Consider the following 60,948-nt stretch of genomic DNA (forward strand, 5'->3'; position numbering starts at 1 on the left):
AAAAAAAAAAAAAAATCTGGCTCTGCTTGCCTAGTTTCACAAGCATCCTCATATTTATTCAATTTTATGCATACCACACACACACTGACACACATATACATATGTGCATTAATTAAAACAGAGTGATGTCACTATGATGTTGGAGATGAAGGCTAGATGAGGGGAGGGCAATTTGAGGACCATATATATATATATATATATATATATATATATTTTAACTAAGATTCAAAGATGACTGGGATAGAATGAAAGGAAGAGGATTTCCAATGGTTCATGGTGATTAGGATGATAATATAATATCAAGGCGATTATCAGATAGGAATGCATGCTTAGAAGAATAAAATCATTTTGTAGGGCAGAACCTAACCTAGTAATAATCTTATTTTATACACTCTTGGATTGTAGATTTAATTAATCTAATTAATAAACTTTATTTGATCTAAGAGAGATACACCATCCCATGTGCTTCCCTTACCTTTCAAACATATTTTATAGTTAAGTTGAAACAATCTAACAATAATTGTCTTTGCCTAGAATATGGATCATATTAAAGCCTAGTGCAGGTGGGATTTAAGAGGGACAATAGAAATGAAATGGGATTCATTTCTTCGTTTTAGGTACAAGTGCAAAAGGCTTGAACATATTATAATTGACAAATAAAGAAGGCTAAAAGAGACGATCCATTGTTGTCGGCTCTTTTGCTAAAAGTTGTACTAGAGGATAGTAGTTTCGAATCCATAGGGCAAACTAAAGATGAAGTCTATTTGTAGCTCCATTCCCACACTTTAGAATCTGAATTCTCTTTCTTTTGGCCTCTTTTGTATCAAAGAAAATAAAATTTATTTTTTTTGTCAGACAATTCAATATCTTATATTATATATTATTGGATTGTCGATTTATACTACATATTTAAATAATAATTCATTTTATCAGTAATTCGGATTAATATTTTGACAGCATAACATTTTAAACAAATCTTGATAAGAAATATTTATATGTTTACCAAATACATATTGTGTAAAGCATCTTTCGGCCAAGTATTTAAAAAATGAGGGAATAAGGCCACTAACTACCCAAACACATGGCTAATTGATTTATTAAATTTTGTAATCCATCACCATAAAAGCAAATTGCTACCCTAGCTACATCTATCTCTCTAAGACGTGAGTGGTGGTGGGGTTTTGAATGAAATTACTAGTCGCACGTCAAATTAACATAATTCCATTACAAAACTTAAAAGAGATGGAGTTTAATTATCATGATTAGATTTGAGGCCCCTCGTGTGGTGGTAAGAATTCTTCCATTTTTATATGACAACTTTCTCTCTTGGAATCAAGTAGCTAGGCAGGTATAAGCAAAGGTGATCGATCATGGTGTGTGATAAAAAAGAAGAAGTTGAAGAAAGAAAAAGGTAACTAAAGTTGGTGTGAAAATGAGGTTAGAAGGGTTAGAGAGATAGCTAAGGCATATATGTCACTTTCAGTGAGAGATGGGAAGACGTGCGTGTGATATGGATGGAATAAAGGCAAGTTTTGAAGTGAAGCTTTTGATGGCAACTCTTCAAAAACACAAAGAAACCCAGAACAACTCAACTCTCGTGTGCCTCACGGGATACAAAAGAGAAGCAAACGATTAAAGGCCCCCCTCACCCCATAAAGGAAGATGCTGGATGCATCTATACCCTATAGCAACTTGCCTAAGCCTTCATCCTCATCCATCTTACTTTCCTCTCTTTTTTTTTTTTTGTTCCCATCACATTAACATCTCCATCTTCATCAACTCCTCTTGCCAAATGGCAATTTGACTTGGAGCAGCCACGTGTTAGGATGCTGACTTTTACAGTCAAGTCATCATCCAGGTCACTTTTAATGGATTGTTTTGGTGGTTCAATTGTGCCACTTGTCAAATTGTAATTAGTTGAAGTGTGGCAATTAGTTAGATTAGTGGGGTTGTTGAGATAAGTGGTTTAGCTACCAGCATATAAGCTGTTTTCTGTTGTAAAGGTGAGGCGTGAATTGTATAAGGTTCCTCTGTTCTTAATAAAAGATTCCAGTGTTCTTCTTGATTGGGTAAAGGTTGAACAAGGTTCTATCATTGGTATCAGACCAGTGCTCGGTTCTTGCTTCCCTTCTCTTTCATGACCAGAGCGTCTACTCGTGCTGCAAAAATGGAAGCTCGCTTGTCCAAGGTTGAAGATGCGTTGACGGAGATTTTGGGTCACCTCAAGTCCATCGATTCTTGTATGTCCAAGGTTGACGGATTTAGAAATTTTTCTTTGTGGGCCGCCTATTCCAATCTCTTTGATGCATTTTATTGAGCACATTGTATTATTTTAGAAAAGATATGAATTAATAAACTGAGTTGTTATGACAAATTAATGAGGAAAATTGGTTGCACAATGACGATATATAGACCCCACTAACCTTTATATGGGTATGCAAGTTATTCAAAGGTCCTTAATGGTTAATAAAGTGATTAAGTCTATAAATACATGTTTTTTTGTTCTAAGTAATCCTAAGAAAGAGAGCATAGAAGGAGATGTGAACTCAAATGTTCTAGATTTGAACACTAACGGTATAAAAATACCTAAGTTTATATGATATGTGTCATTTGTGAATAATTCCATTTATCCTACTCGATAGGGGAATGCGTCATAAGAACAAAAAAAACAAAAAAACTAATGAAGAGATGGTATTGTAGCTGAGTTACTTGTCCAACAATAATGCTTTAGGATGGGCTGATGGCTTCTTGACCTAAGCCCATTGATGTAAAGTTGGGTAGTGTATTCGACAAACACCAGCCTGGACTAGTTTGGTTTGCTCACACTTCTGGTGGAACAGATCTTGCAGATTCGAGATTCTTATCAGAACTGAAACTTATTTTGTTTCGGAAGGAACCAACATGAAAACAGAAATGATTATGACAGAATTCATCATTTTGTTAGTTACAAAAGGCTTCTTCCATGAAAGTCTTCAACAGCCTAAAATCTTGTCTTAAGTCGATGATACCAATTCCCATGTACAAGTGGAAGCAAACAAAATGATTATACTTGAACTCATCATTTTGATGCTTGTTTTTTCCCTTTTGATATCAAGGCTTATAAGATAGATAAAAACTTGTGTTGGACTGTTTCTGCCGCATTGCAATACTAAGTGGCAAAACACCCAATTAAAAGATAACATCTCTCCGGATTTAATGACCATTTGAATAAAACAAAAATTTGAAGGGATGCCATTCTATAAATGTTTCGACAGATGATGGAAACAACCCCATGTCCTTGAGAGTTGAGACTTCGCTCTGGGAACCCTATGATAGGTAGATACCTTCTCCCAAGTACTCAAGGTATAACCCAAAATATTCCATTTAAGGTTCGGTTTAGTTCCTAAAAACTTCTATCTTACGAATTGGGTTATTTATTAATTTTTTTTTTAAAGAGCAATATTAATCAATTACATACAAAAAAAAAAATTGTATTACTCATAACGATAAAGTCAAGTACACAAATGTTTCTCACCAAAAAAAAGTACACACATGCTCAACACATTGGATTCTACAACTTAAAATGATTTTCTTTTTTTTCAAAAGTTTGCAGCGGCCATGCTCTTTAGTCCCTTCTATGTTCCGCCACTGTATATGAAGCACTCTTTATCACTTTTCTGAATCCAACATCCATCAGTATCTTGATCGGCTTCTTACCCTGTAATGCCAGCTCTCTGAATCAGTATCCAAGAGCATGAATAGGGCACATGAAAAGCGTCAAGCAACAAAAGGGAAAGGAAAACAGTGTGATCACCTTGGTGAGCGGGAGTAAGTGCGTGAACGAGCACGGGTACCGGACCGAGAGCGAGATCGGGAACGAGAACGGCTCCGAGATCGAGAATAATATCTTCGGGAACTCCGGCTTCTACTTGGACTTCTACTGTGTCGGGATCTTCTGCAGTAAACACATTTTCCACAATCACATACAAGAGGACAAAATTACACAATGCCTCTTTGTAAACATTAAAATAAATTAATTGTAATATCACGAACTCTAACTCGTTGCTAAAAACAGTATCTAGCATTTGGATCGAGGGTGTTTCCATTTTATGGGGATATATGAGTGATGGGTTTAGTTTATAGATAATAAGGTTAAAGTCTTAAGTTTATTTACAGGATATGCAAACACAACATGTTGGGTAGATTCAAAGTTTTTTGACACTTAAAACGAACTCGAAATGACACAACCAAACACAATTCCCACCCCTAAATTCAAAGTTGCAACCCGGATCGATCATGTAAAATGAAAATTCAACCACCTTGGAGGAGAATGGCTGTAGCTCCTGCTACGACTACGACGTCTAGATCGACTTAATCGGCTTGTTTCTGCAAGTTTTTCCAGCCTCTGGCGCTCCTGTTCTCGTTTTTTAGCCATTTCAGCAGCAGTATCTTTCTTAACTGGAAAAGGCAATTAATACCAAAATCATATTATATAAACATGCAACACAAAAGTACCACAGGACCCTTCTCTACCATCACCTACTCCAAGGTAAACATCATGATATAATGAGCCAAAAAGTAGACAGGATTACTCTTTCCAACTGATGATTACAAATTTTAAGACAATTAGCCGTTTAACTTCTCAAATTCATAAGTTGAAGAGCATACTTTGTTTGTTCAGTTGCTTGCTCATAATCCTTTTAAGTCGTTCTTGAGGAGTTTCTTTCTTCTCCACTGGTTGCTGCTTCAATGGCCCAACAGAAGCACTTGTCTTAGTTAACTTCGCTAATGCTGAAGATGTGCTGCATAAAAAGGAAACAAATAAACTTACAAAAGTGGGAAATATATAGTTACAAGGATATAGAAGAACTCAGGAGACAAAGGTTAGAGGACAAAAATAGGAAAAATAATTAATAAGCCCTCCAATCTAGACAGACATCAATTACATTAGTTTTGGAAAACCTAAAACACGAAGAAAAAAATAGATCTTATGATCCAGGCTCCATGAGATACCTTGGTGATGGTTTCACCACCTTGGTGCCCTTATCCTTGTCAAGGGATGCACCTGATGCAGGATCAACATGCAGAGCCTCAAGTATGAAACCAGTTGAAGGCCTGCAGGAAAGCAGAAGCATTAGGGATACCAATTTCAATAGTTTTGTTTTGTGTATGTCAGAAGTGTTTATAGAAGATCAATTTCAGGGAAACAATGAGCTTCAGAAAGGAAGCCTCCATCCCTCTTCCTCTTGGCACTTAGAGATTTCCCTAAGCCTGATCTATTCTAAACCACAAAATTTTGCCGCAGGTAACAAAATGGGGGAAAAGCTGCAGCAGAGTAAAGACTGTCCAATGAATCTTTTGCAAGAATTAAAGGTCGAGTGCTCCGACCGGTTTAACACATCATCCCGTGAGGGAGGAGATGGAGGTGGAGAAAATCCTTCACGCTTTGATTCATCCTTGTCCCCGGAGCCCCCAAATTCAGTAATATATTCAATCTTAGAAGTCGTTGGTTTGCTTCGATGACCATCATCTGAGTGTCGCCCACGAGGATAACGCCTTGAGTATGATGGTGAGTAAGATCGAGATCTTGATCTGCACACACAAGTAACAATAAAAGACATCTACCAAGTTCCTTTTGTAGAAAGATAAGAATGTCCATAGCAATGATAAACAGATTGTACCTCCTTGAACGAGGATAAGCTTCATATGTTGGACTTCGTCTGGTTTCACTGCATACATAAATAGGGTGCAATACTATCATAAGTGCTATGGAATGCTAAACTCAACCACCTAGCACCAGGAGCAATAGTCAAATATTTATGTTTGGAAAAAAAAAAAAAAAAAAAATTTATAGTTTTCTACCGGTATGGATCATGGTGGAGCACCCGAGTTCCAGTTATTCTTGCAGCTTCTCTTTCTCTCTCCCTATCTATCTGAGAAGCCTTCCTTCTTTCCTTGCGGCTCATCTTCCTCTACAGATTTTGGAAATGAAAATTATGCATTGATAAACACTAGAATCGAAAGGTCATTTAACCCACACTTGTGAGAACTTACAATTGCAGGATCACCTTTGATCACTTCCTTTTGCCTTTTCTCCTCCTCCTTAGCTTTCTTATCCATGTAAACAAGCCAACCATACCTTTTTATTCCAAACTCTTTTGCTATTTTATCCATTCCTTCATCACCGCTATCATCACTGTTGAAATCATCCTCATCATCATCTTCGTCATCATCTTCATCGTTATCATCACCATCCGAAAAATGGGTCTCCTCTTTTCCATCCCCTTCATAAGAAAACCCCACCTGGGAATAAGAACCCTTACTGGCAGAAGCTTGTTGCAGCTGAGACCTGCCACATATGCATCAAAATATAAGACATGAAGTCACAACAAGTCAAAGGAACTGAGTTTATAGTGTCCATCATATGTAAAGACCCACACCCGTGAAAATGTAAAAGAAAAAATCGAACCTCTCAGGTGCAAATGGAGCAGCAGCTTTGGTCTCCATCTCTTGATTCACGTGTAATAAACCCTCGTCATCCGTAACTGTTTATGTACAAAGCTTAAACTGTGACAATCTTAAATTAAAATCCCTCGTGCATTAATAATATAATGGACTTAGAAAATAGTTTACCATTCATTTACCCCCCCAAAACAAACATATCTAATATGGAATCCAAAGATTGATAACTTTTGTATTTCATTGTTTCTCCATAGATAATAGTCTTAACAAATAGGAAATGGATATTGGATAAAGAAAAACAATCTATAATCTACAATGAAGATGCTGATATAATTAATGTAATGGAATACATGATTAAAAATTAAAATAAAGTACCGACATCCTCTACGACGATGCTTAATTAAATCCCGATAACGCTCAAAATTAACAAACTCTTCTAATTCTTCCTCCTCTTCCGACTTTTCCTGAGCTCGGAAGTGTTTTGAGTCTCGAATAAAATCAAGAAGGGCACGCCCATCAAATCTGCGATTCCCATACATAGAAAAATCAAGCCCCATCCTTTGCAAACTAAATAAGCTAATTCATTTTAGAGCTCTTCATTTTATCACAAAAAAAAAAAAAAAAAAAAAATAGAGAAGCGAACTGCAATTTTCACCTGTCAATTAAAACGTCCTGTTTCCCATTCCAAGGAATCCTGAAAGAAACAAAATTTGAACAAAACGACATCGTTTATGTTCACGTTCATATGCATATGCAAATTTCTATCTGTGAACAAATTAGGATGAAATTGAAGCTGAGAGACATACAGTCCTTGCTGGTCCTCGGTGGCCTGGTAGAGGCCGTCGTCGCGGTACAGGCGGCAACGGGAGCCGACGACCTGGATGGACTGCTGGGGGTCGCCGCGCCGCTTGGCCAGGAAAACGGCACGTCGTTGAGCTCGCTTTCGAGCGGCGTCCATCATGTCGTGGACCTTCCTCTCCGACCTCCTCGCTTCGTGCCACATCTTCTTCAACCGGATTCGATCGATTCGACTGGATGAGTTGCGCACCAAACAAAGCTCTAACCCTTTCTTCTACCTATTGCTCCAGTGACCGACTTATTTCTTGAGGAAGATTGAGAGACCAAGAAGAGAGCTATTTGCCAATTGGCATTTTGGGTCTGGACCAGAAACTTTGGCATTTTGGGTCCTTGGCCCAAATACTCAAGCCCAAATTTGATCCATTTCTTTGCTCGGCTCCATTGGAGTATGGATCTAAAATAAATAATTTATATTTGAATTTTTCGCCCGTAAGTAATCTTTTGCTTATATTTGAAGGAATCAAATTCTAAATCTATCTTAATCCCAACATGTTACCTCACTTCAAGTAATTTTATAATTCGAACCGTCCACTTTTTATGACTCACTTTAAAGATGATCATTGTAAAAAATTAACTAAATCGGAAATCATTTAGTCATCTAACTATAATCAAATAGCTAGCAGCCAAAGAAAGAACACCTATGTTCTCTCTCCTTCACACACCAGCAAGCTTCCATGAGGGAGATGGGTGCTCCTACGTCTCTCTCCCTCCTACCCCTTCCTTCTCTCCTCTGTTTTTTCACCCGTAATGGGTGTTGTTCATTCCCTGAGCTCTGTCTCAACTGCTCTCCTTTCAATGAGAGCTCTTTTCCCTTCCATGGGAGCTCTTCTCCCCTCTATGGGAGCTATTTTACCCTTTACCTTTTCTCTTTTATCTCCTAATCCTTTCTCCTACAACCCCCAATTTAAAACCCTAGATTCTATGCCTACACCTTCATCTCTCTCTCTCCTCCTTAGTACCTCACCTCCATTATCACTCTCTTCTTCAACCTTCTCGCTCCACAAACCCCAAATCTGAATGGGCATTCCTCATGCCTTACTTGCCTTTCCGGCGAATTCCGGCGAGTTGTCTCAGTGGGTGCCGTGTGGTTCGTCCCCATCACCCCATTACATACCCATCTCTCTGTGCTGCTCTATTTTGCAGGGGCCATGTTTGTCGTTCTGGAAGGTGATGTTTGGATCTTGGTGTTTGCCTAGCACTTTTGTTGAGGTTTTTGTTTGGGTTTTGGTTGCTATTTTTGTTGATAGAGTGCACGTGTGGTTGTGGCTCATCTCACAGCGAACCCTCGTGGTTGGTGACGAAGTTCGATCTTGGCGGCGGTTGCTCCTCCCTGTTTCATGATTAGGGTTATTGTTTTTCTTTTCTTTCCTTTCTGTAAGCTCAGCCTGTACTTTATCTTCATGAGTTGGGCATCATGTTTAGGTTGTTTTATGTTTGGCCCTGACCCTTTTGTTGTTTTTTCCTGGCTTGGTGCCTCTTTAATGAATCTCTTCAGACAAAAAAAAAAAAAAAACTATGATCAAATAAATAGACTAATACTATTTTTGATAAAAACATATAAATAGTTGTTATTATAATCAAATGACTAAATAACTTCTGATTTTAGAGATTTTTTATAAAGATGATTTTTGAAATGTGACCTAAAAAATGAATGGTTCAGATTATGAGATAATATCGTGTGGTGGGCACAAAAGGGTGGTTAGTTTCGTATTAACTTGCTAACCAGTTAACTTTAGAGCATTCTTGTATAGAAATTGTTTTTTTTTTTTTTTTGCCATGATATAGAGATTGTTTAAACATGGCATGAACACTTATGTTTTGTCCTTTTCAATTTCCAATTTTCATTTCATTTTGTATATAAAAGAATTTATAAAATATTAATTTTAGAGTGTAAGAAGCTGAATGATGAGTGTTAATAATATATAGGATCTTTATTACGAATTTTAACCCACTAAAATGCCTATTTTATAATGTTTCAAGCAATTTGGTAAACCTGTCAAATGCATCGTGTTTTGCGGGTTCGAGTCAAACCCAACACGACTCGTTAATTTATGAGTGGCAAAAACTCCAACTTGAACACAACCCAACCTGTTAGAAATAATTTAAATAATAAAAATAAAAATTTAAAAAACTATATTACTCATTAGCTCCCCCCGACCCGGCCACCCCAGATTCCCCCTTCTCCCCCCTTCGGTGATCCCCCTCGATCCGGCCTCCTCCCTCCCCCAGCCCAACCCACCGTGCCCCCAACAACCCCCGCGTGCGGTGCGCCCCAAGCCCAACCCCCCGCAGCCCCAGCCCCTCCTTCATCCACACACGCGTGCTCAGGCAGGCTACTGGTAGAGAGAGCTAGAGAGAGAGAAAGCAACTGAGAGGTGAAGTGTGAAGGAAATGAGGTTTGGTTAGGGTTCTTAATATAATTACTAAAATGCCCTTCTCTTAACTGGTGAAACGGGTAACATGCGAATTGACCCGACCTAATCCGTTATCTTAATGAGTGACACTGATATCAACCCAACCCGATAACCTCGAATCCAAACTCGTAAATTTGCATGTCGTATTAACGGGTCATGTGTGTTTTTACCAAGTCTACAATTTGGGCTCGTTTTCTAAGGTGGACCTCTATTTACCAGAAAAATGAAAGTGGACTCTTATATTCTAAGAACCGTCCCTTAATAATACTACCAAGATTTAAAGAAAATATAAAAAGTAACTCAACAACTTTGGTTTAGAGATCATGCTGTGGATTGTAGAAAGTTGGAAACCCGACCAAGAAGGAGAAACTCAATGATGTTACTTTAGAATTAATGCTTTGCTCAACAAATGAAAGTCATTGATGCATGTAGTATTCAAAAACGAATTTTCAAATGTGTTAGAAAAGTTGTTCAGCCGATGTACATGGTTATGCCGACTACTACTTTGTTGCTTTTGCATTAAAATTCAAAAGACATGGGACACTAGCTACTTGACATGATCAACATTCAACATTTGGCCCATCATTTTCTTAGCTTGTATTGTATAATTGGGTGTGGGAGGGTCAAATGTACAGTCAAAGTGCGTGGTTCATGAAGTCTACTCTTCAATTTTTTTTAAACAAAGTGATAACTAATAATATGGGGGACTGCAGGGACCAGAAAAATGGCAACGGCATAATTGGCATCCACCACTTTGTTAAATCTTGGTCATGAATAAAAGAATAAAACTGTGGCATATATCTACACTCCTCCTATGACGTCTTGCCCAAACTTTCTGGAAGTAAAACACTGGATTTCTGGGTGGTCAATACAAACTTATGAAGCAACTCTTAAATTCTACCTATGGTCGGCTCTATCCATCTGTCACATTATATTATAGTTGAAATTCAAATAATATTAGAAATTTTATTAGTTATTGGCTGCAATTTCTTCACCAATCTGGTTAATATGAGAGAACACATTCAATGATTGGATTTAACACACTTATGAATTTAATAATTCATTGAAGTAAATTCAACGTTTGAATGTATTGTCTCTCACTTGTTCCTTGTGTTAAGTCTCTCATATGAGTCGGATTGCTTTCTTCACCAACTAGTTTGTGGTTTAGTGGTTTTTCTGTCTATTATATTGAAGAAGACTCAAGTTCGATTCCCCCTTCCTCATACAGAAAAAAAGATGTAGTTAATTTCTTCAATCGAAAGTTAAAACCCCTCTTCTCTCTCAAGTTTGAAATAAATTAACTTCATTTTAACCGTTGTTATATCTAATACCTAGTTCAATTTTAGTTCATGATCTTTTTTAAGTTCTGTTTTGGTTCACTAATTGTTCCACTTGTTCAATAAAAGTCCAATTCGAAATTTCAGTTTTTGGGTTTATGATTTTAAATCTTTTGGGTTGTGTTTTCTTCAATTATAGTTGAAGTCTAAGTTGTATTTCATCATTTCTTAGTCATATGAACCAATTTAGAGTATTAGAATTGAAGAGAATTGAAGTTGGGTGAAGTTTGAAAAATCTAAAAAAAATTTTATGGGAAAAATTAGTTGTTTCAGGTACCCTACTATGGTATTAATTATTTTGAGTTTTAGAACTCTGATTTGAATGATGTTTATATGGTTGTAAAGAGGAGATGCAAAGTTTCAAAACAAATATATGTTTGTTGAATTTGGATGAGATTTGATAGAGTAAAAGGTGGGTTAAATTTGAAAAAATAAATTTGGACCTTTATTGAATAAGTGGAACAATTAGTGGACCAAAACGGAACTAAAAAAAAAATCATGGACTAAAATTGAACTAGCTATAAAATAAGTGGACTAAATCTATAACTTTTTCTATCTAATATATATATTTATTTATCTTATCAGATAATCAACTTAGCATATAATTAGAGAAACAAATATAAGGAGTGTATGGGAAAGTGAAATTGTTAAAATCTAAAGATTAAGAGTATGTTTGCATGTGATGACTGATGAGTATATGGGTGCTAGAATTTTGGAGGGTGCTCGGGTGCTATTTCTTTGATGGAACGCCGCCCCGGTCAGCTGACAGCCACCCTCTTGATCATCTTGCAGGCTGCAGCCCTCATCAAATTGACATTTATGCATGCATTGATTAATTACTTTGATATAAAGCTTAATTAATTTGTGTAATGGATTGCCGATTAGTATGTCTTAAGCTACTCCCAACTTGTTGCGAGTTATTTGCCCAATTTCTAATTATCCCTGGCTTAACCAAGACCATTGATATATTTGTGATATATATTGAGTGAGTGGGGCAGCAAATTAACGTAAGCACAACTTGGGAATTTTATATTTTCGCGTGTTCTGGCTCTCAACTAAACTACATATACAAGTCTACTCATGTATAATAAATTAATAATGTATTAAATGTCATTAATATCATAATTAACCATACTTCATTTCATTTGTTTGTTTCAGGAGTACTCTACGGGTATGATTGAAAAATTGACTGAATCAAGTGGAAGGACGGTGAATAAAAGATGGAGGAGCCATGGGCAAAATCAGGGTGGAGTACTGGAGTAGGCATATGAGGCGGACTACTTCGGAAACCTAAATGTTTAGGGTAACCAATATTTATAGATAAACCCTTTAAATATTATGATGATTTTTGTGACTACTTACCTTAAATTGATCCAAAATAAAATTAAGTAAATATACAAGAAGAGTCGAGAGTCTCATTTATATGAATTGCCTCGGATACTAGAATCTCAAAGTTAGTAAAATATTATTTTTATTACTGGATCTTATGTTAATTTAATAGCATAAGATTTATAGTATATATCAAATCTTATTGGTAATAAGATTACATATTTAATTAACATCGACAATCCATATCATTAAGCCAAATATTTCTAGTGTCTTCCAAAGATACTTAGGTAGTGAATTATCTCCTAAGCACTCGATGTCTCCTTAGAATAAAACTATTAGGACAATAATTAAGAGAGAATGCTTAACAGAGGATTCAAATTCAGGTTATTCTTCCATTTCTTCCATTTCAAATCCAGGAAAGTAATTTGGAGAGGATGCTAGATATTTCTTACATTTCTTCGCACACATTACCAATGGACCCTAAGTTATTCTTTCATGCAAAGAAATTGGTTTTTTGAGTGCCAATTTACGTTTAGATAATGTAATGCACCTACCCATGTTTTTGCCAATAATGTTCTCATTGTTCAATTTGGATAGGGGATGCCCGAAAATTGCCTCAATCATTTCCTATCCTTGTAGATGACATTTCTAGTGAGCATCTCATGTTTCTAAATAGCCATTTTTTTTATTACAAAAAAAAAAAAAGTCAATAATCACACGACTTTAAGCAGAAAGTGAAACCTAACAATCACCTACGTACAACTGTTGTAGTCAATATTCATTAACCCATTTCCTCTTCCATAGAACTCACACTCATTATGATAAATTCAGCATAACCAAAAATTATCAAATACAAAGCAGAGGGTATAACCATAAAGTCAAGTTCACTCAGGTGATGCATGAATGACGACTACAACCCAAAACCCACAAACCATTTCCCTTAATCACGTCAGATAATTTTCTCCGCAAGCAAACAGAAAATGTGCCAAATTTTAAAACTAAGTGAAAATGAAAATTATTTTGTATAACTACAATATTATTACATAGTGTAATTAATTTATGTGTTATTATATAATTATAAATTATATTTATAATTATAGAATATAATATTAATAATATCTACTTATATTATTTTTTTTAAAAATGTTTACTTATATTATAATAAGTCAATTAATTATATCAAGATATTTCATATATAGAAATTAATTTCTCCTAAAAAGGAGGAGAACAGGTAACGATGACGCGGACCAACGAAAACAAAGTCTGGAAGGGCCCCACCACCAGCTCCCCATACGAACTTTCTCCTTCCTATTAAAGGCCTCCGCCGAACAAGAAAAGAAAAGAAAAGCCAAACAAGCCATAGCGCTCTCCAGCCCAGCGCGCGAGGTCCTTCGACCTCCGCACATCCCCACGCGCGGGGCGGTGGCCGAGCCGATGTCTGAACCCCACGCGCCGCCACCCCCGTTGCCTCTGCCGCTCCTGAAGCAGCGGTCGTGGTCCCCCGACGCCTACCGCGACGAGGCGTGGCACCGGCGCAAGAGCAACAGCAGGAGGAATAAGCAGCAGCGGAGCAAGAGCGTGACCGACGAAGACCTCGACGAGTTAAAAGCTTGTATCGAGCTGGGTTTCAGCTTCGACTCGCCCGAGTCAGATCAGCAACGCCTCTCCGATACTTTGCCCGCTTTGGGTCTCTACTACGCCGTCAACAAAAGCTATAATGAGTCGGTGGTCTCCAAGTCCAATACGACGTCGTCTTCGCCCACGCCGTCCGAGTGCGACTCCCACTCTCCCTTGGGCAGTCCCCTTACCATATTCGGACCCGGTATTCATTTTTACCTTTCTCATCAATTGAGTTTTTCTTTTCCTCTTTTGTTGAACTTTTTTTCTTGGTTTCGTTTATTAATTTTCTGTTTGTTTCTTGGGAAAATGGGTTCAGGAGATAATCCGCAGACGGTGAAGGCACGGCTGAGGCAGTGGGCTCAGGTGGTGGCTTGCACGGTGAGGCAGAGTTCGAGCTAGCTAGCTCATCAAATTGTCAATGGTTGGTTAATTGTGAACCAAACCAAACCAAACCAAACCAGACCAGAGTTATGAATGTAACCAAACAAAGTTCAAACATCAACGTCAAACAACCACTATGAGTCTTTGATATGATGATAATATTCATATTTCACTATTTGCCACCCCACCCACCACCGACTTCACTTTGAAGGACTAAAAATAATTTAGGGTAATGTAATGTGAACACCAACTTGTTACTTGTACTGGGATTGATTCACTTTTTGCTTTTGTTTCTTTAATTGCTAATCTGCCTCTTTTATGTTCTATTTGTCTTCTCTCTTTTCTTTTCTCCTTTGGCTTTTGGCTACTTAGCTTAGGTCCAGTTCGTAACTAGACTTGTGTCTGAACCCAGATGTAAAAAAGGTCAAATAGATTTTTGTCTGTTTAAATGTTTGTGTCTAACCACAAGGAATGTTAAATTTGTCCTTTGCTTTTTTATGGTTAATTAAGGAAAATGAACAGTAAAGTGAACACAAAAGGCTTCATGTCTTTTACTTTACGGAATACTGCAGCTTCATTGCTTTCATGAGTGGGACTCATATTCTTCCTTGCAAGGGAAGGCAATGGAGTGGAACTATAGTACATTTTATTCATATATATGTCATACTTTCATGTTAATCCATAAATTTTAATTTCAATGTACGAATACAATCTGATGGCCTCTGTGAGAACAAATGTTTGAATGACTTTTTGGCAATGCAAATGACTTTTTGTGTAAGCAATCAAGGGTTAGCAACCAGCAGTGGCACATTCATAAAGAGTTCCAACCAATGCTTGCCCATTGTGGGCCGATCTGGGCCCAGAGTTGTTCGTAATTATGACAAGCCATTATCATAAAACCCAATATCAATGGGCCATTATTAATGTTGTACACTAAATACTTGCACACGAAAAATTATTATATGTGATCGTAACACCATTTAGATTATAACACATGTACTATTTTAAGGGTATTTTTATAATATTTAAGACCCGTTTGATTTACGGAATTGATTTCTTGGAAAATCAATTCCTTTGCATTTTCCGGGGGAAGAAAATGTGAAATTTCATTTCCTGTATTTGATAATCTTGGAAAAGTAAAGCATGAATTACCTTTTTATTTCCATTATCATGTTTGGGTTGTGTAAGAATTGAAAATGAAAAGTGTCAATTTTCTTATTATACCATCATTTATTATTTATTTAAAGAATAACAATAAAGATAACATTTTAAAATAATAGCAATGTTAAACAATAAATGTTTTCTTAAGAGGGGGCAAAACAAAATCCAAGCTGGAGCAAGGTTTCATTTTCCTCCCAATAAGGGCATCAGATTCCCTTGGACCATGAATTGATTTCTCTTTCATGTACTTACTAAACGTGGGAATGAAATTGATTTCACATTCTTAAGCTTTCAAAATTTGAACCAAACGGGCCTTTAAGGTTTAGAAATTAATTATTATATACGTGTTACAATTTAAGTGAATTGGTAACACCATATCGGTTATGCCACATAGTATTACGATCACACAAAATCATTTTGAAACACATACGTTTGATTATTAGACTATATGATTGCTCATGAGTCATAGCCATTCCTAGGTTTTAAATTTTTCTAAAGGAATTATGATTTATGGACCTACATATACATTCTTACTTTTGCCATTTACATTCTAATAATGAAATTTTCTAATAGACTCGATAAGCTTTTTGGGAGTATGAGAGAATTGGATCTTTTGACATGTAACCATTAAATATTCCCATCCAACAAGTGCAAATCTTATTTGCACACCCATGACCTAACCCATAAATCTTTTATGGGTGTATGTATCCTTATATGCACACCCAAAACCATTTGCATCCTAGAAATGCACATTTCTTTTGGTCCAAAGGATTACAAAGTAACAGGAGGCAAGTGTTCGTGTGTCATGTATCAGCATATAATTCTGCCCTTTTAAGATTTATTCTTCATAGTTGACCAAAGTTTTTCATAATTCACTAGGGATTTGCTTATCTGATTTTATTTTGTTTACATAACTCTTCTTGAATGAACTGGTGGGCTAGCATGCTGTATAAAATCTTATACAATTGGTACACAATTAGTATATATATATATATATATATATATATATAGAGGTATTGCTTTCTAGCTGGTTAGACAATCTTATCTATATATTTTTATTATCAATCAGTTTGACATTATATATTGTCACACAATATATTCACACGTCACTCTACTTAATCATGGTCCTAATCCAACGTTTGACAATCTCTAACAAGAGAACGTACGTTTCTATTGATTTCACCTATGTATTTTTTTTTTATTTACAAAATCAACGGCATAGATCTAAAGTTGTGCAAGTATATTAATTTTCTTTGTATAAAATATTGCTGATCAAGTTGCCAATAAATAAGCCTAGCTAATTGCTCATTGTAAATGCTAAATCCTTTTCCCATGCTTTGAAATTAAGTTGGTGAATTGACATTCGCTCCTTCTTTACTCCTTGGAACCATGCATATATCTTGCATGTTACTATAATAGTATAATGTACTTAATTAAAGAAAGTTTCAATGGTATTATGGTCGTTTTGTATCATTTTAATCTTCCCGAAGACCTATTTGTCGTTCAAAGACGTGTCTAACTATGTTACAGCTAGCTCCTGTAGGATTCAGTCAACTTGCTAGCTAGTTAAATATATATGTTCTCGATCAATCTGGCTATGTATTATTGCCTAAATTAAAACCTACGCTTCAAACTTGATTTTTATTAAGGGGAGGAGGACCAAACTTGGGTGCAAGTGAGGGAATTCAACTGCCTTCTCAACCCAACTGGCACTTCAACAACTGCATTTTTTACACTAATTAGAAAATTAACTTGTAGATGCAATGTTATTGATTAGTCATTTTAATTAATTATATTGGGTATTAATGTATTATGAACCCCAAGGCACGTCGGGTCCGCATGATTGTGTCAATGGTCATATTATACAATTATTCACTTAGTCCGCTTCCTCATCTTTTTGCCCTTTTCTTCTTACATCTATTCCCTTCTATAGACTGCATCTCCAGCAACAGATATGATTAATAGGATTTAAGTAACAGAATTAATCACATCAATATATTAACTGACCCTTTATGCTATTATATATATATATATTGTTACATTAAACAGAAACAAATCATGAGATATCTTAATTCTAACTCATCACCTCACTTATATATCTTTATCAATTGGGCTAATGCTAAGTGCACAATCATATATTATTGTTAGATGACCATTCAATTGGGTTTTAAAGACTTAATTAACCTAAGCTTAATTAAGCGGTTGGGGAATAAATCAACAATAGATATCAAGCTAGCACGGTTTCTCACGTGGAAACATAGACAAATGCAGATTAGGTGTAAGTTGTGTAACTCTATCACATGATAAGTAATATCTGAAGATGAGGGTTGGAAGTTTCAAACTTAGGATATTCTGAAACCAAAACTCTAATAATTAATATATTATAAAATCATTGAACCTTAAAGTTTAAGCTAATTAGCTTAAGCTAAGAGTACGTGAATGAGTGAATTGAATTATCAACATTATATATCAAGCTCACATATCAGATCAATTAACAAATGATTCTTAGTTATATTTTTCTCTATTTTATCGGTTGATATTTCAAGTTTGAATCCATTAATTTTATATATCAATACAATTTTTTTTTTTAAAGGCTAACATATATATATATATAGAGAGAGAGAGAGAGAGAGAGAGAGAGAGAGAGAGAGAGAGCAAATGACAACAATGGTCCTCAAACTTTACCCTTAATATTACTTTGGTCAACAAACTTGTTTTTTGAATTCAATTTATAATCCGCGAACATTCACCAGTGTATCACTTAAGTTCATTCCGTCAATTTCATCTATTGTTTTCCCTCAATTTTAGTCACGTGTCAAGTATGTGGGTCACTTTTAAAAGATAAAAATGATAACTCATTCCCTCTTTTTTTTTCTTCAACGTGATATGCGTGATTAAAATTAATGAAAAAATATTGAAAAAATTGATGTAATGAACTAAAGTGATACACAAATAAAAGTTCGTGGGCAATATATATAATTCAAAAAATAAATTCGTAGACCAAAGCGGATACTTGAGATAAAGTTCAAGTATCATTACTCTATATAATTCTCTTATATATATTTATGACCATTAACCTTAATTTGCAGCATTTTGAGAAAATGACTTTTATCTACATTTATATATATAGTTCGTCACTTTGACTCCCTGTGCATGAAATTTCAAAGGTTCATTCAAGTCCTGGACGCCTACAAAGTAATGCTTGCAACAAATTACCCTACGATTGATGACCTTGACCCAATTCGACAAGGGCATGCATATAAATGCTTTATATATATAGTGGCTGAAAATGACTTCCCACTAAACTATGTTGGTGTACAATTCTCAACAGTTTAAATGCGATCAGATCGAGAACACTTTCTTTGAATTTTCATGATCAGGAACACTTTCTTGAATTTTTTATCAGTATTATACCCCTGTATATATCTATGTGCATGCATGTGGATGTGCATGTTTGGGTGTACAAGACAAATGAAATGTGTTCTCATCAAGTTTACGAAACTTCTATATTGACATTAATTTGTCTCTATCCAAAGCCCATAACTTGGATCGTATCACAAAGAATATTTCTCCGACTAAAGAGAATAATTGATAACGTTATATAAATTTTTAAAGATATTATACGGTTAAAATCGAAAAAAGGAAAAAGGAAAAAGGAAAAAGGAAAAATCTAAATCTAATATTATTTCGAAAAATTATTATTTGTGATAGTAATACTAATTAAATATATAACACTTCAAAAAATATTTGTGTAAAACAATTAACGGAGGTAGTGGCCTGTAAAGAGATGCAAGTCAAGACTACAAAGTGATTAAATTCCAACCTTTAATTTGTCGTAGCATGATATGAAGTATGAACATCAGAATATGTGAGGCTTCGTCCACTTCACGCTATCATTCATTAATCACTAACATTATTCAGCTCCTGGAAAACGAAAGCCGGGATAGCTTTCGCTTCATATATCCTTTTCATTGAAGAAAAATCATCCATTAATATGATTTTTGTTGTTCAAGATTAATTGGTAAGGGACAGAAATCCTATTTACAAATTAATAAGCTCCACCAATTAATTACAAATTTAATTCCAAACAATATTCTCGATCGCTATATATTGAGTATCCATGCATCGATCATTTCACTTTGGTTAATAAACAGGCTTATAATAGATGTTAATATGTATAAATTTTTCTCAAACTAGAACGCCTGATCTTCATTAAACTTTTTTTAATAATTTTTAATCTCATTCTTGACAGAATCTTTTTATTTTTTTATTTTTTAAGTTTTCAGTAATGCTACAATTACCACATTTTTATACCACAATTTCATACCATCTTACATGGCATTCATACATTGGACACTCAAAATAAAAAATAAAACCTAAAAAAGAAAAAGGAAATACTCTTCCAATAAAGTAATGACACATCAGGTGGGATACAAATGTGGGAAAAAAAATGTGGGACAACTAGTATTATTGTTAAGTTTTATAGATACTAGCTAGGTACTTTATATTTCAATTCCCATGCACTTATCCATTCTTTTTACAGGTTTTAAGAATCCACATAGATCCAATATTGCATTCTATATAACTTGTAAATGAAGTTGCTTAATTAGGCCATATTTGATTGATAAGGTTGTCTGCATCAATAAGACACTCAATGTATTTGAGACAGATGAACCTGAAATGTCAGCAATTATTTAACTTAAGATATATATTAAGAAGATCTGTCATTAATGTTCCAAGCTAATTATCACCAAATTGCAATTAATTGGTTCAAGAGTTCAAAGGTAGTTTGGTAATATATTTGACATAATTAATTATAGAGATAATTAGGCTTGAGTCCTTTTAAAAAATAGTTTTTAGATGAAGACCGGGAGTGTTTTAAAATTTATAAGAAAATCATTTTAATTCATAATAAAGTCCTTTAATTTATAAGAAATTTTTTTTAATTCATAATAAGTCCTCTCCCGATTTGAAGGGTATTTCCCTTCTTAGGGTATAGAGTGGGGTTTGTAAAGGCTGCATGTTAGGTTTTAACTCTGGAATTTTAGACGGAGTCCAAAATTTCGGAGTTAAAACCTAACATAAAGCCGTCAAAGAATAAAAATAAAAAAACTTGATTAAAACCCTAAATTACTACCGATCTTAGCCTTAAAAATACTCAAAACATAAACTGCACTCTAAATCTCTCTTAATTATATACTAGTAAGGTAACTATCTAACCTTTTCAAAAAATAGGTCCATATATAGTGCATAGTACGTAGTGCTTTCTCCCATTATTTCTATTTGACTGTAAGGCCATACTTTGTTATAAAAGATAACAAAGTAGTTGTAAACTTGTAATCAGATAGAGTTCAAAGCAGTGTTTTCAAAGGCGAGCTTCAGGCGCGGCTCAAGGCGCGAGTCATGGCGAGGCGGCGGCCGATTGCGCACGACGTCGCCGGACTGTGAAAAACGACTGAAAGGCGACGGCAAGGCGTTGAAGGCGTACGCCTCTCGACGGCAAGGCGCTGAAGGCGTTGAAGGCGTCGCCTCGCGACCAACTCTGCGGGATTTTTTTCAACCTCTGTTCTAGGTTTTTTGCACCTCTGTTTTGGAGAAGATCGGTTGGAGAAGAACCCACTCTTCCAACCGAGTAAGATCGTGCAAGGCAAAGGTTGACTTGCAGTTATGGTGATGGCCATCAGGCTTTGGTCTTACAGCCTAAACAGTCCTAATACTGTTTTTATTTATTTTTTAATTCAAAAATATTTTAAAATATTAATTTTTTTACATGTGCTGAAAAGACAACAATACCCTTGCTTATATATATATTTGGGTCTTATGTTCTATATATATACTTATATATATATATTTATCTATTTATATATGTTTATATATATTTATAATTTTTTTATTATAAAAAATATATACCGAAAAGCTTACGCCTTAACGCGTTGAGGCTTACGACTCGCCTTCTACGACTAAAACGCCTCGCGTCATGTTTTTGCGTCTGAAAACACTGGTTCAAAGTTTAATTAATTAGAACATCTAATTTTTTGTACAAATTAGAAACATCTAATTATTAATTAATGAAGTTGTACTATACACGTACGTACACCTAGATGTTGTTAGGCTGTGTTTTGTTAGAAAAATGAAAGATGTATCTATCAGAGTGTCAAAGAGGTAGGAATTGCTACAAGATGTGATCAATCAGAGGCCATATATATCTAACAAATTTTGATTGTCATCACTTGAAATAATCTGAAATGAAAACATAGAAAAACTAGTATCAACCAATAATTTAAGTAATTTAAAATACGTTACACTAAAAATAAAGTATCACAAACGCGGCGTACATATGATGAAAATTATTTTAAAAGATTAATATGTAAATTTGTAAGAGATAGAATATGAGGTGTGCAAAATGAAGGTGGAGATTAACAAGTGGGAAATGTATAATTACATTCATAATTTTGTGTAGTTACAATAATAATTTTAATTTTAAAAATTTATTATATATGAAATTAGTTGGAAGTAATAAGCATAGAATTGACATTTCTTGCAAGAGTACTAATACAGTAATACTTCCATAATAGCATAATGGAACAAGATGAAATAAAATAGTTGAAGTAAATAAAAAAGAAGGGTAACGAAGAAAAGAAGCAATCAAAGTTTGAAATTAGTTAGTGTTAGGTGAGGAAAGAAAAGGCTGTTTGATCATCACCTTGATGGCCAACATATTCTTGCAGTACTTGTTCTTCTTCTTCTTTCTTGTCCAGCTGCTTCTTTCTTCTTTCTTCTTCTTCTATATTCTACGCATAATAATTAATTTTTTAAAAAAGTGAAAGGTACGCCGTACGCGTAGGTTGCATATATTATAAGAAATGTAGTAGAAGCTTCCCTCAATTTCAAAGAAACGATCAAAGAAGGACTCCCACCTTTTTTCCATTAGAAAATTAAACCCACCACCCTCCCAAACCCCAATTAAAGTTATTAAACAACACCACACTTGACACACTCTCATCATTTTCCACAAGAAAGAAAAAGCGTGTTCTTTGTCTCTTCTTATCTCATCTTTGAAAGATGACTAAAGTGGGGTTTGTGTGTGTGGCTATTCTTTTCGTTTAATTTCAATAATATTAGAGTTATTAACTATTATTTCACCAACTTTAAATTTCAGTTAACAAAGTAATATTTCATTTGTTAATATTCAGTGTCTCGACTGTTTCTTTTAACTTTTCATTTTTAATTTGAGAGAAGGAAGAATTCGAACTTAAGACAGAAATACTATATATTAGATTTACATTTAGTTGGTCAGCTAGTTTCTTTTATATTTACTTATATTTATAATATTAAAAAGTGTACTTGCTTCTCCAAATTTCTAGAACGTACACACATCGCTTTCTTAATTCCTTTATAAGAGTCACGTACACGAATGCCCAACAAAGAAAGAATTGAAATTTTTGTTGGTGAGGAAGATCGAAGGACTTGAAGGAAGAAGTTATGGTCTTGGTTTCGTTTCTTCTTCTTCTTCTTGTTCCAAGTAGTTCTGATCATCTAACAGACCATGGAAGCTGGTAGAGGCAAAGCTCGCACCAACACAGTTCTCTCTCGCTTCTTTCTCTCTGGCTTTTACTGCTGGGGTTGGGAGTTCCTCACTGCCCTTCTTCTTTTTAGTTGCCTCCTCTAAACCTCTCTAGCTAAATAACCCATTAATTCAATTCCCCAACACCCAAAACTGGGCCAATTGGGCTTACATTTTTCTCTTTCTTTCTTTGTTCTTAGTTTATTTTCTTTCAATTAACTACTAAACACCGTTCGATCGGTTGATCGGTATGGCGCAAAGGTCAGTTCCGGCGCCGTTTTTGACCAAGACGTACCAGTTGGTGGATGATCCCAAGTACGACCATATCATATCTTGGAATGAAAGTGGTACAGCCTTTGTGGTTTGGAAGACTGCGGATTTCGCCAGGGATTTGTTGCCTAATTATTTCAAGCACAACAACTTCTCAAGCTTCGTTCGCCAACTTAACACCTATGTAAGCACTTCCATTACCATTTTCACATTTTCATGCACCTCATGCTCAACATATCATATAGTTGCTTCTTATATTTGAGTTTTGCTCCTCCTCAATTAGTATTGCAAACTATTGATCTGCATGGTTGATTAGATAAATTCTTGTTTGATTCATAATTTAACAGTTTGTCGAATATCTGATCATAGAATATTACCCATTACTCATCACATTAAAACACCTTTTCAAGGCATAAGGTAGTTTTCAAAGGGTATATATATGGCTTAAGTTAAAGGTTGAATCATTCGGCATATATAGGTTCTTGTTCTCTTTACAAATGTTTGCTTCACAATTAGAAGAGATGATCCGTGTGAACTCAAAGAAAAGAAAAAACGTTGAAAATGATGACTCTCATTAATGGTCAATCCTGTGTTAATTCTATTTTTAATTTTGGTACATATACTGTGCTGATTTATGGTTGAGTATAGGAAGCCTCCTACAATTTCCCTTTATTAAAAAAAAAAAAATCAACCAGTCAATTCACCGTGTTGAAATTATGACAAGCAATAAACTAAATTAATTAGGTTTGATTTTTGGCTTGGTAAAATTTATAATAATTAAAGATGACATCAATTATGTTAAATAATTTTGTACATACGCGTCTAGTCATGTACACACAAGACTCAACTAATCTGGCCAGCGGGTGGCCCACCGTGGAAGCATCAAAGACTTCATAACCCAATTTAGATCCCTAAATTGTCTACGCTGCGCCGTTCTTTTGGACTAATGGGCTCGCGTGCGCCTATTGTTGTCGGCCGTGGCCCAATTTAAATAATAAAAAATATACAAAATTACAATCTTACCCACATCGCTTCATTTTTCCTAATCTGACGGCGGAAAATCGAAGAATTAGTTATTCAACTTATTCCGTAAATTTGGGTGTTAATTTTTAATTAGAAATTTAATTAAGCGCGTGTTTTGTTTTTTTTCAGGGATTTCGAAAGACTGTGCCGGACAAATGGGAGTTCGCGAACGACAACTTCCGGCGCGGGAACAAGGAGCTCCTCTCCGAGATCCGTCGCCGCAAGGCGGTGACGTCATCGTCGGCACAGGTCACGGCGGTGGAGAAATCCGGTGGAGAAGGCGGTGGTCCGTCTACTCCATCGAACTCCGGCGAGGACCTGGCGTCGACGTCGACGTCGTCCCCGGGGTCGGTGGAGACGGCGGCGGCGGCGGGTCAGGCAGCGGATTTATCGGACGAGAACGAGAAGTTGAAGAAGGACAACGAGGTGCTGAGCTCGGAGCTGGCGCAGACGAAGAGGCAGTGCGACGAGCTGATGGGGTTTCTGATGGAGTACCTGAAGGTGGGGCCCGATCAGATCAATCGGATCCTGCGGCAAAGAAGCTGTGGGCCCACTCGTGATGACGACGATGATGATGATCTTAATCATGGTGATGATGATGACGAAAAAGAAGGATTGAAATTGTTCGGGGTTTGGCTAAAAGGGAACGAGAACGAGAACGAGAAGAAGAAGAAGAAAACGGGACGAGATGAGAAATTGGGAGGAAGCGGTGGTGGTGGGCCCCAGGCAAAGAAGATGAAGACGGTGGACTTTGGCGCGCCGTTGATGAAGAGCGGGAAGGTCTGCAACTGATCGGATCAGCAGCCAAGCCAAGTGAAACCAAGCTAAGCTGGCTAGGTGAAATTGGGGGAGGTGCTTATGGTAAGGTCTATGCACCTGCCCGCAAATTGTTCAAAATTTTTAGAAGAAAGTTTTTATAGAGAAACAATGAATAGATAGAAGAATTATAAGTCTATAGTCGTATGTAACTCTCCTAAGGTTTGTTACTTGTCTGTACTCTGTAGTAATAAGGAAGAATGGTTTTTGTTGTACAATGAAGGCCTATGCTGGAAATGACATAAAGAGTTGTTACTTGTAAAGGGGATCGAGATCAAAGGCAAATGGATCTCAATTCTCAAATGGGTCTCTAACCCTCTTCCAGATTCAGAAAGTTTTTAGATTTGCAAGCAATTTTGCATGTTGGGGAAGCTTTCCTATAATAAAATTTTCACTCTTTTTGTAAATGTATTTCTATTAGGGATTATTTTACTTGCTTGATCTCAAATTAAGGCAAGTAATTAGGAAAGTCTTTTTAGATTCTTCTTCTTTTCATTTGGTACGATGGAATGCCTTTTTAGATTGAGAAATAAAACTGTATAGCCTCTATTCGGGGGCCTCCTACTATTTTAGTCATAGCACCAATCTTTTTACTTTTCTAATTCTTTTTTAACTTGAAATGTCCATAATGACCTTGAAATAAATACCTTATTAACATTTAACACTCTGGAATTCAAAAAGATTCACCCTAGCCCATCTCTCACTCTCTCTCCCACGGACCTCTTCCAGATTTGGTGTTGCATCAACAAACCCATACCTCATGACTTGTCATTATATGTCCCTGAGGACCCTGACTCATTCATGCACGTTGATATGATTTCTCAATATTTTTAAACATTTTATAATACTTTTTTTTGTTATCACAAATGTGGATAAAGTGCATTCAACGTGTCAATGACTCATTCATACACATCGATATGATTTCTCAAAATCTTCAAGCACTAAAAAACTTTTTTTTTTTTTTTTCTTCAAAAGTGGAAAAACGTCTTTAACATGCCCATGCTGGCCTCCCCTGTAAAAATTTCTCAACCCCCCTCTGTTTCATATAGTTAATTTTATGTGCTACTGAACAATGTCAATGTGTGATTTTAATGGTGCTTACTTGAGCATTTCATTTGATTAGGTGAGAAATTGGCTCAATTTGTGGTTCTACTTCACAATGTGTGATTATGGGACTAAATTGGGTCCATTCCTATGGTGATTTGGAACATTCTTTCTGTGATGAAAAATTGGACTAACCATGATTTTTTTTTAAAAATCTAATGTGGCAAGTGTGGTTATAGTGGTTTCAGCATCATACCCATGTACTAATGCAAACTCATAACCCTGTTGTATGCTTTCTATGACTGAATGAAAGTGCTTTCTACTCCAAAATAAAACATTAAGTTAAGCTTACCTCTATAAGAAAAACCTAATTCCTAGTTGAATTAGGAATCGGGCTTTTCACTACATGTCACAGAAAACAACTCAAACATATATATACTTGGTTTTACTTCTGAAGTTTGAAGATTTCTGAAAACCCTTTTGGGTCTTATAAATGGTTTAGAAAAGTGAAGAATTTTCTACCTCTTAATCATGAACACTTATGTGTGTTTCAGATTGATTTCATATTGGGAAGTTGGCTGCACTGTGAGCTTCCAACAGGTGGAGCACTGAACATTACAAGTCTCTCATCCTATCTAAACCCCTCCACAGATGCCCCAAACTTCCTCCTTGAGCTCATCCAGAGCACCTCAACATCCCTAGTCCTTATCTTCGACTTGCCTCCTCAAAAAGACCTCGTCCTCTATCCCGACTACCCCAAGACCTTCTACGAAGACACCCAGCTGGACACACAAAGGCAAGTGCTTGAGAAAGTTGCTGGGGTCACATCTTACTTCTCCTCATCACTCTACATCCACAGTGTTGTGTCCCCGACCGCCATTATGGTTCGTGTGGAAGCAGAGGCGCGCTTGGAGGAGATCAAAGAGAATCATGTTGGTCCTATTGCGAAGGAAGTGCTGGGGATTTGGTTGGATCAGTGTGTTTGTGGGAGAGGATGAGAGAGCTTCTTTGAAGAAGAGGGATGATTTGATCAAGACGAAGACTATTGAGATTGATTTGGGCTCAAATTTTTCGAGACTGTGTGGGCCTGATGCTGCAGCCTGAGTATTGGGAGCTATTCGGGAAGCTTAAGGGGTATGATATGATAATTGGATCAGTGTATAAGATGACATATAGGAGTAATATCATTCAATAATGATTAATAGGATAGGATTTGGCAAGTCTAATGTGTTTATATTACGTGGCCAAAACAAAAAAAAGTGTTTATATTACAAAAATACTATGCTCTTCAAAATGAATTCTAATTTTAATAAATGAATATTTGTCACATCACTTTTATTGAATAAAATCACATTCGTCTTGGATAGAGATATGAATCTTCAAGAGATGATATATACAATTAAGGGGCGGATCATGACATCTTATTTTTTACAAGTCTAATGTGTTTATATTACAAATACTATGCTCTTCAAAATGAATTCTAATTTTATTAAATGAAATATTTGTCACATCACTTTTATTGAATAAAATCACATTCGTCTTGGATAGAGATATGAATCTTCAAGAGATGATATATACAATTAAGGGGCGGATCATGACATCTTATTTTTTACACAAATTTACAATGGACTCACTTCATATAGGATTTTAACGTTCTGAACTGTCTATTTTTTAGGTATGCATTAAAGGATCATCTTTGCACAAAATTAGATAAATCGAAAATCATTTATATACAAAGATTAAATAATCAACATTTCAAGTATTTATTTTGTTAAAGTAGAAAAGACAAGGAAGAATAAAACAACAACAATAGATAGAGAAAAACTTGCATATAATGAATGCATATACCTACAGTCTCACATGTTAGTTATGTGATTATTTATTATGAAAAAATAAATATATACACCTGTTACATGTTAGTTTTTCTCACAATAAATATATTCACTTAGACTAAAACCTTTCAAAATAAGGTAGGCTCATCCCAAAGCGCATGGCCTAAATCCCATTCAAGCTAGGCCCAACTTAATCAGTTCAGCAACACCACATCTTTTTCTCTATGAATATAATTGATCGATAGAGCAATCAACAACCACAAGTAATACAGCTGCTTATTAAGCATTTTTACAAAAGCTCTAAAATTCGATCCAACTTTTAGGTATATGATGTTTTGCTTTAACCTCGTTTATCTTTAATGTATATAATATAATTACTAAAATGTTTTTCCCTTAGTAGGTAAAACGGGTAATTACGAATTGACTTGATTCGATTTGTTATTTTAACGGATTATTAATGAATGACATTGATATCAATTTGACCCTATAATTTTTAATCAAAATTTATAAATTTTTGTATTGTGTCTAGGGATGGCAAAAATCCCCGCGGGGGAGGATCCCCGTGGGAACCCGATCCGATTAAAACACAAATGGGGGAGATAAACGGGGCCGGGTTCGGATTCGGGGATTTAAGCGGGGACCCGAGTCGGGGGCGGGGTGGGTATGGTTTTGGTACCCCTGACCCCGAACCCGCCCCATATACATATATGTATATATATCCTAATTATTTTAATATTAAAAATATAGGCACATCAACATGCTTCCCTGGGGTTTGAACCCAAGGCCTTAAGGAAAAGCCACCAATGCCTTAGCCATCAGACTAATGGGAACTAGTGATCATAACATTCCAATCTCTTTATTTATACACATATTAGATAATAAAATTAATACCCTAAACCCTGTATCTTCTAAACCATAAACCATAAACCCTATACCCTAAACCCTAAAGGCTTAAACCCTATATCCCCTAAACCACCATAAACCCTAAAGCCTAAACAATAAACCTTAAACCCTAAATTATAACCCTAAACCCTAAACGAACCATAAATCCCAAACCCTAAAGGCCTAAACCATATACCCCTAAACTATAAACTATCCCTAACCCTAAATTATATTAATTACTCTATACACTATACATTAAATTTATAGTAGTATTTGGCCAAAAAAAAATATTATAGTAGTATATATGGTATAGGGTATATAGTATATGGTATATGGTTTAAAGAATAGGGTATAGGGTACACGATTTAGAGGGTTTAAAGTATTTTTAATTAGTTTTTGGAAAACACTATTAGTGCTCCAAAAATGTCATCATATACTTAAACATGTACAAATTTTCTCTTATATTTTTTGAAAATTGGAGTGCATGATGATTTTGTTAGAGTGCCAATAACATCATCCTTAGTTTTTATATGAAATTTATTATATAAATTATAAAGATATATATCCAATTATCTATTAAATTAGTATCAAACCTATTTGTATTAAAGTTATAACCTATTTGTATCAAACCTATTTGATTAGTTTAAATTAGTTTATACTATATGTTTATAAAGTTACAATTTACAAATATATTTATAGTATCAGTATATGTTTAATTAGTTGGTATATGTTTATATATATATATATTAAAAAAGTATGTAATTATAGTATCTATGTTTAATTAGTTTATATCTTATTATTTATTAGTTAAAAGAACCAAACCCTAAAAGGCTAAACACAATTTTTCCACTTTTCTTCATGATTCATAGATCATGCCGCCTGTATCTCTCTCTCTTCAATCTTCCCCTTCTTCTCCCTCACTGCGATTTCTCTCCCTCTCCTCCCTCTTTCTCTCACTTCTCCCTCTCTCTACGATTTCCTTCTCTGCTCGCCATCGCCGTTCGCCATTCGCCGTTCGCCGCTCGCCGCTCGCCCCTCGCCGCTCGCCCCTCGCCATCCTCTCATCAAGACGTCCATAGCCCATCATCTTGAGGGCTCTCTGTTTCGATCTCTCTGCCTCTCTCTCTCTCTCTGTGTTTCATCTGCTTGGAGTTTTAGTTTCTTATTTTTGTGTTTTGGTTGCAGTACAATGAAATCCTTGGAAAAGGAGCTTCAAAGACAGTGTATGAATTCAAGCTCTTATATTTCTTCACTTTTCAAGCAAACCCAGTTTAGATTTCTCAAAGTTTTGAACTAGTTCTGTCTTGGGTCTTCCTGGGAATATTTGCAAATAGGTATTTGATAGATTGGTCATTTGTTGAGTGTTTCTGTGTGTTCAATTGGCGCAGCTACAGAGTATTTGATGAGTATGAAGTTGATTGGTTCATCCAAATTGGGGTTTGTTGCAAGGCAAGGTTGGGGATTCGGGGCGGGTTCGGGGAGTGGCTCCCCGGCGGGGTCGGGGGCGGGAAATCCCCGTTTAAGTATCCGGGGAAATGGGGCGGATTCAGGGAAGAAAAAAATTTCGGGGGCGGGGGATGGGGGTGGCACCCCCGGCCCCGACCCGCCCCGTTGCCATCTCTAATTGTGTCGTATAGTATTATCGAGTGGTGTGTATTTTTACTAGATCTATTAACAACCACGTCAAACACAGTTTACCCTCACAAAAATAATAAAAAAATTATTTCTCCACCACATGACCCAACAAATTTTTCTTCATCCCCTGCACGTCCCATATCTGCATCTTCTTTACCCAGTGACTGGAGGACCAACAATGGAGTCATAAATATTCTATTAACTGAACTGTTTATGATTAATCTAGTGTATTTTCTTATATTTTGTTTCCATTATTATATTTTTTTAAACCGAATCTCTCCCATCTCTCCTTGACTGGAAAACCCATGAATCCCTTCAAATTTATTATTTATTAAAGAAAGAGAAATCAACTTTAATCTCTTTAAAAAAAAAAATCTACCCCTCCCTCCTCCTCCATCATCCCGCTCCTTACCTTTCTTCATCATTCAAGAATAACAAGAAAAAAATAAAGTTTGGAAAAAAGCAAATCATAATAATAATAATTCTTAAAATGGTGTAGAGGACAGATGTCAATATATGAGATAAAGGACAGGGAGGGGACTGGGAGTTTGGGGACTGTGGATTTGAACCCTTCAATGACAAGGCCTGGACATTTCATTTCACATTTGGGACCCTCTCGTAACATTTCAACGCTGCGGTCCAACTCTCAAGTTGGAGACTTGCGAGGTATCTAGCACGTTTTGTACCATCTGACGTTACACGTACTCACTCATACCAAAATCGGATGGTGACAGGCACCTGACGTCCCACCTGTTGAGATTGACATCTCGAGCTTACCGTAGTCGGCACTAGGGACCGTCCACGTGGATGGGCCCCGATTCCGGTACATGATTAGGTAAATGGCACAAAGGGTGTCCGATGAAATTTGTTGGAGACCGTTGGATCCTGTTGAGCCATTGTGGTCGGCTAATTTTGTTATTACTTGGAGCTCCTCCGACAATGAATTTTGAAAAAATTTAAATATTTATTTCAAAATTAATCGATAATAAAAAAAAACCTCATATTTTTAATATGAGATTTTTCTAACAAACTTGGCTATGGTCGGCTAACTCATTGGCTGGGACGTAGTGTCCACTGAAATTGGATGGTAGCAGACAAGATATAGGTGAACTCACTTGTCACTACCGGCCTGCAGCTACGTCCTATATAATTAATGATCAGCACACCCATCTTTCATTTCCAGTAACTCACACACAAGCTAGCCCACATGCACTATCCTTAATACTTTACTGCATTTTCTTATACCAGAGAGAGAGAGAGAGAGAGAGAGAGAGAAATATGAGTGCTTTTCTTGTCTTCTGTTTTCTCTTTGCTCAACTCTCATTCATTATAGTTGGAAAGCAAATGAGAAAAAGGAAACCCAGATCAGAAAACCTACCTCCAGGTTCAATGGGATGGCCATATTTAGGAGAAACCCTGCAACTCTACTCTCAGAATCCAAATATCTTCTTTGCCAATAGGCAGAAAAGGTATCTCTCAGAATCCAAATATCTTCTGGTAAATTCTCTGCTTAATTTTCAAGGACAAACGCTTCCCGGGTTAATTAAGTCTTGAACTTGTTCGAACTTATTTAACGTACAGTAATTAATGTTAGTGTCACCAAATTTATTTCGTTAGCATACATTTTAATTATTTATTAAAAATAAATGAACGATAAACACTGTCATATCATCTTACTTAACTTTGTACATGATTTTTACAGGTATGGGGAAATTTTCAAGACCCACATACTTGGGAACCCTTGTGTGATGTTGTCCAGCCCCGAGGCTGTCAGGTTTGTGTTAGTGACTCAGGCACACTTGTTTAAACCCACATACCCTCAAAGCAAAGAAAAATTAATTGGTCCCTCAGCACTTTTCTTCCGCCAAGATCACTACCATGCTCAAGTGAGAAGATTAGTCCAAGGATCATTGTCCTTGGATGTTATCCGGAACTTGGTCCCCGATATTGAAGCCCTTGCCATATCTACCTTGGACTCATGGTCTGGCCAAGTTGTTAACACTTTTTATGAACTAAAGAAGGTAGGCTAAATGTTTGAAACCACTTAATTAGTTAACATCAGCATAGATAATAGAAGCAAAAGATCAATCATGCTCATATACAAGATTTAATATGAGGAATAAAGTGAGGGACGTCATTACATTCAAGGAGGAATAAAGTGAGGGAGATTATTTCAATGAATTATTGATTTCACAATCATGTTTACTCAAACCATTAAATATGTGGTTCTTCACTTGTTCTCATGTTAATTTATATGAGCAGACTAAGCAAATGAATTAAACTAAAATTAATTATATTTAACTAAAATGTGTATGCATGTGGATTATAATTTTTTTTTTCTTTCTAAAAGAAGCTTTTAACGAAATATATATTCCCTTTTAAACTAACTTTAGAATCAACATCCAACTAATAAATGTAATTGTCTACTAATATAAGTGTTTTTTTTTTTTTTGGCCAGGAACTAATATGAGTTCTTACATATAGATGTACTTAACACTATGAAATTTTATGGGGTTCTGATTAATATCAATCCTACTTTATATGGCAGTTCACTTTCGATGTTGCTGTCTTGTTTATCTTTGGTCACTTGGACAATCATCATAAAGAAATGCTGAAGAAAAACTACTACACACTAGACAAAGGTTACAATTCCTTTCCTACAAACCTACCTGGCACTTCATATAATAAGTCGGTCTTGGTAAGCATATTAATGCCATGATCAGTTTAATTATTTTAAATAACTATCTGATCAGAAGGTAATTAATCAAATTAAGCTTACTCTCTTTTCTTTTCCTTTTGCATTTGATGTTCAATATTCTTTTACGTACAATATCTTTGTGGGGAATGCATGGGAATCTAAATTAATTTTTTAAGGCAAGGAGAAGGCTGAGTTTAATTCTTAGTGACATAGTAAAAGACAGAAAGGACAAGAAGTTGGTGAAAAAAGATCTGTTGGGCAGCCTATTGAACTTCAAGGATGAAAAGGGACAAACCTTGACACACAATCAAATCATTGACAACATCATTGGGGTATTGTTTGCTGCTCAGGACACCACAGCCAGTGTTCTAACTTGGATTGTCAAATACCTTCACGATGACTCAAAGCTTCAAGAAGCTATTCAAGTGAGAGTTAATCAATTACTATAATTAGCATGACCAGCCTATTTTCTATCAAATTTTATTAAGTGTGGATTATTTTATGTACTTAATGAGAATTCGTTACCATTAATATAGATAGAACAAAAGGCAATTTTTGAATCAAATGATGGAGGAAACCATTCGCTGAGTTGGGCTCAAACTCGAAATATGTCTTTTACAAGTAGGGTACGTATATGGTGTTGACGTGATACAACAAAATTATAAAATATAAGAGATGTACGTAGTCATTGTTTTTGGGATCTATATCACTCATATCAGTTACGTACTAAATTATATATATATAAGTCTCACAAACAATGATTGAATACATTTAATCTCATTATTGAATTATTTAACACATGAATCATTTAATCTCATTTAATCTTATGGCCTTCTCATATTTTTCTTGTATCTGATTAGGCTATAAAGGAGAGCTTGAGGATGGCAAGCATCATCTCTTTCACCTTTAGGGAAGCTGTTGAAGACGTTGAATACAATGGTAGGCTACTAGAATTAATGGTCTCGATCATAACTCTATTGCCAATGGAATATTCTTAATTATTGAGTTAACTTTAATGAATTCCCTTAGGGTATATACTTACACGTACCCAAAACAAAAACAAAAAAAGAAACTAGTGGCAAGTTTACCATGCACGTACACAAATCATTGCAGCCGTACGTGACAACGACAGTCAATGAGCTTAGCTAGCTAGCTTCACTGTCCATGTTGAAAAATGACAGTACTCTGAAAATGGAAAAATCCAACTCAATAATTAAGAAAAAGTACACCATAATTTCCTGATCAAAGATATTCCTTTTTTTTTTTTTTTTGTGTGTATTTTACTTAGAATATTTTCAATTTAAAAAACAGGGGCTTTTCATTGATAGTACTGCTCTCCTCTGCTAGCTAGTGAGACCCATAATTACAAGAACCCCACGTACTCTTATAGATGCCATGCATACGACTAGCTCAAATCTTTTTCGAACCCAAGGAGTATTAATTTCTAGAATCTAAAGAGATATTATAATAAAGAAGTTTACATTAAAAAAAAATGTATCTATGAAAATGTTACATTAACCTGGATTAGTTATGTTGGACATGCAGGGTACTTAATCCCAAAAGGATGGAAGGTACTGCCTTTGTTTCGGAACATCCATCACAATCCAGATTTCTTTATTGATCCCCATGAATTCAATCCATCAAGATTTGAGGTATGGAAATATATCTAGCTTTGCATTCTTCTATTTTCTAATTTCTGAATTAAATAAATGAGTTTCTAACTCTAGTTCATTTATTGCATCGATCAAGAATGGAATAAAACACAATACATTCATGCCATTTGGCAGTGGACTTCATACGTGTCCAGGAAATGAAGTTGCCAAGCTAGAGATGCTTATTTTTATCTACCACCTTGTTAACAAGTTCAGGTAAGTCAGCATCAATATTTCAAGATCAATTGAGACCATATATTCTGGTCATCAAAGTGGGCTTGTGTTATGCTCTCTACCGCAACACACAGCATGTGCTCTTATAAGTCATATCAATTAATTAAGAGTGGCACTATTGCCGCCCCTATTCTTATTTGTCCACCCATCTTATTTTCACACCCCTCACAAATAGTTGTCCAATCTAATTGGATGAAACAAGTAGTACTCGATTTCAATTGAACTTCTAAATAATCCTAAATCAATGAAAAGACAAATATTTTTGCTGAAGTTGGTAGACAATGGGTGTAGTGGTTAGAAATTCATCTGTGAGCTCAATTAGATTCTTACAATTTTGTAAAAGAAAGTATTGAAAGTGGTGGATCTATGTTTCTATACTCTTACCACTTGTGTTCTACCAGGTAGCCTTAGATTTTTTTCTTTTTTTTTTCCGCTACGTACTATGCTGTTTCTAGTAAATTTATTAAAGAAGAAAATTATAATTAAATTTTTTAAAAGAGAGGTGAAAAAATAAGACAAGTGAGTGAGAATAACACTACTCTTAATTAATACCAAAAGCTAGATCGAATGATCCATTTATGAGGCACACACATACACATGTGCACACCAACGACGTAGGCCATGCAAACAATTAGGCACATGCAACATCGTAATAAAAGACATCTAGCTAACTTTCTATATATGCCATGCTCATAAATGATACACAACCAAAAATTGAACCAACAATATTAGATTGAGCCAAGTCATACATATCTAGAAAGACTATATATAACAAAAGAACCAAACTAATTAATTTATAATTACTTCCTGCAATTTACAAATTTGTTAATATATCCTAGGTTAATATATTGAACGATAAAACATGGCAAATATTATAAAATTAGTATATTGAAATTTGTTTAATTTGTTGCAGGTGGGAAGTAGTAGGGTCGGGTGGTGGGATTCAGTATGACCCATTTCCAGTACCTCAGCAAGGACTTCCGGCCAAGTTTTGGAAAGAATATTCCGGCACCTGCCATAGTGCCATGGATGACAAGGTTTAATTACTAGCAGGGAGAGAAAAGGAAACTGCATTACATATATGCATGCTATACAATGGCACCTATATATATACTTCTTCTACATATATCATATATATATGGCCCCCTCTAATTTGACAATACCCCTTGTATCCATGCATGTAATCCGTTTCTGTATCACTACTATATCAGTATACAAAAATGTTTTTTGGGTTACAAAAGTATTTTTCGGAGAAGTACCTAGTTATCAAGTGCTCCTTCATATAATTATAGCGATTCCAAGTGATGATTCAAGGAGCACTAATTAAGGTTTTTAATGGAAATTTTTTTTTATTCTAATAAAACTATAATTAAAGTACTATTAACAAAAACGCTACTGGATAGAATTGCTAGTTTCCTGCTAAATATCCCAATCAAGACTGTACTTCTGTTAATTTCAGTCAAATAGAAATCAGGCCACGTTTGCGGTTGTGGTTTTGTAAACTAAAAGCAGTATTCTCTCACAATTCTAGATTAGTCAATGCAGTTTTAATGTTTGGTAAATAAAGTGAATTAGCTTTTTCAGTTTTTATCTACTTGCTTTTCAAGGAAGGCTGGTGTGGATGAAAGTTGCTTTTACATTTACATTATATACGGTAACAACACTTTTACATTAAAATTTATTAAATACTTTTATTATTTTTTTGACACTCATAACACTTTTAAAAATGAGAGCAGTTTTGCTCACCTCCTTTAACTCAGGTGTATGCTCATCTCCCATTTAAAATGCTGCCATGTGTTTAAAAAATTAACCATGAGTTAATCTATTATATTTAATTATTTATGATATTATAATGATGAGAGAGAAAAATAATTTGACAATTCTTTTCTACTTTTATCCTTATCTTTTATTACTCAACTTTTTTCACTTTTTTATTACCTATTAATTTTTATTTTCTCTTTTATTTAATTATTTCTAATAATTTTTGCTTCTTTTGTTTTTTTTTACTGTTCTCCAGTACGCCTCTAGTATCTAAAAAACCACATGCATATAATAATTTTTGCTTTTTTTTTTTTTTTGCTCTTTTCTAGTATGCCTCCAGTACCCAAAAAACCACATCCAATTTTTTTGGGTCTTCTCATGTATACACCTTTTATTTACTTTTTTAATTAATTAAAAAAAATAATCCAACAATACATTTTTTTTTTTGCCTAAGAATTCTTCTTTCTTGTCTCATACATGACCTTTTCAGATCAAACAAATTCTTAGGTCAATCCAAAGTGTTGCAGCATTTGAAGAGAGAAGAATAGTTGCAACGACATAATTTTTTTTTTTTGAACTCATGTAACTTTTTTATTGGATTTTCTATGTATGTAAATGAGTTGTTTAGATTTTTGTTTGGCCAACATTTTAGATTAAACTTTGCAAATGAGTTTTTTGTTTGAATTGCAAATGTGTTGTTAGAATATTTTTATTTTTTAATTAATTAAAAAAATAGATAAATGTGTATACATGAGAAGACCCGTAAAAATGGATGTGATTTTTTGAATACTAGAGGCGTACTGGAGAAGAGCAAAAAAACAAAAGAAGTAAAAATTATTAGAAATAATTAAATAAAAGAGAAAAGAAAAATTAACGGGTGATAAAAAAAAGTTGAGTAATAAAAGATAAGGATAAAATAAGAAAGGAGTTGTCAAATTATTTTTCTCTCTCATCATTATAACATCATAAATAATTAAACACAATAGTTAACTCATGGTTAGTTTTTTAAACACGTGGAAGTATTTTAGATGGGAGGTGAGCATACACCTGAGTTAAAGGAGGTAAGCAAAACTGCTCCCTTTAAAAATATAATTTACTAAACACTAAACTGCTTTGTTTTACAGTTAATTATACTTCATAGCTATTTTATTTCAGAGCTGACTATTTCCACGACGACACCAAACTAATAAGTTATTTGTATGCACCTTTAGTAATGTAACTAATGTTAAAATGCAGTACTAAACGTACAGCCTAATTAATTCATGAAGATAAGATTCAAAATTAAGAAACGAGAAAAAGGTCCGACACTGAAGCTATCCGGCCCAAGTAAAACTGGGCCAACAAAACTTGGCTTCAGCCCAACAACTCGAAAATGTCAAGTTAACCATAGAACAAGGCCTATTGACATTAATTTTTCAGGCCCAATCTGTCCGAGGTTTCCCAAAACATCTATGATCTTTCCCAAAACACGTTTTCGATTTCAAACAGAGAGCTTCTGAGCTTGTGGGCAAAGAAAGATCAAACTCATCCAGAGAAGACAACTTTCTTCGACTTCCATATTTAACGCGTCGCCAAATGGTAAGCTTCCCAAAGCAATTGCCAGCTTCAAATTTCAGTAATTTCAAATTATTTTAGCGCAATTTTGTTTAATCTGATTTTGGGAATTGCATGCTTAACGATGTGAATTGTCTTGAGAGATTGATGTGAATTCAAAAACATGGATCTGGGAGTTTTAAGCTAACAAATTTTGGGTGTTGGGTTTGGCTGTGGCTGACTTAGTTTGTTGAATTTGGTATTGGGTGTGTAGGCAAGCCTTTATAGAGGGTCCTCTATGAAACATAAACCCAAACCGCGACATCATGGGTTAAACCCACAAAAGAGGCAAGAGATTAAGGAAGCTTTCGATTTATTCGACACTGATGGCTCAGGTAATTGAAATTTAATATTTCATGATTAAGGATTTTAAGGGTATTTTGTTGTTGGGTTGTCTTGTCTTCTGTATAGGAATCTTTGATTAGTTTCTTAGTTTTTGATGCGGACCATGTTGTGTTGTTCAGGCAATATTGATGCCAAAGAGCTGAATGTTGCCATGAGGTATGAATTCTCAATTTCTCATCTCATTCTTATCTCATGCTCTGTGAATTTCTCGTATAAAACTGATGTGTTTTGTCATGACAGGGCTCTCGGTTTTGAGATGACAGAAGAGGTAACGTTACATATCCACCCATGTACTTGTTTGTGTTTTGTGTGACACTCACTTGTTAAACTTTTCTCTGCGTTGTGTGTGACACTCACTTGTTGAACCTCTCTGTGTCTGTGTGTATTTAGATTTAGATATGATTTATATATGTGAACACATATGTGTGGTTTATCCAGAAATTATAGGGAATGTTCTATATCTAAATTGGCTCCTGGACTTCTCTATTTTCTGGTCTTCCAGATTGTTTTCTAATTTCAGCACTTTAATGTCTTCATTTTTGTTCATGTTCTCTGGAATCTCATCCTTTCTAATGTATTTGGTCTGTCAACCATTTCGTTTCCTCTTAGTTTTTTATTGTAAGCTCCTATATGGACATTTCAGCATCTGAATTTCTTGAGTCATAGTAGCTTTCTTTTTACTTGAAATTCTACTTTTGGTGCATTGACTGAATGGCTAACATATTGCTCTGTTTCCAGCAAATTACTCAAATGATTGCAGATGTTGACAAGGATGGCAGTGGTGCCATTGACTTTGATGAATTTGTGCACATGATGACAGCCAAAATTGGAGAAAGGGACACAAAGGAGGAACTCATGAAAGCATTCCATATCATTGACCAAGATAACAATGTACTGTTTTAAAATATATATATATATATTAGATTTGTTTTAATGTGGAGTTTTGTTTTCTAAATATTAGAATTGTTTCGATCTGTCAGTACCTAATTCCTTTTGTTTTTTCCATCCCCTAACGTGACTTTAGGGAAAGATATCTGCTGCAGACATTAAGAATATTGCAAAGGATCTAGGTGAGAACTTCACTGGTAGAGAGATTCAAGAGATGATTGAGGAAGCAGACCGAGATCGTACGTATTTAATTATAGCAAGCATCATTTTTTTAATGCTTCAAAAAAAATTTCATATGGTCTTTCATCTTTGCAATCATCAATACCATTTTGCTAATTGTAGAGGTTATGACTCTTGAAATACAGGCGATGGAGAAGTTAATGCTGATGAGTTCATCAGGATGATGAGTAAAACAGCGTATGGGCGTTAGAAATCAACAAGTTTTAGCCTTCTGCATGATGTTGAGAGCCTGATCCCGTTCAGAATTATCTTGTGATGTAGTTATAGCAATGAACAGACTCCTTTTTTTCACTTTGACATTGTTTTGCAGAATGATAATCTTAGAGATAACAATGGTGCTTAGTGTAGTGTGTGGTACATGTCTGTAAAATTTTATCTATTTGAAACTATGACACATACAAAGCATCGTTGATGGTGTTTTTCCCAAAAAAAGAAGAGTATTTTGGTGTTATATAATATATATTGTGGCTACTAACTGAAAGAATATTAGCATAACCTTTGTGCTTTGTGGATTAGTAATTCCTTGCAAAATGATTTTCATAATTATGGTAGATCTTTTCTGTGCAATCAAAACAAAACTTTGTGATTGGGTCTCAATCAAGACGTGGTTTTAAATTAGTAATAAGTATAGAGAAATGGGACATGGGTTTCACGATTTCCAAATGACACTTGTTTTTCATCAACGTTTGGACTCACAAAAAAAAAAAAAAAAGGTACATATATTGGCGGCAAACCCAGAGGACTAAATCTAGACCATCAACATTCAACGGTTAGCTTGGTTTTGAGTCTTACACTCACCTGCATTGTCTCTCCATCTCGGACCTTTAATGGAAGAATGGCATTCTTCTTCCGACTCTTGAATACCCTTTCTTCTCCTCCGTCAATAATCTTTTTTGTCAGACATAAACATTGTTCAATCAATGCCAAAACCACACACTTCCTTCGTCTGCTAAAGCTGTGCCAAACCAGCAAAGACTTGAAGCCCCTCAAGTCCCTTCTCATAGTTCATGGACTAATTAACGACGGGTTTCTGATAGAGCAATTTGTTAGGTCCTGTTTTCATCTGGGTGCTTCACAGTTAGCTCTCTCTGCATTCCAACAAATCAAAAAACCAAGTCTTGGCTTGCAGAACTTGATTATCAGGTGCCTTTGCAATCATAGCTTATACCAAGACCTCTTGTATGTCTATCTGAATTCCCGGGTTTTAGGTTGCCCTTCTGATGGCTTCACGTTTCCGTTTGTCATTAAAGCGTGTGCGGCTCTGGGTGCTATTGAGTTTGGAAAAGAGGTTCATGGTGTTGTACTCAGAACTGGGTTTGAGCAAAACCTTGTTATACAGACTGCTTTGGTTGATTTCTATGCAAAAACTGGTTGTATGGGGTTGGCACGTGCACTGGTTGATAGAATTCCGCAACCAGATTTGGTTCCTTGGAATGCATTGATTGCCGGTTATTCGTTGAATGGATTTGATTGGGAAGCCTTTGACGTTTTCAGGCAGATTCATTTTATGGGGTTGAAGCCAAATTTGAGCACTCTGGCGAGCATCATTCCTGTTTGCACTCGTTTGGGGTGTACTTGTGCCGGTAAGTCCCTCCATGGCTTTGCTGTCAAATCTGGATACTTGTTGAATGATTTTCTGGTTCCTGCTTTACTTTCAATGTACGCTGGGGATGAGGATTTATGTGGTGCTAGGAAATTGTTTGATTCTGTACTGGAAAAGAATGTTGTTGTTTTGAATGCTATGATTTCTGCATACACACAAAGGAAAAAGCCTATTTTAGCTTTTGAGATGTTCCGATGTATGCTACGAGTTGGCATACAGCCTAATTTGGTCACTTTCGTGTCCATTGTTCCCTCATGTGAGAATTCCAGTAGCATTTCTTTTGGTGAATCTATTCATGCTTGTGTAGTTAAACATGGATCAGACAATCAACTTCCTGTACTAACAACCCTTGTATCAATGTATGCCAAGCTTGGAAATATTAATTCGTCCAGGTATCTCTTTGAACAGATGCCTAGTACAAGTGTTCTTTTGTGGAATTCGATGATTTCTGGGTATGCGTACAATGGGATATGGGATTTAAGCCTGGGTGTATTTCGTGAAATGCAGTTTTCAAGATTTGATCCTGATGCAGTCTCTATTATTAGTGTCCTTTCTGCATGCTCCAAGCTTGAGGCTGATTTGCTGGGTAGGTCTGCTCATGCATTTAGTATAAAAAAGGGTATCCACTCAAACCTCAATCTGACAAATGCACTGTTGGCATTTTACTCTGATTGTCATCACCTCTCCTATTCTATTACTCTGTTTCATAAGATGCCTATAAGAAATGCCATAACATGGAATACGTTGATATCCAATTGTGTACACCATGGAGAAATGGAAATGGCAGTTGCTCTTTACCACCAGATGCAGAAAGAGGGTTTCAAGTTGGACTTGATCACCCTGATAAGCATACTTCCTAGTTTCAGTGAGATGGAAAACTTAGGGCAAGGAATGGCTATTCATGGTTACGTTATAAAAGACGGGTTTGTTTCTGATATTTCTCTGGTTAATTCACTTATTAGCTTGTACTGTAATTGTGGAGACCTTGACGCTGGAAGGTTACTTTTTGAAGTCATGCCAAAAAGGAGTGTGGTGTCATGGAATGCTTTGATGACTGGCTTCCGAAACCAGAATTTACAGAATGAGGTTCTAGTTTTGTTTGGTAAAATGATAAAGGATGATGAGAAGCCAAACTATGTAACTTTGCTGAACCTATTGCCTGTATGCTACACCCAGTTACAGGGTAAGTCTATACATGCTGTGGCAGTTAGAACAGGCATTTTACAAGAAACCCCTCTCCTTACATCACTTATATTCATGTATGCTAGATTTGACAACATTAATTCATGTCTCTTACTGTTTCATATGGGAAAAATGGAGGATATTTCTTTGTGGAATGCCATTATGTCTGTGCACATACAAGCCAAAAATAGCAAAATTGCAGTTGCCTTATTTGGTTGTCTGCTTCAGATGGGATTGGAACCTGACAATGTAACAGTACTGAGTTTAGTTTCTGCATGTGTTCAACTAAATAGCCTCAATCTTTCTAATTCTGTAATGGCTTACATCATGCTCAAGGGCTTTGACAAAGATCTGGTTATCAGCAATGCGCTGATAGATTTGTACGCAAGATGCGGTAACATATTGATTGCAAGAAAGCTGTTTGAGAGGTTGGTTGAAAAAGATGTTGTGTCTTGGAATGTGATGATTAGAGGATATGGCTTGCATGGGGACGGTGAAGCTGCCCTTGATCTTTTCTTGCAGATGGAACAGTCAGGGATAATACCTAATGGCATTACTTATTCAAGTATTTTATCAGCCTGCAGCCATTCTGGCATGGTTGAGCAAGGCCTTTTGGTATTCAACTCTATGACAGAACATGGGATATCACCCCAAATGGAGCACTATGCTTGCATGGTGGACCTGCTCGGAAGAACAGGTAACTTGACTGAGGCTTATGGCATTGTTAGGGAACTGCCCTGTAAACCTTCAATAAGCCTACTTGAGTCTTTGTTGGGTGCTTGTAGAATCCATGGGAATGTTGAACTCGGAGAAAGAATTGGTAGGATGCTCTCTGAATTGGACTCGGAAAATTCAAGATCACATGTTATGCTTCACAATATCTATGCAGCAGCTGGGAGGTGGACAGATGCCGATAGAGTAAGGTCTGAGATGGAAGAAAGACAAATGAGAAAATTACCTGGATTTAGTCTTCTCATTGGAGACGGATAACACGATAAGGAATTGTCTTGAGGTCTTCTTGGGGTAAATGAACACCAAATAAAGAGTCTCCTATGGAGACTATTATCATATCAGAATGATTCATATGCAGGGCAGTAGGGGGACTTAATTTGATGACTGTCGGAAGCAGCAACCTTGGCAGTTCTTGCTACAACTCCACAAGGTCTTATCAAACTTTAATTGTTGGGAGAACTGAGAAGCACCCCAGAAGTCTTGTAGGGGCGATTTAATCAGCTCAATGTCACCTTACTACTAGCATCAGGTCTTGTGAAAAAGAGATGCCATAAGATCTTACTGCTAGCATCAGTTCACATTGAATCTTCACTGCAATGGATTTGGTTTTGCCAAAGCCTTGATGATCAACCATGCCAAATAAGGTACTTAGTTGGGAAGTCTTGGGCTTGTGAGACACCAAAAGGTTACAGCTCCTACCAGCTGAAGTTAAGCTCGTCAGGTGCCATATGATATAACAAACTGTTGTAAATTCTTTTGGGAGAGGTTGGAGAGTAAAACTGTGAAAGACCAACCGAGTGAAGAAGCTACCGGTAGGGTGGAGGTTAAATGGCCAGAGCAAATGTTGGGTTGAAAGAATTTCCTCTGTTTCCCATTTGTTGGTTCCATTTGACATGTTCTAACAAGCTAAGTCAAGGCACACATTGAACAACCAAACAAATGCTTATATGAGAATTTTGTCTCAGCAAAAAGTTTGATATGTTATGTTCTAAGGGCAAAATTCATCAAAATGACATGAATATTAAACAGTATGTTAGTTTAGAGTATGAATTTTGTTTCGTATTAATCTGCACTTAAAATTTATTTTTATGTTGTGCCTAATTGACCCATTCCATCATGTGAGTTACATATTTCATCCAAAAGACTTTCCAGCTTTTTTCGTTTGTGTTTGTATCTCCACAGTCCACAGTGATATTTGAAGCCTTGTGGGCCGGAGATTTTCTCCGATATAATTGGAAAGTTTTTCGTAGATACACGCTCACGCTGTCACGCAGTCACGCTGCACTGAAAATAGAAAGTCGGTGGTGTACTATTAGGCTATTAGCCAATACTCAATAGCCACGTTTGCAGATTTCAGAATCGGAGACCGTAAAGTGCTTTAAAAAAAAGCTGCGCTGTAAAGCAGCTATTATTGCTTGGTGACGTCACAGTATAAACTCAAAGATCCAGCCACAAAACCGTGTGTGAAACCAAAAAGCTGGCAGATATCTGACTTTCTCACTCTCTATATAAACCCAAAATCCAAATAAACTACTGCTCATCATTCTCGATCACATTTTACATTTGCTCGACTGATTTTGTTGACTTGTTATTTCAAGCTAAAGGAGCTCTCACTTTGTTTTTTCTTCCGAAAATACCCCCAAACAACAAAGGAAAGGACAAACATGCCCAGCTCGCAGTATTCGAATTACCATCGAGGTATGCCGCAGGATGAAGAGCATTGTATCATGGTCTCTGCCCTGAAGCACGTCATCTTCGGTGGACCCCAACAACGTTCAGAAGGCGCCACTTCACCGGGTGTTCCTTCGACGAGTCGTGGGACCCAAGAGGAGCAACAGAAGAAAAACAAGAAATTACTCCCAGACGTGCTGACGTTGTCGGATGGTGACACGTGTCGGGTGTGTGGGATCGAGGGCTGTCTGGGCTGCGACTTGTTCCCGCCAAACATTGAAGACGAAGGGAAGAAAAGGAAGAGGGACAAGAACAAGTACAGGGGAGTGCGGCAGAGGCCATGGGGGAAATGGGCAGCGGAGACTCGGGACCCGCGGCGGGCGGTTCGGGTTTGGCTGGGGACATTTGAGACCGGGGAGCAAGCGGCCAGGGCGTACGACGAGGCAGCCATTGAGTTTCGGGGGGACAGGGCCAAGCTCAACTTCCCATTGTCGGACTACATGAGAAACACTAGTACTAGTAGCGCTACATGAATTCACCAAACCCAACAAAGCACCATCGATCTAGGAATGCCAATGGCTATGGGTGGGGATAAGTATGACACATCCATATTCATAACCGAATTTGTTTTGCCCCCATATCCTCATGTTTTTTAATTGAGGATCTCCCGTATCCGTATTCGCGGCAAATGGAATTCCCATCCTTATCCTTAATCCTCCTATCCCCCAATCCAAATATATATATATATATATATATCCTTATATTAACAATAAATTCATTTAAAACTCATTTTACAGCCCTTAATCATAATTAAACTTACATAAAATATTGTAATGACAAATAAGTCCATTTTGTAACAAAAAGCCCATGTTATAATTTCTCCGTGTTTTTTGTGCCGAGTGCTCCGAGTGTTTATTTATTTATTTTTTTTAACTAGGTAAATTGCCACTGTCAAATAGTGGCAATAATTGCCACTATCATTATTGCCACTATTCGATAATGGCAATCAGTAACAATCATTTTTACGTTATAACACGGATGAATGTGACTTCATAAGCTTGAATTGTGTGTTATATATTGGTTTATTAGTTTTTGACATGTTTATGTAAGTAAAGACATAAAATATATTTATAAGTATTATTTTTATGCAGTTTAAATAGCTATTGTTGCACAATGGCAAATGTCAAGCACTTGATGAACAGTATTGAACGCTCGGTGGGTTCCGTGTTGAGCGCATTTCATTAAAGTAGACCGGGCTGAAATTCATTATAGCGTGTGGGTTGTGTTATCAACCTTATTTTTCAAGTGGACTTAAAAAAAACCTAATATTAATAATATTATAAAAATAAAACAATCATATATATATTTAATTCGGGGCGAGTTCGGGGATAGTAATACTATCCCCACCCCGTTCCCAATCGAGTATTTTAAAAAATCTCTGAATCTGTCCCTATACCGCCCCGTTCAGTTGAGGTACCTGTAAGTACCCAAACCCACAATTTTTTTGGCCATCCTAACACCATGGACTCTGATACCAAGCCAACCTTCAGTGGGAGTTGTTTGCCACCTACTATGCTGAGTGGGAAGTTCATCCAATAAACACTTGCTACTTGTCAATTTTATTTTTATTTTTTATAGTAACAATTGAACAAATGGCAAGGTTTTAGTGGTGGTCTTGCCACTCAAGATGATGAGTTGGCAATCAACTCCCTACACAATTTTTTCTCAACCGGAAGAAGAGTCCACGTGTAAAGTAAAATACTTTACATGTAAAAAGCTAAGAAGTTTAAAAAGCCTTATCTTGAAATGCCAACAACACTCTCTCAACTAGTGGTGAGTTTTTTAACTGACCAAACCGAAATACCGACACCGAACCGATCGGTTCGGTATTTTTCTGAGAATTTTCCGCATCGGTTGATAACCGAACCGCCTATACTTGGCGTCGAAACGGTTTTTGTCTCTCCCTCCCGACAATTACTGAGACCGAACCGACCTACATATGGTGATGAGTTTGGTGTTGGCGGGGCTCGCTAGCCATTAAAAAGTTTTAAGGAAGGAGGAGAACCAAAGGAGAAAAGAAGAAAAGAGAAAGAGAAAAAAAAAAAAAAAAAAAGGAGAAAAGAAGGAAAGAGAAGAAGAAGAAAAACACGGGAGGAGACAAAGTGGTCTAAAGAAAGGGAAAAGGGAGGAAAAGTAGAAAAAAAAAAAAAAGAATAAAAAAGGGAAAAGGCAAAAGTTGCCTAAGTAGGACATAAAAAAAAAAAAAAAAAAAAAAAAAAAAAAAAAAAAAAAAAATAGGTTTTGTCTTGCGTTGTGCACTTTTTAGGAAAGCTCACAAACCTTATCACTAAACCTTTCTTGGAGGAGTCTACATCATCAACCTCTTCACCACAAACCAGGCGCACCACCACCTCCACTTCCTCCACCACCATCGACCACCAACCCAGCACCACAACGGCACCACCTCCACCCATCGTCGTCGCCTCTCTCTCCCACTCTTGCTACCATCTGACTTTCTCTCTGTCCTTCTCTTTCTCTCTCAACCGAAACTGACTGCCACCGACCAAGACTAACCGAAACCGAAATAGTCGGTACCCGACAGACGGCGGTACAGTGGCGGCTTCATTTTGTGGCATTCGGCCGGCGTTAGTTCGGTGGTCGGTTCTGGCCAATTGGTTCGGTTACCGAACCCACCCTTACTCTCAACTCTCTCTTTCTTCTTCTTCTTCAAATTATTTTCAAGAAAGAGAGCTTGTTTTACTCTCTGGTAAAGTGGTATAGAAAATTAGAAACACAATAAGTAAGCAACTAGTACAAGTCTATTACCAACACTATTTTATTCAGAAACACACCAAAACTAAACAAATTTGTTTTTTAAATAATCTATAACTCAATAAAGTTTGAAGATAAAACCAAAAGCAATCCATTACATCAAACAACTTTTTGTACAATCTAATTTATAAATGTTATGTCAATTGGAAAAGAATAGTTGAAGAAAAACTTAAGGAAATAGTATTTTCTTAAAAGAAAAATACTTATTGCCCGTAACTATTTTTTCTCAACTTCTGTTTTGCAATGGCATCAATTCAATGGCGGATCTAGGGGGTCATGGTGTAAAAGTTCAAAAAAAAATTGGACGAACGATAGTACTTTCAATTTAGGATGAATTAGGAATTTGAGAGTTTACTTGAAATTAATGGTTGGCATGGACCGGGGTTAATAGGGTTTTTCTTTTTTCTTTATTATTTATTTTTTATTTTAAGTAGAAAAAATTGGGCAAAAGTTTTGAGAAGATATATGCATGTTATGCTTGTCACATTATAACCCTTACGGTTACGAAGAATGCAAATCAGCAAAAGGTCCTACATTTAACTAGACTGGACTTGACTTGGACCGCTTGAAGTTAGGTTCTTCTGTTGACTTGACTTGGACCACCCATTCAATAAGAAGCGGGTACACGTGAATCACATGATACTAGAGGTGTCAAACGGGCCGGCTCAGTCCGTTTTAGTTGAGCCCATCGTGCTTTCGTACCGTGTTCGGGTCGGCCCATATAGTTAAGACCTAAGCCCGGTACGGCCCATGACTTGTGGGTCATTCGTGCTGGTGCCGTGCCTTAAACGGGCCGGCCCACGGACCTTTTTTTTATTTTTATTTTTTATGGTGATAAAACTAATATTATGATATTTTTTCTTATTTATAATTAAATATTAACATTATTTTACATAAAAAATTGAATATTTTTATTGAAAAATTCTCAAAAAATGTAAAAAACAATGTTAAAATAGTCGTGCCTAATTCGGGCTCATTTCTTGCCCGTGCTTGTGCCGTGCTTGGCTCGTATCGTGCTCGTGCCGTGCCGTGCCCGATGGGCTAAAAACTTTGGCCCAGCCCGGCCCATTTAATCACACCGTGCCTTGCCGTGCCTATTTTAATCGTACCGTGCCATATCGTACTCGGGCCGACTCAACCTATTTGACACCTCTATATGATACAGTCAAGAACCATAAGATTTTCATGAAGCAGGAAGAAACAAATTGATGTTTTCAATCAGTGCTTGGAAAATTCTATACAAAGATCCGAATTTCTTCTTTTAATTTCTATTTTCTCTCCAGACCAGTTTGTCATTCATCACTTCTAAATCCAATTGCTTCAAATTTCGCACTGCATTCCATTTTAAACTAAATACAAGTACACAGAATAAGTGGGAGCGGGAATCAAGCATCCCTCGGAGACCACATTTACCATTTACTGAAATGAAAAAAGAATGCTACCTGGATATAACATCTTAGTAAGTACATCATCAATCTCCAATAATTTGGCAATTTGATTTTACAGCTAAGAGTTCAATCAAAGAAACCCAACCCCACGGACCACAACCGAAAAAATACCCATAGTGCCTGCCTACTATTATATCAGCAGCACTGGTACACGTCAAACCCATCATCATCATCATCCTCCCATCCTCTAAGGCGGGGGAGGGGGGGGGGACTAGGCAGGCCCAAAATCCCTACCACCTGCCATTTATGCAATGCAACCTTCAATGGGAAAACCAGCACAGCTATCTATAGATTCTCAACAAAATCTCAATCAATACTAGACACGCACCTACCGGTGCAAATAGATGCTGCAAAAGGTAACCAAAAATCTTTATTCCTGAACAACTGCTTCTTCAACCTGCAGTGCTTTGCTGGAATCCAAGTCAAGCAGATCTTTTTCTAGCTCCTCACGATGAAGCTGAGTTCCCACTAGATGTCTGTTTAGCCACATATATTTGCTTCATCTTAGAAGATGGAAAGCTCTTTTCAGCACCTAAAGACTGATTCCTTCCTTGGAACCCCATTCTTCGATGGGACCACTCACCCCCTGAACTATTTTTCTGAGAACCCCCACCTCTCTGATAATAAGATGAATGGCCATACTGCTGGTTAGAAATATTATTATTCTTGTGCACAGAAGACTGAGACTTGGCATTAGAACTTGCATTATTTCCACTAACGCTGCCACTGAGATTCTGATCAGCATCAGCCTTAGCATCTACAGTAGGGCCTACAGATGAGCTCTTAGCAACATTCTGTGTTGAAGCCCCAGTGCTGCAGGAGCTTGCAGGTTCTACTAACCCCAGTTCATCTGGAAATCGCGTGACAGCAGCATCATTCACCACAGGAAAATTCCGACTGTTTTCAAAAGCTGTAGAAGTTTGGGACTCAGGGAACCTGTTGGCAGTTAATGATTGGTCCACAGGACCATGGCTAAATTTAGAAGGAAGTATACCATCCGCCTGCTGCTGCAATGGCATTGATAGAGGAACAGACTGAAGAGGTGATGCAGGAACATGTGGCCAACGAGCTTGAACTGACATGTCAGGAGAGGACTGGGCACAACAATTTTTACCCAATGGTTAGTTTATGCCAAAAAAGAAGAGTAATGTTAAATGTTCACCAACCAAATAGCAATACATTGAAAATTATGTACTATTTTCGGAGAGAGACAGAACTCTTCCCCAGAAAAAATGATGCAGTAAAACCTTAAAACCACTGGAAAAATAAAACAAATAACCTGGGGGGGGGGGGGGGGATAGTTTAGGTAAACAGATTGAATTTTACCTGGAAAGGAGAAACATCGAACATGGCCAAAGGTGAAGCCATAGGAAGGAGCGGTGACCCAGGGGCCAAATGCTGGATCGGAGTGGGCATGTTTGCAGGGTTGCGCTGTGCAGATACCATATTCATATTGTTCATGTTTATCTCCCCCTCACCAACACCCATGGCAGAAGATGCAGGATTGTGCTTCCAATCAGGTTGCTTTCCTGATGGGATATAGGCAGTACCCATGAAACTCAAGCCAACTTGTCCAAATTGTCCAACAGGTGCAAAATGGTTATAGACAACCATGTGTGGAGGCCCTTGAACACCTGGTATGCCTCCAGCTGGACTGATAAAAGGACCAGTAAAACCTGCATGAGGACCATAGAATGAATCTACCCCAGAATGGCATTGCTGCCAAGTCCCAAGTGGTGCTGAAGCAGCTGCACTACTCTTTTGGGATTGTGTTTGGGTGGTAGATGCAGAATCATCATGCGGTCCAAAAGCAAAAACAGGGCCCCCCATCATGGGATTCATCTCATAGAAGGGAAAATGGGAAGGTGGACCACCAGGGAAATGCGGAAGCATTTGGCTTGAAGAATTCTGAGGACTTGGCAAGGGCGGCCATAACGAAATTGGTGGGGTCTCAACAGATAGATCTGCTGGAAGGGAAACACTAAGAGACTCTTCGGCCCTTGATTGACTGGCTAATTGCTGATCACCAACTGCACCTACAAAAGATTAAAAATCACTCTAATGTGATGAAAACCATTAAAAGGAGAAAAACAAGGCTCATTACTATAGCAGAAAAGATTATTCACACCTGCTGTTATCCCATCAATATCAGCACCTTCAACACTCTTGGGAAGGGAGGCCACAACAAAATTGGTTATGAGGAAATTATTCTGACTTGGTAAGGGTGGCCGTAATGAATTTGGTGGGGTTTCAACAGATAGATCTGCTGGAAGGGAAACCTTGTGAGACTGTTTGACCCTTGATTGACTGGGTAATTGCTGATCACCAGCTCCACCTATCAAAGATCAAAGGTCACTTTAATATGATACTAATCATTAGAAGGAGGAAAGCAAGGCTCAATACTAAAGCAGAAAAATTATTTGCACCTGCTGTTATCCCATCAATATCAGCACCTCCAAAACTCTTGGTATCTGCAACAGAGACAGAGCAAGCACCCAAACCACTCCCAACAATTTCATCACTACTGATAGCTGCAACAGCAACAGCTGAAGCAGCAGCTTCAGCTTCACAATCTTCCAAATGAACACAAGATTCAGTGCTGTGTTTCTCTTTCTCAAAGAGAAGATTACAATCATTCTCAGCTGCAGAAAGATTGTGGGAGAGTTGCATGTCTAACCGAGATGGTCCTGGTGGGCCAATTCCATGTGAAACAGCACGGGTGCTAGGAGGGAGTATTGTTGGAGATGTGACTGCACCTGAATATGAAGGGATAAATCCAATCAGAAATGATGTGATTGCAACTTTTGGTAAACTGTCAGAGTTATTTTATATGCTCACCGAATTGAATTTTCTCGCCAGCAAGCAGGGAATTGATTGGATTTGCAGCAGAAGAAAATGACTTATCCTTTGCCAAGATGGATGATGATGGCATGCTGGACTCACAAACTGAGCTAGTAAGATCTCCAACAGAAGCACGAGAATCAAATTGTCCAGGCTTCATAGCCTCATCAAGTTGGGTCTGAGTCAAGGCCATAACCTGCCAGATGTAGTTAATTAGTTGCAAACTCTTAGCAGCATACAAAAAAGAAAGAGTGTGCAAGTACACAACTGAAAAATATTTCTGCATAATTAGATTGAATTACATCAAGGTTTAATGATCTACATTTTTCAATTTCAAGCAACAAATGATATGAGACTGGCTCCCCCACCCCAAACAAAAGATAAAAAGAAAGGATCTCTTGAGCTTCCAATGCTCTGTATTATGTTGGCTCTTCCATCTATAAAATCAACCGACACATATATGCCAAAAACAAGAGTGCAACAAATCTGCATATATACTATATAAATATATATATGGAGGGAGAGAGGGAGAGAGGGAGAGAGGGAGAGAGAGAGAGAGAGAGAGAGAGAGAGAGAGAGAGAGAGAGAGAGATTTTCTAATAAGGACATGTTCTGCACCCATTAAATTAGATATGGACGATTGAAATGCATTGAGATGCATCTCGCCCACTATGCATCTCAGTCATCCATATCTAATCTAACAGCTGAAAAACATAGCAAACTTATTAACTTCATTAACTTGAATAAATTAATAATTCTATATAGAGAACAGTGCTATATGCATATAATATTTCATGAACATAGCTAAATTGATTCCCCGAGCTAACCAAAAGAGCAAATCCTAACACACCTAAGTCATCAATATAACAATATGAGCGCATCATGAACAAACTCATCAACTTCAGTCGCACAAGATGAATCTGTTATTTTAAATTTCTATACTCAAGGACAAGTAACTAATTGAAGCCCTAGAAAGTAAGCAGCAGATATGCACAGACAGCATAACAACAAAGAAGAATAGGGGAGTTAACACAAAAGTGGAATCACCTAAACTGTTCCCAAATTGAAGTATTGAACCACCCAAAAGGTGACATTAAATTCTAGAAGCAAAGAATATTGTCCCAGGAAAAATCAAAATATTAAAAAAATAAACAGGTGCTTCTATTTCCACACTTCCTAGGTTCTATAATTCCCATTTTACCTTTATTCACCTTTTTTTTTTTTTAAAGAAAAAACCATTGGAAGAAAAAAAAATGGACAAAAACGGCACCTCCCCCCCATCATCACCCCCAGCCATGATGCGCTACTGCCATGGCACGACAGTATGCCAAGCATTGGTAAATTTGCCATGGTGTGACAGCATGCCTGACGATGGAAAATCTGTCAGGTCAGTAAATTTTTGTAATTTAAAAAAATGGGTGAGTTGGGGTTAAATGAAAGCACATGAAATTTATCAGTGAGGGGGATGACAAAAGAAACTTTTTTTGGTAGAATTAGAAACACCCAATATGAATCATGAAAGCAACACGTCAATCTGAACTCCACATCACATTTTCTAACAGAAAATCATTCAGAATTAAAATGAAAAAACTGTAGGAGACAATACAAAGACAAGATCTAGAACATAATTGCTTTGCACACCTGTTGATTAATCCGTGAATTACCCCATGAGCCTAAAGATGCTTGAACATTATCCAGGACCTTATTCTTGTTGTCAAGAATCAAGCCCCGCCCAAGATTCTTTACACTATTTGATACTACAGGAAGGGAGCTTGAGTGGTGTGACCTGTAGAGAAAAATAAAATGATTAGAAATCTATGTATAAGTTATTGGGGCATTACTTCAAGAGAGCAAATACCTGATTGTTTGGGATCTAATATCAGCCTGGGCATCACTTTTCACAGCAGGAGTACCGATCGGAGCTAACGGTTGAGACGCAACAGTAGTGTTAATTCCAGTTGATACTTCAATATTTGCCAATCCACGTCCCTCAGTGGCAACAAAATCAGAGTGAATGCTGTTTCCTGCTTCTCCATTTGTCACTGCAGAACTTTTACCTGAGTTGGCAGAGGCAATAGTACTTTTTGAAGTAGAACGAGGTTTCCGTGGCACCTGGAAAAGTCAACAAATAAATGCAATTAAGCAACCCTATTTCATATCAATGCAAGGCAGAAAACAGACTGAAACACCACATGCTGTAATACCTTTGAGAGACGAGACTTCGCCTTGATTTCTTTTTCTCTCTGTTCACGCCGATCATTCAGCATTTGCCTCTTCGACCTCACTTCAATGAAATCATCTTCATCACTAGGAGCCTCTATGCCAGGTTGCTCAAAAACACGCACAACGCCACTTTGCAGAGGAGCATAAGCATCATCTTCTGAATGAATATTTCTTTTAAGGTTTCCCTCTCCAGATTGTGGGATATTCTGACCCTTTGTCAAGGCATCTTTTCCAGGTCTCTTTTCCGCCCTGCCTCCAGACTCTATTTCTTGTGAACTAATTGGACCAGGGTTCAAGCCATCTGATTCTGACATTTGTTTTGATAGTTTATTTGGCATGACAACCTTCCTAGGCCCGCTTCTTACAGCAAGTCCCAAACCCCTCCCAGGGACATGAGATTTCTCTTCCGGTCCCATGGGGTTGGATGATACCGAACCTGTAGATTGCCTCTTATCAGCACTCGCTCGAACTCGAAACTCAGTACGCTGCATATTACGTCGAGGCCTCCTCTGAAACCCACTAGATTCAAAGTGGGTATGCTCAGGAACTGGAAATGATCTTGGGCCAGAATTTTTAACTGTAAATACAAATTTTTTCCCTCTACCACCAGATACTGGGCCATGAGCCCTTGGCCCGCTTAAATCTTTATCTTTGATAACTGACTGAGATGGTGCTGCTCCAGTTTGAGGCTGACCTACAGATTCCCTAGTACCAGCAAAAGCACTGAAGTTTTTCCCAACCGAATTACGGTGTGCCTGGTCTTCAGCTTGAAAAACTGACTCAGACCTTGAACTGCTATCACCAATACAGGATATTGCTGGACCCCGCTGCACCATAACAGAGGTTCCAACACTTTCTCCTGCAGGCATTGAATATACCTCTTCTGATACATTCTCTTGAGATGCATCCAAGTGCCTTAAAGTACGGCCTTGTTGATTATCCACTGAAAGTGACATAATATCATTTTTTATATTTTGAGAAATTCCTTGACTGGTTTGAATAGGCAAAGGACCTCCCAGGTTCTGATTCAAAGAAAAACCTGATGGGACATTGGGCTGAACAAAAGACATTGATTGAGGAGCCAATGGAAGCACTCCCTGGGATATAGAAGATGTATACCTAAGCTGACCAAACTGGAAGAGAGGAGGCTGTGATGGGTGCATGTGGGTGAGAGAAGGACCCACCTGAGGATGCAGAGGAAGAGGCATCTGTATAGAGCCAATTTGTATTGCTGGGACCGGAGATGGTATCAGAGATGGACCTGAAAACAGCCCAAACTGAAGCTTAACAGGTCCCTCAGTCTGATTAGGAACAGCAGAAACTGTAGGCATGACAGCCTGACCAGACAACAAATGGGAGGTGAGGCTAACTGAAGATGCAACTGGATGCTGAGGAGATGGCCCAGAAATACTGGAAGCATCCACATGATCCACACGTTCAGTTGCAGCTGACATATGAGGGGCATTATTAGGCTGAATAACCAAATTCTGCATGGCCTTCCCAGTTTCCTGGAACATTCTTGAAGAACTACCCACACCCACGTGAGAGGAACCATCCACTGGTTGTAGGGTCTGTCCGTCAGTACGAATTCCATCAAATAAACCTTGTTCTTCAACAGTACCAGAGGAAATCTGAGGTACCACAAATGAACTTTCTTCATTCCTTGAACTTCTCTTGAACTCATCGTTTGGCATTCCAACTTCAACACCTTCATTGAAGCCTAGGACTAAGTTGTCCATCATGTCAGGAGACCCTTTGTCCTCTAAATGCATGTCTTCAAACTCCTGGGTTAGGTCAATATTCTCATCATCTCCTTCATGCACTTCGTCTTCTTCCGCGTATCCATCTTCATCCTCATCATATTCTTCTTGCTCCTGCAATTGTTCATTGTTCTCAACATCCCATTCTTCATCATCACCGGTTGAAACAGAACTCGAAGCATTCATCAAATTCTCTTTTCCAGGAGTGGTGGGTAATACAAGTGATTCGTTCTCTTGCACAGGCAGAGGAACATCTTTGCTGTCCCCTGGGGCAGATAACACTGAAGAATCTCTGGATTCATCCAAGTCATCATGAGAAAGATGAGTTGGAGAACTAGGGGGGCTAGAGACAGACAGAGAGGATTGTGAGTCGCACCTTGGGGTGGTGTTACTGTCCAGTTTCTGCTCCTCATTCCCAGTGTTTTCTTGTTTGACATCAATTATTTCAGATTTTCCAAGATTCTCTGGACGATTACTATCATACCCTGTCTGCATGGTAGGTTCACTTCTAGCTGCTTGATTGTACTGCATCTCATTTTCTAGAAAAGCTGAGGGGCCAGGACGATCAATTTCGCTCCTGTAGGAGGTTTTGTGCATAGTAGCAAGTGATGGAGGTGGAAGAACACGAGGCTGCCTCATAGAATGCCGTGACCTACTAAAGGAATAAGGTCCATCTGCATCGGAATTTGGATACGGTTCAGGATAAGGAGCATAAGGATTTCCATGAACACGGCCCTGCCCCCATCCAACATCACTAAACTTTTCGACAAGGTTATCATGGAATTCAGACCCAATCTCCATGTTTCTGTTATAATGATTCCCATCCCCGGAAAGGTTCCACCTCTGTTCCCTTAAATGAGTGATATCATCAAGGTGAGGTTCCGCAATCCCTCCTTTATGATAAGTCCTAGAAGACATGAATCCACCACCTCCATAAAACTCTTTCCTTGAATAAGCTTTCCCACCAACAGATGAATCTCTTCTGGGACTATGATGGCCATTGTCCTGGTCTTGTAGAAGTAAGCTTGAGCTGTTCCCATTCTCATATACATCTCTTCTCCATGAATTAACAGGTTTTCCTCTGTCCACAAAAGCAGAACTATCTCTAGAAAAATGAGGCCTAGAACCCATCTCAAAGGACCTGTTCAAACTTGAATCAGAAGATGCTGAGGCCGTGATCCTCTCCACCATTCTTTCACCATCCTCCCAGTCACCCATGTCCGCAGTCCTGGAGACATCTTTTTCTTTCACCATCCTATTCTCATCTGCAACATCCAAAGAATTACCACCATCCTTTACTGTTTCAGCCTGCCTCTTGGCAATCCTTTGCTCCAATTCTAAAAGCTTCTGCTTGGCAGCATGCTTCCTCCTTTCTTCCTCGATAAAAATCCTTTGTTTCTCCTCTTCCCTAGCTACTCTCTGCTCCTCAGCTCTTTGCATGGCTTCTAGTTGTTCTTGTTCTGCTCTCCATGCTGCTTCCCTAGCTTCTTCTTCCAACCTTCTCTGCCTCTCTGCCTGTTCCCTAGCCAGCCGTGCTCTCTCCTCTTCTTCTCTTCGAGCAAGCTCCAAAGCTCTTTCTTGTTCTTCAATGACCCGCTGCCGCTCCTGTTCTTGCATTTTCTGAACTCTCTCAAGTTCAGCCTCAAAAGATTCCCTAACAGGATCATGAAAATCAGTCTGTTTAATCACATCTTTCTTCTTCTTAACCACTCCAAAAAGACCCCCAGGGAAGGGATCCCGGCTGTCAAAACCAGCACCTCCAAAGTCTTTCATGAAAGGGTCCTCTACATATGGTTTTTCACTCTTGGAGAACGGGCGTTTCTCCCTACCAAAATTGAGTAGTGGATCATTCACAGGCAGCTCTTTACCACCTAAACAGTATGATGGTTTGGACACTGAGCTATTCTGTACAGCATCACCTCTGTATCTGTTGTGTTGTTCACTGCCATATCGGTCTCGTTTATTCCATTCAGTCCCTCGGCTTGCATATGAGTCCGTAACATTGTTCCAGGGTTGTCTCCCTCCATGTCTATACCCTGCATCCCTCCTTCCAAAATCATCTTGAGCATTTTCTCGAAAAGGTGTCTGACTATGCTTATTCTCATTACTTATTTCTCTGTTTAGACTTGATGGCCTTGCACCAAAACCATTTCTGTCATTTCCAACTTGAACACTAATTTCATCCTTTGGAAGAGTGGAATTTCTCCATGAGTTTCCGTCCCTTCCTTCTCTACTAGGTGTTCTAACATCTCTGCTGTACGGGTCCACCTTAGGGACTTCACTGGAAGAAACCTTTCCAGTTTCATTGTCACGCAGACCCCGCCTCTCAGAAAGGTTAGGAACTGGCTTGTGTGGTAGAACACTGATTCTGGGCATATCAAAATCTCTATCCCAGTAAGCTTCAGTCTTTGAGAATCCATGATCTCTGCCCCGGTCTGTGAAACCATGACTTGTATCGCGCTCATCATCGGCCCAATCTGATCTTGGATTCAACCGAACTAGCGGTAATGGACCCGGAAAATACTCTTCCTGCTTCCGTGCTTGCTCTGATACTCGATTACCAACCAAACCGTGACTTTCACTGCCATTCTCATTCAGACCATTGCCTGTACCACGACGAGATGACTGCAATTGGGGGCGCATGTCAACAAGCACACTAGAATGAGAACTATCCCTATGCTCATTCAGCAATTCATCACGGACAGCTTGCCTCTGTTTCTGATTCAAACCATCCTTTTGCTTTTGTGCAGGACCCGAAGCAGAAGGCAAAGCAGCCTGCAAAGATGGGAAATCCTCACCCCTCAACAACAGGGCTTTCTCCACCGGTGGATAAGCTAAACCAGCAGTAGCAAGGGGTCCCAATGAGCCAGGCCGGGCTGAAGGTGGCATATAAGCAGTGGTCCCTACACTGCCCCCCTTACTCACCCCATCAACCCCATGCAAACCCTGGTCAATTCCATCAGCTCCATTATCAGCAACCCCTTCTTTCACTTGCAAAGCAACAGGGGCAGGCTTCGTCCACCCCATACCAGACGAATTAGGCCTTGACCCATTACCCGAAACCCCTCCATTGGCCGGCCCGCCACCTGCGCCCGACAAATCAAACCTCTCATGCTCTTTGCGCAACGAAGGCAGATTCAAGGGGGGTGGAACAGAAAGCTTCGACCCAGCCTTGTGCGCACTGCGAGGCCTCGAAAGGACCACCATTCCTCCACCGCCATGACTACCGGGTCGGGCCCGATTTGCCCCGAACGAACTAGGATGCGGCGGATGATGGTGGTGGTGATGAGAAGGCTGCCCATACGATTTGTTCAGATTCACAGATACAAACTTGTTCCCGACTCCGGGATTAGCCATCTCACGCGTCCGACCCACACAATGATCCAATTAGCGGGCTCTGAATTCCGACAACGCATCAAAAACCCTAACTTCTAGCTTTCTCCCGCCCGCCCAGATATAGTCAATCACAGACTGTTCCCCTTCAAGGATCTCACAGAAAATGACTTTAATTAATCGGAACCAAACCCTAGAGAGTCTCTCTCTAACCCTGATCAATCAAAAAAATTAAATTATCACACAACAGATCTCGTACTTTGATCTAATTCACTTACAGTGCTTTGTAAACAACATGAGATTAAACCGCAATTATGATTCGGTTAGGGTTTCGTTGTGACAGAGTTAAAGAGATAAAAATGGAAATGGGAAAAGGGGGGCCGTAGGATAAGAAGCTTACCTCCGGGAGCGTAAGACAGAAAACGGCGGGGTTAACGTGCGCCGCGGAGAAACGAGGACGAAAGCGTAAGAAAGAAGAAGCCCTACTGTCACCGGAAGAGAAAAAAGAGGGAGAGAGAGGGAAAACGAAAAATGAGCTAAGCACTAGAGAGTGGAGAGAGAGAGAGGAAACTAAGGAATGGTTTTCTTGTCTTCTTGTTTGTTCCCCTTTATTTTATGGTTTTTTATATTTCGGCCGCATAAATTTTTGTGATTTTCATTACTGGCCCACCTCCACCTGAAGGCTGAAGTAATTATCCTGTTCACTTGCGCCCCCCGGATCTCGGACACGGGATAACATTAACGGTCGAGATGTTTGGACACCATTTGTTAGAACTCAGAACAAGTACTAACACTACCTCTGTACTGTTTCAAAAGATTGATACTTTTGCCCAAATGTTCAAGTGTGGATGTATCTAGAACGAACACAAAATACACAACCTTCTAAAACTGAAAACCACTTTAATGTCTTAGACTCGGTGTGAGTTTAGATGAGAAAGTTTTAAAATATTGTGAAAGTTCTATATAACTAACTTATTGAACAAGATGAAATTAAATGCTTGAGGTAGAGGTGATAGAGGTAATGATGGCGGTGACGATGGTGGTTGTAGTCTGAGTGGAGGTGGTGGCAACGATGGCAGTGATGACAACAATAACGTTTGATGATAGAGGCGACGACAAATGTTGGAGCAAGATGGTGGTGGTGGTGATCATGGATGAAAATATTTATGATATTGTCGATATATCCGTCGAGATATTCGTAATTTTATCCATCGATATTTAAACAAATATTTCTCTGATATCAGTATATGTCGAAAAAATATCAGTATATGTCGATAAAATTTCAGTATATGTCGACAAAATATC

The 60,948-nt window shown here is 37.5% G+C and overlaps 9 protein-coding genes across 10 annotated transcripts; 7 read left to right on the forward strand and 2 right to left on the reverse strand.

Moving 5' to 3' along the window:
* Positions 1-3,459: 3,459 nt before the first annotated feature.
* LOC147284444 (CLK4-associating serine/arginine-rich protein) lies at positions 3,460-7,552 on the reverse strand. Of its 2 annotated transcripts, none has more exons than XM_086243785.1 (13): positions 7,248-7,552; positions 7,097-7,135; positions 6,821-6,963; positions 6,449-6,524; positions 6,034-6,328; positions 5,842-5,951; positions 5,661-5,708; positions 5,368-5,571; positions 4,993-5,094; positions 4,648-4,781; positions 4,299-4,437; positions 3,794-3,931; positions 3,460-3,697 (listed from the first exon to the last, which is right to left on the reverse strand). In XM_086243785.1, the coding sequence occupies exons 1-13, from the start codon at positions 7,442-7,444 to the stop codon at positions 3,673-3,675; spliced, it is 1,650 nt and encodes a 549-aa protein (XP_086099911.1). In that variant the 5' UTR covers positions 7,445-7,552; the 3' UTR covers positions 3,460-3,672. The 2 variants fall into 2 exon arrangements, with proteins under 2 accessions (XP_086099911.1, XP_086099910.1); XM_086243784.1 differs by having other exon boundaries at positions 3,461-3,697; positions 3,794-3,934; positions 7,248-7,551.
* Positions 7,553-13,716: 6,164 nt separating this feature from the next.
* On the forward strand, positions 13,717-14,706 carry LOC147284445 (uncharacterized). The gene is made up of 2 exons (XM_086244675.1): positions 13,717-14,201; positions 14,316-14,706. Exons 1-2 carry the CDS (start codon positions 13,814-13,816, stop codon positions 14,396-14,398), a joined length of 471 nt encoding a protein of 156 aa, XP_086100801.1. The 5' UTR covers positions 13,717-13,813; the 3' UTR covers positions 14,399-14,706.
* Positions 14,707-22,896: 8,190 nt separating this feature from the next.
* HSF4 (heat shock factor 4) lies at positions 22,897-25,781 on the forward strand. The gene is made up of 2 exons (XM_086242962.1): positions 22,897-23,559; positions 24,528-25,781. Exons 1-2 carry the CDS (start codon positions 23,356-23,358, stop codon positions 25,188-25,190), a joined length of 867 nt encoding a protein of 288 aa, XP_086099088.1. The 5' UTR covers positions 22,897-23,355; the 3' UTR covers positions 25,191-25,781.
* A 592-nt stretch (positions 25,782-26,373) lies between these two features.
* Positions 26,374-27,496, forward strand: ACD2 (accelerated cell death 2 (ACD2)). The gene is given in 3 exon segments (XM_086245685.1): positions 26,374-26,411; positions 26,716-27,240; positions 27,242-27,496. Coding segments are annotated over 3 exon segments (711 nt in total). The 3' UTR covers positions 27,390-27,496.
* A 4,389-nt stretch (positions 27,497-31,885) lies between these two features.
* LOC147284448 (abscisic acid 8'-hydroxylase 4-like) lies at positions 31,886-36,234 on the forward strand. The gene is made up of 9 exons (XM_086245686.1): positions 31,886-32,076; positions 32,310-32,628; positions 33,156-33,305; positions 33,482-33,730; positions 33,842-33,931; positions 34,166-34,244; positions 34,851-34,957; positions 35,055-35,173; positions 36,105-36,234. The coding sequence occupies exons 1-9, from the start codon at positions 31,886-31,888 to the stop codon at positions 36,232-36,234; spliced, it is 1,434 nt and encodes a 477-aa protein (XP_086101812.1).
* A 2,160-nt stretch (positions 36,235-38,394) lies between these two features.
* Positions 38,395-40,493, forward strand: LOC147284449 (putative calcium-binding protein CML13). The gene is made up of 7 exons (XM_086244529.1): positions 38,395-38,530; positions 38,760-38,880; positions 39,010-39,046; positions 39,131-39,158; positions 39,629-39,781; positions 39,915-40,017; positions 40,144-40,493. The coding sequence occupies exons 1-7, from the start codon at positions 38,528-38,530 to the stop codon at positions 40,206-40,208; spliced, it is 510 nt and encodes a 169-aa protein (XP_086100655.1). The 5' UTR covers positions 38,395-38,527; the 3' UTR covers positions 40,209-40,493.
* A 313-nt stretch (positions 40,494-40,806) lies between these two features.
* LOC147284450 (pentatricopeptide repeat-containing protein At2g04860-like) lies at positions 40,807-44,313 on the forward strand. The gene is made up of 2 exons (XM_086242856.1): positions 40,807-43,500; positions 43,589-44,313. Exons 1-2 carry the CDS (start codon positions 40,854-40,856, stop codon positions 43,723-43,725), a joined length of 2,784 nt encoding a protein of 927 aa, XP_086098982.1. The 5' UTR covers positions 40,807-40,853; the 3' UTR covers positions 43,726-44,313.
* A 775-nt stretch (positions 44,314-45,088) lies between these two features.
* Positions 45,089-46,088, forward strand: LOC147284451 (ethylene-responsive transcription factor ERF109-like). The gene has a single exon (XM_086242857.1). It carries the CDS (start codon positions 45,200-45,202, stop codon positions 45,737-45,739), a length of 540 nt encoding a protein of 179 aa, XP_086098983.1. The 5' UTR covers positions 45,089-45,199; the 3' UTR covers positions 45,740-46,088.
* Positions 46,089-49,409: 3,321 nt separating this feature from the next.
* Positions 49,410-60,181, reverse strand: LOC147284452 (uncharacterized). The gene is made up of 9 exons (XM_086242855.1): positions 60,044-60,181; positions 54,532-59,857; positions 54,186-54,439; positions 53,969-54,113; positions 52,325-52,523; positions 51,913-52,242; positions 51,615-51,821; positions 50,813-51,522; positions 49,410-50,580 (listed from the first exon to the last, which is right to left on the reverse strand). The coding sequence occupies exons 2-9, from the start codon at positions 59,665-59,667 to the stop codon at positions 49,933-49,935; spliced, it is 7,629 nt and encodes a 2,542-aa protein (XP_086098981.1). The 5' UTR covers positions 59,668-59,857; positions 60,044-60,181; the 3' UTR covers positions 49,410-49,932.
* Between the last annotated feature and the right edge of the window lie 767 nt (positions 60,182-60,948).

The sequence above is a fragment of the Dryas octopetala genome, chromosome 5 (genome assembly GCF_963921425.1).
Source record: "Dryas octopetala chromosome 5, drDryOcto1.1, whole genome shotgun sequence".
Taxonomy (NCBI): Eukaryota; Viridiplantae; Streptophyta; class Magnoliopsida; order Rosales; family Rosaceae; genus Dryas; species Dryas octopetala.

What these genes read in the sequence shown, in the direction of transcription:
- LOC147284444 (XM_086243784.1), bottom strand. Translation starts at nt 7,444, where the DNA reads ATGTGGCACGAAGCGAGGAGGTCGGAGAGGAAGGTCCACGACATGATG. An exon ending in CAGGACGTTTTAATTGACAG is followed by an intron (nt 6,964 to 7,096) that starts GTGAAAATTGCA and finishes TGGGAATCGCAG; the next exon opens with ATTTGATGGGCGTGCCCTTC. An exon ending in CAAGCAACTGAACAAACAAA is followed by an intron (nt 4,438 to 4,647) that starts GTATGCTCTTCA and finishes TGCCTTTTCCAG; the next exon opens with TTAAGAAAGATACTGCTGCT.
- LOC147284445 (XM_086244675.1), top strand. Translation starts at nt 13,814, where the DNA reads ATGTCTGAACCCCACGCGCCGCCACCCCCGTTGCCTCTGCCGCTCCTG. An exon ending in CCTTACCATATTCGGACCCG is followed by an intron (nt 14,202 to 14,315) that starts GTATTCATTTTT and finishes AAATGGGTTCAG; the next exon opens with GAGATAATCCGCAGACGGTG.
- HSF4 (XM_086242962.1), top strand. Translation starts at nt 23,356, where the DNA reads ATGGCGCAAAGGTCAGTTCCGGCGCCGTTTTTGACCAAGACGTACCAG. An exon ending in TTCGCCAACTTAACACCTAT is followed by an intron (nt 23,560 to 24,527) that starts GTAAGCACTTCC and finishes GTTTTTTTTCAG; the next exon opens with GGATTTCGAAAGACTGTGCC.
- LOC147284448 (XM_086245686.1), top strand. Translation starts at nt 31,886, where the DNA reads ATGAGTGCTTTTCTTGTCTTCTGTTTTCTCTTTGCTCAACTCTCATTC. An exon ending in TTTGCCAATAGGCAGAAAAG is followed by an intron (nt 32,077 to 32,309) that starts GTATCTCTCAGA and finishes TGATTTTTACAG; the next exon opens with GTATGGGGAAATTTTCAAGA. An exon ending in TGAAGACGTTGAATACAATG is followed by an intron (nt 34,245 to 34,850) that starts GTAGGCTACTAG and finishes TTGGACATGCAG; the next exon opens with GGTACTTAATCCCAAAAGGA.
- LOC147284449 (XM_086244529.1), top strand. An exon ending in GAGCTGAATGTTGCCATGAG is followed by an intron (nt 39,047 to 39,130) that starts GTATGAATTCTC and finishes TTGTCATGACAG; the next exon opens with GGCTCTCGGTTTTGAGATGA. An exon ending in TCATTGACCAAGATAACAAT is followed by an intron (nt 39,782 to 39,914) that starts GTACTGTTTTAA and finishes ACGTGACTTTAG; the next exon opens with GGAAAGATATCTGCTGCAGA.
- LOC147284450 (XM_086242856.1), top strand. Translation starts at nt 40,854, where the DNA reads ATGGCATTCTTCTTCCGACTCTTGAATACCCTTTCTTCTCCTCCGTCA. An exon ending in GGACCTGCTCGGAAGAACAG is followed by an intron (nt 43,501 to 43,588) that starts GTAACTTGACTG and finishes GGGTGCTTGTAG; the next exon opens with AATCCATGGGAATGTTGAAC.
- LOC147284451 (XM_086242857.1), top strand. Translation starts at nt 45,200, where the DNA reads ATGCCCAGCTCGCAGTATTCGAATTACCATCGAGGTATGCCGCAGGAT.
- LOC147284452 (XM_086242855.1), bottom strand. Translation starts at nt 59,667, where the DNA reads ATGGCTAATCCCGGAGTCGGGAACAAGTTTGTATCTGTGAATCTGAAC. An exon ending in CGAAGTCTCGTCTCTCAAAG is followed by an intron (nt 54,440 to 54,531) that starts GTATTACAGCAT and finishes TGACTTTTCCAG; the next exon opens with GTGCCACGGAAACCTCGTTC. An exon ending in TATTGATGGGATAACAGCAG is followed by an intron (nt 51,523 to 51,614) that starts GTGTGAATAATC and finishes AATCTTTTGTAG; the next exon opens with GTGCAGTTGGTGATCAGCAA.